General features: G+C 45.5%; 1 protein-coding gene, 1 pseudogene and 1 gene segment (V, D, J or C); all 3 read right to left on the bottom strand.

Annotated features, from left to right (window-relative positions):
• Positions 1 to 1,292: 1,292 nt before the first annotated feature.
• LOC101423290 (C-terminal-binding protein 2-like) lies at positions 1,293 to 25,936 on the bottom strand (annotated as a pseudogene).
• Positions 25,937 to 36,185: 10,249 nt separating this feature from the next.
• Positions 36,186 to 36,828, bottom strand: LOC101432997 (immunoglobulin lambda variable 3-9-like). The segment is given in 2 exon segments: positions 36,186 to 36,505; positions 36,783 to 36,828. Coding segments are annotated over 2 exon segments (366 nt in total).
• Positions 36,829 to 59,584: 22,756 nt separating this feature from the next.
• LOC101432559 (immunoglobulin lambda-1 light chain-like) lies at positions 59,585 to 65,044 on the bottom strand. Its single transcript, XM_071209670.1, has 4 exons — positions 64,942 to 65,044; positions 63,574 to 63,848; positions 60,508 to 60,619; positions 59,585 to 59,871 (listed from the first exon to the last, which is right to left on the bottom strand). Exons 1-4 carry the CDS (start codon positions 65,042 to 65,044, stop codon positions 59,585 to 59,587), a joined length of 777 nt encoding a protein of 258 aa, XP_071065771.1.
• Between the last annotated feature and the right edge of the window lie 7,045 nt (positions 65,045 to 72,089).

Below are 72,089 nucleotides of genomic sequence, written 5' to 3'. Positions count from 1 at the left end.
ATAAAATAGCTGAGGACTTGAAACTGAGAAAATATATTGGAGTACAAACAGCTTGTGAAATGTAATACTTTTTCTTTTTCATCATCAGAAGGTTCTACTGCACTTCAGTCATTGTGCCCACTCAGTATACAGTTCAGATGTGAGAAAAACACTTTTCTGTACGGGAGCTGTGCTGTCTTCCATCCACTGCTTGCAGTGTTCTAACACATGCAAACAGTTTTCTCCCCCATTTTGTAGTATTTTTTAAAATTTTATTATCTTTTTAAAAAACATACATAGATCACACAAAATGTTACATTAAAAAATATAGGGAAAGCGGACTTGGCCCAGTGGATAGGGTGTCCATCTACCACATGGGAGGGCTGTGGTTCAAATCCCAGGCCTCCTTGACCCGTGTGGAGCTGACCCATGTGTAGTGCTGATGCGCACTAGGAGTGCCCTGACACGCAGGGCTGTCCCTGCGTAGGGGAGCCCCCCAGACAAGGAGTGCACCCTGTAAGGAGAGTTGCCCAGTGTGAAAGAAAGTGCAGCCTGCTCAGGAATGGCACCGCACACATGGAGAGCTGACATACAAGATGACGCAACAAAAAGAAACAGATTCCTGTGCTGCTGACAACAGAAGCGGACAAAGAACGCAAATGGACACAAGAGCAGACAACAGGGGGGTTGGGAGAAAAGAGGAGGGAAATTAAAAAATATATATATAGGAGGTTCCCATTTGCCCCACCCCCCACTCTCCCCACTTTTCCCACATCAACTTTTTTCATTAGTGTGGTACATTCAGTACAATTGATGAGTACATTTTGGAGCACTGCTACACAGCATGGATAGTTTACATTGTAGTTTACACTCTCCCAGTCCATTCAGTGGGTTATGGCAGGATATATATAATATCCTGCATTTATTATCATCCTTATTTCGATGTTTGGAAATCCTGATGCAACATTTTAGAGCAAGGTGCTCAGGACCTGCTGGGTCTAAGGGAATGATAAAGGAAAAAGATCTATTTATTCATTGTGATTTGATGCATAGATGAAAAACTTAACACACAGTAACAGAAGTCAGTCAGTAATAAATACTTCCTAGTCTTTCTGCACTTTGGAAACAAATGACATCAGTTTTCCCATGCCTCGACTTCTGGCTCTTTTGTAATTTTAATACGGCAAAATCAGTGAAGCATTATGTCCAGAATCAGTTTAAAAGTCCTTGTCAAAATCTTTTTCTCTTAGTTCATCAACTTTTCACTGTCTCTTGTTCCCAGGTATCTCATTGATAACCTTTTGGTTTCTCTACTATTGCTCATTGGGGTGCTCTCGATTGACCCGTGTTTTGTGGGCTGGTTGGGAGAAGGAGCTTGGGAAGGTTGTGCCACTGTGGGGAGATCATGGGTCACAAGGATGCCTCTGGGGATAACCCCTTCCATGGCCACAGGATGGCCTCCCAGAGCCACACCCTTGGTGGCTGTATGTGGCACCATTGAACTCTGGATGAATTGCTTGTTGATCTGTTTCTGACAAAGGAACTGTTGTAACAAAAAATTCCTTGTTCACACAGTGTCTTAAGCTTTCTGGGATGTGACCTGTGATTGTTCAGATGTCAGTAGCAGCTGGCTCCCTCATCTCTGGTGATGTTCACTCATTATACCACGCTGTGTGTAGAATGCAGATTAGATTCAGTGCATCTTCAATGGGGGCCCTGAGCAAAGCTAATGTCTCCAATTTGTGCTTCAAGGGCTGCCCTTGGATCCCTCCTTTCTTGAGGGCTTGGACTAAGGCTTTCTCATCCACCAGTCCACTACAGGCCATATTCACCAGGAATGCCCCAGCCTCTTCTTCTTGATAGTCAAGTTGTTGATGAGGTAGTGGTTATGTTCATTGAGATTACACTGCAAGGAAATGAAGTCACTCTGGTTCAGCAATTCCTGCAGTGTGTAGATCCTCTGCACACCCAGGGACCACTCTGTACCATCCTTCAAGTAGCGGTCATAAAATATGACATGGAATTGAAAGGCCATGGCTCAAAACACAACCTCCTGTCCTGTGTGACCAAAGCAGATGTGGCCCACAGATGTGGGTTGCACCCGTGGCCAGCTCGTGATTCTGCTTGACACTCTGGACATGCGTGCCTTCCCTCAGCACCTGGTGCAGACGCATGTTTCACTGGTATAGGTTGAGGATGTGGCAGATGATGGGATCTACAGTCTTTTCCACATGGCTGGTGGGACATTGCACACAGTGATGCCTTGATGTCTGACTAAACCATTAGAATCTTTTTTTATTTATTAGACTAGACATCATAGAAGATTTATTTCTACATCAGTAATCAGCTAGATATTAATTTTTAAGTCAATAACTTTTTAAATTAGAAATTAATTATGTGACAATAAACATAGTAAGACTTTCAATTGAATTACCAATTACAATTTACATTGGTATCCCTCTAAATCATGCTGCACTCATAAAACAATGAAATAAACTCTTTGCCATATTAAAAATCAGACCTTAGAAAAGTATTTCAAAATGCTTTAATCCATTGACCCCTAGTGGATCAGTGGGATTGGATTGTGAAATCTTGGAAACTGCACATACTCAACACTCCCTACAAAACACAACAGTGTATCAAATAGGAAGTAATGGTTGAGTGAATTGTGGTCCTATAAAAACGATAAAAAGTGTTTATCAGAATCATATTTTAAACTGCTTCATTTATGGAATGTAACCTAAATATAGTTCAATTAAAAATGAGTTATTCAGTTGTAATACCCACATTTCCAGTACATCCTAGCAATAAGTGGTTTTGGGCTGCCATATTGTTGAGCCCAGTTTTAGACCTCAGGATGGGCAGCCCTCACTCTCCCTTGGGGTATGGTTTAACCTGCAGAGAACAGCCCTGCCCTGAGAGGCTAGGCAACCATGAGGGCCAGCTACTGTCTTGACAGGTGTCCAGCCCAGGGCCCGAACTGCTTTCTGCATGTGCCAGTGCACACTAGATCTTCTATGTTGGCTCCTCGCTATTCAGAGCAGTTGTCTGTCCTCAGGCTGCAGAGAAATAGGGCAGCTCTGTCACCTCACTGGAGCCTTCAAAGGAGGGTGCAGTGGTCTGAAGTGAGGGTCCCACTCCCAGGGATCCCACCCTGAGGCAGGGTCAGTGGAGGCTAAACCTGCTCTCAGGACCTGGATAGTAGGACCTGTAATCAAATGCAATTTGGAGCATGGAATTGAAGCCATGCCCATTTTGTAGTTCACATTCCCGATGGCTGAACTGCTGGCTCACTTCTTAGGCCTGTGGCACCTGCTGCCCTTTTCCCTAGAATCATCTTCATGACTGATCTCATTCTCTGACTGTTTCATTGCCTCAAGCAGCTCCCCTGCCAGCCTCTGTCTTCACTCTGTGAAAATGGAAGGAATGATCAGGCCTAGCAGGAGTGGGTGGTGTTCTCTCTGGAGTCCAGGGAGAACCAGGGTTGCTGGGTGGCAGAGTGGAGCCCTTGGGTTCTTGGTGACACACGGAGGGGGGGAGGGTGGGTAAGCTGGTCAGCTAAGGCTGGATGCCTGAAGCAGAATCTGCAATGGGGCTTTGTATGTGGAAAGATTTTGAGACAATCTCCATGGACAGTGGGATAGAAGTAAGATGGGGCAGAAAGAGATCACCCTACAACATGAATGTAATTGAGGGGTCAGACCTTTCAAATGGGAACTCTGTGCTGGGAGACCTTCAAGCTATTCCCAGTTGAGGCATTGCCTTAGGGCCTCAACATCTGCTGCTACTAGACCACATCAGCCGTCTTAGCTGTGGTATAAACTTACAGGGGTCAGTTTCCTTAAGATGACAACAATCCCTGTGAGAAAGTGCTGGGTTCTACCAGGGGATCCATAGGCTGAAGTGGGTGTGTTACCCTGAAGAGGGATGTGGTCACCACAGGGTCCATGACACTGGTTTGTTGTCAGAATCTCAGCCTGCCCTTAAGTGGGGGACTCAGGGTATCACCTGCACCTGAGCAGCTCTTATGATTAAACTAGTTGGTTGAAGCGGTGGCCTAGGAATTGTGACTATGGATGGATGGATGTCTCCCCCTGTCTGTCCTTCCATGCAGGACATCATTCCTCAATGCACAGCCAAGAAGAAACACACTAAAGCTGCATGGTCCTGTTAAGCTACCTGGAGCACTGGGAGGAAAGGGCAGCCTGGGGGTCTCAGACCTGTGCAGACCAGGCCAGTCCTGCCCACTGTGTGTCCTCAGTCCCGCTGGGCTTGGAGGGAGAGTGAGACCCAGACAGGGAGCAGGATTTCTGTCTCACTTCCCATCTGCCTGTGTCACTGTGAGCGTCTTTTTTTTTTTGTCTTTATTCATTTTTTAAATATTGCATTCAAAAAATATGAGGTCCCCATATACTCCCCAACCCCCTCACCCCACTACTCCCCCCATAGCAACATTCTCCTCCATCACCATGAGACATTCATTGCATTTGGTGAATACATCTCTGAGCATTGATGCACCTCATGGTCAATGGTCCACATCATAGCCCACACTCTCCCATGTTGCAACTGTGAGCTCCTTGACTGCTGGGAAACCACCTGACAATCATAGGCAGCCTTGTCCTCAGTCTGGGCCTTGCCAATGGTCAGGATGGCTGTGTACTGTGATTGGGAGCAGACAGCTGGTCAGGGATCCCTGAGTCCATTCACTGTCATTGTAGATGAGCAGCATAGGGGCCCAGCCTGGCATCTGCTAGTACCAGTGAATGTCATTGACCTCCAGGCCATCTCCACACAGGTGAGCCTGGCCATCTCTCCCAGAGTCACTTGCACAAAGAGTGGCTGTGTGGGCTCAGAAGAGGTCATGGGCCCTACAATGAGAAAAGGTGAAATGTGAGCTTGAGGTTGAGGCACTCATTCCTGGGGTGCCCACCTCTGACTCTGGTCAAGGCTTAGCACTGTGTTGTTTGGGGAGGCCAAGGGAGTCCCCTGTAGGGGCTGAGACTGTGGGCAGGGCCTGGGTGAGGAGGGTGAGCTGGAGGGGGCTGCAGACCATGGGGGAGACTTTCCAGAGCTCTACTCCTGAGGTCCCAGCTAGGCAGGCTCCTGCAGCCCCTGCTATGTTGTGTAAAACAGACCAGCCCTCATTGGCCACCTGAGGAGGCAGTTTGAGTTTAGAGAAGTGAGCCTCCACTAGGTCCACTCCACACTATCTCCTCCCTGTCACAACCTCAGAGCCTTCCTCAAAGTCCTGTCCTGATTATGACTATGTCATAGCTATGTCAACCCTCCTTCAGCTTTCTTTCAGTCCTTTGTTCCCTCCCTGATTCCCCAGGGGTTACCTGAAAATAGCTGTCCTTACAACTGGCACTTCGATCTCTTGTGGAATGCATTTCCTAGATTGTCACCATTTTTTCAGCACATACACATGCTGTGAATGAGGTTACTGGTGAATATTTTCTTTCTCTCTCTGGATAGAGAAACTGTTAATATTCAGCAGGTGAGCAGGAGAAGAGCCCAGGACCTGGTGGAGATGCCTCCTGAGCTCAGCTTCCAGAAACCCCAAGGCTGGGACCTGATTCTCTGACATTCTTTGCCCAGGTGGTCACTCACTGCAGCTGCTGAGAGTTTGGTCTGCCAGAGTCTGTCCCTCAGGACATGACAGCTACAGCTTGAGTGGTTGGCTGCAGGCCTTGACCTGCCCATCTGAGAACTCATTCTTGACACCTGAGCCCCCCACCTAGGCTCTTTTGCAAGTAGGTTCCCCTTGGAAAGCCTCAGCTTCTCCTGGAAGTTCCCACGTGCAGCATTGCTGCCCCCTGCTGGTGGAAAAGAACCCAGACAGGGCTCCCTTCCTCTGGGTTATGCCAAGACACCTCTCACCTGAGGGACTCCGCACCCCCAAATGCTCGATAGCAATAGAGGGTGAGCATCATCTGAACTTCAAATAACTATTTATGTGAGAAAAAGACAAAGAAAGAGGGAAATTAATTTTAATGACTTATTTTATTTAATTCAATATATCAAATATAATATTATTTCCCTGTAATCAATATAAAATTATTTATGATTTCAAATTATTTTTTCACATTAAGTCTTTCAAATTAGGTGTGCATTTTTTATTTGTAACACCTATCAATTTGGACAGAAAATTTTAATGTAAAGTACTTGATTCAAATTAAGGTTTCATGAAATTTTCTGTTGTTAAAGTAGATTCACATACCCATGTTGGATAAATATATTTAACATTTTTCTAATAACTGAATAGGGAAACAAAGTCTCATTTCCTTTAATATATGGATCTACATTGCCAAAACTTGTTCACTTTCCTAGAGGAATAGATTTGATTTCAAAGCAAAAGCTTATCACTTTCAGAACTATTTTGATGGCCCAAATGAAGTAAATCCATTAACTCTATATTGTATTATTATTTTGGAACACTGGCCTCAAAAGTTACTGCAGAGTGACACAAACAGGCATCTGCACACTGATGTTCATAGGAGCATTATTCACAACTGTCAAAAGCTGGAAACAAACCCAGGTGCCTATCAACAGATGAATGAATAAACAAAGTGTGGTGCATTCACATGATGGACTATTATGCAGCTGTAAGAAGAAATGAAGTTGTAAAGCATATGACAACATGGATGAACCTGGAAGACACTATGTTGAGTGAAGCAAACCAGACAGAAAAGGACAAACACTGTTCTGATTGCATTATTATGAACCAAATATGTAGTGTAACATATTGTATGATTGAATATATATATATCAGTACATTTAATTGAGAAAAGTATGTTTTTATTCAACTGCGTTCTCTTTTTAGTTTTTTTCCTGTTATCTCTTTTTTTAAAAATGATACATTCAAAAAATATAAGAGGTTCCCATATACCCTCCACCTCCCCTCACCCCACTCCTCCCACATCAACAACCTCTTTCATCATTGTGGCACATTCATTGCATTTTGTGAATATATTTTGAAGCACTGCTGCATCACATGGATAATGGTTTACATTGTAGTTTACACTCTCCCCCAGTCCACTCAGTGGGTTATGGCAGGATATATAATGTCCAGCATTTGCCCTTGCAATATAATTTAGGACAACTTCAAGTCCCAAAAATGCCCCCACATCACATTTCTTCTCCCCTCTCCCTGCTCTCAGCAACTACTGTAGCCACTTTCTCCACATCAATGCTACAATTTCTTCTATTACTAGTCACAGTAGTTTTATAGTAAACTATCAGTAAGTCCACATTAATCCAAATTTTATTCCTCCATCCTGTGGACCCTGGGATGGTGATGTCCACTCCACCTCTATATTAACAGGGGTCTTAGATTCCACATGGATGATGGATGCGATTCTCCTGCTTGCAGTTGTAGGCACTCTTGGTTCCCTGGTGTGGTGGTTGACCATCTTCACCTCCCTGTTAGCTGACCTGGGTAAGTCCAATGAACCAGATGGTACTAGTTGCAAGGCTACTGAAGTTCAGGGATTACTGTGATCTAAAACTTTTGTGAAGACAAAATTAAAAATTGGAGGGAAAAGAGAAAGAATGTAGACCCTGAGGAAGAAAGGAAAGAAATTGCCTTGCCACTGTATTTATAAGACAACACCACTGCAGTGATGAAAGGTAAAAAACAAAGCTTTATATTATTTTTCATATTTTAATGCCCCTATTAATTTTTACTTTTAGCTTTTCTAAATTAGTATGTATTCTATTTCTAATCTTTAAACCCATCACTATATTTCATTTTTCTATTAACTGAATTTAGCAATGTATTAGCCTCCATTTTTGAAGAAGTTTTGGACCACAGAGAGGTTCAACTATGGCAGGGGAGGAACACTTGTGTGGGGTGTTATTGATTGGGCACACATGATTGGGAGGGAGCTCTCCAGGGCATGTATATATGTTTGGGTATATGTTGGGTATTTTCATAGTCGTTACAGTTACAACTGACAACTGAGGGGGTGCTGAGTTCCCAGCCAGGGGAGATCTATCACATTCCCCAATGGAATAGCAACAATTCCTCAAGTGCAAGGGCAAAAACCAACAAAGAAGGATGGTTCAGCAATGAGCCCTTGATACTGATGACTATGTTTATGAGCCTGTATGCCTGAAATTTGAACTAGTCCTAGAGCTGCAGGATGTCTTTTTAGTTTTTAATTATTTACATTTTTAAATACTAAATGTATAAAATAAAGTTTGAAAAAATATCTTTACTGGAGAGTGGAAGGGCAACTTGCAATTTATCCACAATTTTTTTTTTCAGTTTTTAAACTGAATTTACAAAATCCTGCCTCCCTGTCCCCAATATTTGGATTTGTAGAGGATGTTCATTCATATGCAGTGAGGTATCGATGAGAAAGTATCCATCATAATGATATTATTTTCTTATTCGTTATGGACTATTTTTATTGATATAGTCAAAGACCCAGCTTCTGGGTTTTTTTATTCTCCCTCTTGGTTTGTTATTGTCTCTTTCATTTATCTCCTTCTAACCTTTAATATTTTCTTCCTTCTCCTGTTTTAGGGATTGATTGCTCTCCTTTTCTAGATCCTCAAGATGAACTTTTAGGTTACTGAACTGATTTCTTACTGTAAATCTATAATATAGGCAACTATACAGGTAAATTTCCCTATGTGCACTGCCTTCGATTCATCCCATTCATATTATGTTCTCATTTCCTTTCATTTGCACACCTCTCATGTAGTTTCTAATTTCCCATGTGATTTTTTTGACCCCTTACAGTTTAAGAATATGTTGCTTACTTTCTACAAACATGGGCATTTTCTGGTTTTCCTTTTCTAATTGATTCTAGCTCAATGTTATTGTATTTTGAGGAAATGTTCTATATTTAATTTTCCATCTTAAGAATGACAGGATCCCTGAACTTCCCTTCCCAGGAGACACTGACCATGCCTGTCGGTCAGTGGTCAGGGCTGTCATTAACCACTGTCCTCCCCTCAGTCCAATTCAGAACCAAAAATTATGAATGAGCCTCTCTTTGCATGTTCACATCTTAAATACACTCTACTGTCCCCAGGTCCAGCTGTGCTGAATGAATGGTCCTGTGGTGTGCACTGACCACAGTCCCACCCTGCAATCACTGGGTCTTATTGTGAAGCCTGCATGCAGCCCTTTCTTTGGGATAGTTTTGCAGTGTTTTGCAGCAGACAAAGCTTCCAAGGAATCTAGTTTGAGAAATACTGGGCAGGACAGAATCACTTTGAAATGTGATGGTGGGATTTTTATGTCCTGATTGATGACACAATTACACAGCTGGAGTAGAAATTCCTGTGCAGGGCAGGAAATGTGACTAAGAAATGGGAGAGGATCATTGATAGTTTTCTCCTCTGTGAGAATGATGCTGTGCTGAGTAGAACAGTATGTATATTTTTACATCTATAGAAAGAGAGAAAGAGAAGGAGAGAGAGAACTCAACATGGCCCACTGAGAGCAAGGGGAAATGCTCTGGAGAAAATGAGTGTAGAGTGTGACAGAAAATAAAAGGCAGGCTGCTGTCATCTAGGGTTGAGCAGGCCTTTCTCCAGAGTTGACCTTTGAGCAGGTATTAGGACAAGAAGCTAAAAGAGGTAATGGGGAGGGGAGAGTTACATCAGGGCCCAGTGGGGGAGGGTCTTCTGTGTTCCAGGATTGGGGAAAAAGAGCAAAATGAAGGAGGGTCTGGATACAAATGCAGATGAGGAAGGATGTGACATGACTCCAAGTGGGGAATTTGGGGGAAAGAAGGATGTGAGATCAGTGTGTTACAGGGGAATTTCCCGGTCATAAATCAGAGGACATGGGCAACTGTTTAGCAGAGACTCCTAGACTCCAGGAGGCTCCTCCAGGGGAATTTCAGGGTCATAGAGGGGGCATCAATCCAGTTCTCTGCCTCCTCCATATTTTGACTGGGAGCTGAGGAACCAGGCAGTGGGTTTGCCAAGCACCATCAATGCTGCATCAATTCCCTGCCCTCCATGTGTCCTGTGAACCCCTGAACTCTGGGTGATCCATTGACCTTTGACCACATTTATAGGGTCTCCCATGGGTGGCCCAGAATTGCTTTTTCTAACACTCCTCAAATGTGCTAAACTGGAAGGAAAAGGGAGGGTGGGGGAGCACTTGGCAGCCTGGCCTCACTTGTCTACAGTCCTCTAGGGGCTGCAGGAAGAGGGAAACACTGACAGGGGAATGGATCTTGATCTCACTTTCCCATCTGCCTATGTCACTCTGAGAGGCATCATTGTCACTATCCCACACCTGACAGTAGTACTCAGCCTTGTCCCCAGCCTCCACTCTGATGTTGGTCAGGGTGCCCATGCTCCCTGAGTTGGAGTGAGAGAATCAGTCAGGGATCCTCAATGGTTTCTGTCCTTATAGTTGACTAGTACAAGGGCTTGAACTGCCTTCTGCTGGTACCAGTGCACATGTTTGTTTGAATGTTTTACCCCATACAGGTGAGCCTGGCCATATGTCCCATGGCCTGGGATTCTGGGACTCCCAGGACACCCCCTTGCATCAGCCCCATCCCCCTTTTCCATGGGTTAGACTGGGCTTCAAGTCTTGGAAGGAACAATAATGTCCTAGACACCCTCTCTGGGCAGATGCAAGGCCATTTGGGGCTCATAGTCAATGAGTAGAGCATGGGAAGATTTCTGCCCCCCACCTTGCCCCCTGTTCAGTAGCATGTTCACTTCCTGGTAATCTCAGAGTGAGACAACAATGGACCTAGAGTGGATGGAGATATAGATGTGACTTACATGGTAATACCTATGCAGTAGCCAGGAAGGTAAGGAGGAAGAGGTCCAGGCCATGGTGGAGGCACCCAAAGATGTGCTTTCCTAGACCACAAAGTTGGGCTAGTTTCTCCTAGGCCTGCCTGTCTTACACATCCAGAAGAATCTATAAATCCATGTCAAAGACAATCCTGTAGAGAAGGAAGGTTACCTTCTCCTTCAGGTTTGAGGTCAGTGTCACTAGCCTTCCCTGCATGTTAGAATCCCCCTTCCTCCCCAAAACCAAGTGGCTTTCCCAAGTGACTCTCTGGCATTCCTGGTGGCCACTCTGCACAGGCTGCTGGAGGCAGAAGGGGCATCCATTCCAGGTAGAGATTCAAAACCTCATGCTCCAGGCTGAGCTTTCCTGGTCCCTGGACTTCTGCCCCACTGGAGGAGTGACACCTCTCTGCTTGGCCCACTTGCTTCAAGACCAGGAATCAGGGGTTCAGTTTTCATGACAATACTTCAGTCTCATTTGGAGGAGGAAGTGACAGGGCAGAATAGAGGCACCTGCATATACACCTGGGTGAGCGGTGGTCCCAGAACTTGCCTCTGGAGGAATAAGGTAAAGATATTGGCTCTCACTGGTGCTGACTGTGAAGGCAGGGCAAATGTGGGGAGCCGAAGGGCACTGAGCAAAGCTAGAGTCAAGAGAGCACCCCCCCCCCCCAACTCATCTGTGTGACCTGCATTCTAGGACATGAGAATTCAGTGAACAACCAGGACCCAACTACTGGGAATTTCTAGTCATTTGGGTGGGGCTGTGTGGTAGACACACTCAGTTTGTAGAACCAACCAGCAGGCATTCCCAAACCACCTCTACCTCTACATTGTCTTTTCTGGGTGTTTAAAATGCAGACACTGGTTTCTCTTTGGTCCCTTGCAGCCACAGTTGACCACATGACCCAATGCTGTCCAGTTGGAGACAAGGGTCAATCTGCTAGAGTGCTCAGGTAAATGTTTGTTTTTTCAAAGGAAAGAAGTGGACTGGACTTGTGTAACATAATTCCTTTTGATTATGGATTGTGATGACGGAGCTGCAGCAGCCATTGTGAGATCTGATGATACCATGAATGAATGCAATGTCAGCATGGTACACAGCAAGGATAATTAGAAATATCCTGGGTCCCTAACAGAATTTGAGAGAATGTGGAAAACAACCCCCATGTAACTGAAGACTGACTTTTGTGGAAGAAAAATAGGCTCATTCTTGTGGATGCCTTTTTGGTCATGTGGATTTTGCAAAAAAAATGAATATCCATGACTGGTTTAGGGAAATAATTAATGCAAAAAAGTAATTTCATAAAAATAATTGAGAAAACGGACTTGGCCCAGTAGTTAGGGTGTCCGTCTACCACATACCGGTTCAAATCCCGGGCCTCCTTGACCCGTGTGGAGCTGGCCCATGCGCAGTGCTGATGCACGCAAGGAGTGCCGTGCCACATAGGGGTGTCTCCCGCGTAGGGGAGCCCCACGCGCAAGGAGTGTGCCCTGTAAGGAGAGCCGCCCAGCACGAAAGAAAGTGCGGCCTGCCCAGGAATGGCACCGCCCACACTTCCCGTGCCGCTGATGACAACAGAAGCGGACAAAGAAACAAGATGCAGCAAATAGACACAGAGAACAGACAACCGGGGAAGGGGGGCGATTTAAATAAATAAATAAATCTTAAAAAAAAAAAAAGGGAACAGAGAGCTTGAATAATATGAAAAATTAACTAGACCTAACAGATATTTATAGAGCATTATACACACACAAAAAAAAATTTATTATATTGAAAGAGCCATAGCACAGTAGATACTCTACAGATAGTTCAAAAGTTTAAGAAATAAGAGGCAGGCAGTTCCCTAATGTGGGGTTGTGGGATGCGCCCTATAAGAGGTCACTGGAGCTGCTAATGGGACAAGAAAAGGAAGAAGGACAAAGCAGTGGGGGGTGACAGAGCTTGGCCAGTGCCTGAGGTAAGTGTCTGCTCTATTGGGGGATGTCAAATAATACTGTGAAGCCAGAAGGGGGTCAATTTTAAACCAGTTTCAAATCTGAGATGTTTTTGGCTTCTAAATAAACTTTCTGGGGCAGGAGGGATGAGTGCTCAGGTGTGGTAGGAGGAATTTCCAGATAATAATTCAGGTGATCTTAGCAGCTGCTTAGCAGCTCTTTGTGGACTCCAGGACATGGCCACTGGGCAGTGACAGGTTAGTCACAGATGAGTTCAGGCCCCCATCACCTTATTTGTTTACCTGGGGCTGAAATCTCCCAGGTAGATGGTAGGTCTGTCCTTGCCCACCATACAGCATGTGGGCCCTGGACCCTGCCTGTACCTCTGGTCCTGGCCCCCGTGTAGGGTCTCCTGGAAGTGACCCAGAATTGCTTTCCTCAATGCTACTTAGACTTGCAGATCTGGGAGAGGAAAGAGGATGGGGGAGGATTTGGAAGGCTGGGCTCATTTGACTAGTCATCCAGGGGGGCTAGAAAATGAGACACTGATAAGGGATAGGGTTTTTGTCCCACTTTCCCAATTCTCTGTGTTACTGTGAGTCTGACAGCCACACTCTCATCGGTGCTGGCATAGTAATAGTCAGCCTCATCCTTGTCCTCAGTCCTGTTGATGGTGAGGGCACCATGGAGCCAGAGTATTGGTCAGGGATCCCTGAGGACCATTTACTATCCTCACAGATGTCCAGCACAGGAACCCGGCCTGCCTTCTGCTGGTACCACTGATCACAATAATTTACAATATCGCCTCCATCACAGGTGAGCTTGGCCATCTGTCCCAGGGATGGAGACCCTGATTGTGGCTGGCTCAGCTCTTAAGAGACCATGGAGCCTGCAGGAAAAGGAGAGGTGGGCAGGCTGTGAGCAGAGCATCCCCAGGAGATTCCCCTCTTGCCTCCCTGGATTGAGCTGCAGGGACCTTGGGCGCACACAGGACCTGCCCCCATCCGCCCCCACCCCAGTGTCCCATGGGCTGGGCTGGTGGATGGAGCCTCTCAAGGATGAGAGAAAGTTGCCCCTCCCATGGCAGAAGCATTATCCTCAGGGGCTCAGAGTCCACTAAAAGCAGAGCACTGAGTAGGTGGATGCCACCCTATGGGTCAGCACCTGTGCAGTGATCAGGAGGGTGAGGAGGAGCAGGGTCCAGGCCATGGTGGAAGGGCCCTGAGATCTGTTCCCTGAGGCTCCAAGGCGGGGCTACTTTCCCCCAGGCCTCTCTTATCTCCTGGCTAAAGAGAGTTCCTAGTTATGCAAGTAAGTGTGAGCTGCTCAGGGGTAGCTGCTAAGGGATTTGGGAGCCCCCAGAGAAGGGCTCATATGCAGGGACACAGCATGTGGAGTGTCGGCCCCTGCACACACCCCCGAACCCAAGGAATTTTGCTGGTCCCATGAGTCTGGAGTTGGTCTGCACCCTCAGATCTTGTTCTAGGTGGCCTGGGAGGGAATTGAGGAACCGGACTTGTGGTCAGAGAAAGTGGAACCATCTCCATGAGTCAGATATGAGGCTTATGAAGTCAAAATTTGCACATCAATGCATGATTACCTAAGCATTCCCTAGTTAGATTGTCTTCTGTAATAGTGTTAGCCTTGTCATAATCATCCCACACTTTTATCATTACATTCCCTGGAGTTTGAGCACCAGCCCTCTCGGTAAGGAAAAGCATGTCCTGAGTCAGCATCAAAATATTCTCTATTGGATTGACTAACACTGTAAACTTAGAGGTGCATGAGAATTGTAGTTGATGGTACAGATAAAAGAGTGTCCTTTGTGAGCTAGAGCATATATACATCACCATTGCAAGGTAGTGGGAATGTGAAGAAGCATGGGAAAAATACAAGCAGAGTGACCAGTACTGTAATATTCTTTCATCTATGACAAAGATGTACTGTGTTGATAATGGTAGAGTATGGACATAGTGTGCCAGTGCATGCTATGGACCATGGTTAGTGGTAACAGACTGATGATATTATCTCATAATCTTAACAAATATTCCACCATGGTGTGGTGTATTATAGAGGGGCTTTGTATGGGAATGCTGTACATGCGTATGATTGTTTTGTAAGTTCACAATTTCTGTAATAAAATATATTTAAAAAACAGTAATAGCATGAGTTGGAGAAAAATACAGCAAATGTAAGATATTCACTATAGTTAGTAGTAAGACTTGGATGATATTCTTTCATAATTTGTAACAAATGTCTCATGACAATGCCAATTGTTAGTGGTGGGTTGATAAAGGGGACCTCTGTATGATGTTACGCATGTTTGCATTGTAAGTTCACAACTTTTTCTATTCATTTAATGTTCATGTATGTTCTTGAATGAATGATATAATAATAATAATAGGACAGTTTGGGAGAAAATACACCAAATGAAGATACCTTGGTTAGGAGTGATATTTTGAGGATACTCTTCGATCATTAGTTAAAAAGCTTTCACAACCATTCAAGGTGTTGTTTGTGGGGTGAGGTATGGAAGTCCTGTGTGATGTTTTATGTTTGTTTTGTAAGTTTGCAACTACAACAATGTATTTATTGTTTAGGTATGAGTGGTATACCTCAATAAATTCTTTTAAAAATGAAAAAAAAATATTTGTAGGAAGAGAAAATGTCTCCTGGAAGCAGAATTCATGGTGCCAATAGACTTTTTTTTTTTCTTTTTTACCAGGCCTAAGGATGAAACATTCACTACACCTGGGATTTCCATGCTGTTGAAAGGGTAGTTCTTTAAAGCAGAACATATTTTCAGGGTTACCTCCATCATTTGCAACATGTACAAATGCTAAATATGATGGTGTTGCTCATTTCTTGACTAGTCGACTGGATAGAGATGTCATTTACAGGGGTATGACAGAGACCTCTCTCCACAAATGACACACCTTCCACACATCAGCACATCATATGCTGGTGCATGGGGTCCTTTCATTTTCTCATCCTGCACCCTGTCAAGGTTTTGTCCTCACTGCACAGAGCAAATACTAGATGCTCACTCACTGGGTGACTTCCTGTCCTATGTAAAACCATTGACTATTGAATGAACTTCCTTCTTGAGGCTCATCCCCCAAGGCAATTTGTAATCATAAGCATTTCTCAGTTCATTGGAGGCTCCTAACACTTTTCAGTACCAATCAGCTGCTGTGCTTATTCAATGGCTGCAGTTCACAGCTAATTGTCTTCAGTTTTACTGGAGCCATAGCTGCATTTGCAATATGTTTCCCACCACTGGCACCCAATGCAATATAGTACCTCCAACCCCCAGCCTGGGTAAAACATGTGATTAGTAGCTTTCATTATAGAATGGTCTTTTTGTGTCCCTCCTGCCACTAGTACAGAGAAATAGGGAGGGTGTTGTATTTCCTCATTGTTAACCAATCAGAATTGTCCATAGACCCAGACCATGAGTACCTCTCCTGCCTCCAAACTCATCTTCAAACCTCACTAAGGTGGACAATACACATGCTTGGTGAACATGGATATTTGTAAATTTAAAATAGAGTGAATAAGCTGTGGAAATGGAGATCAGAGAAAATGTGAAAACTTCACCATCCCAATGCTTCTCCCCATGGTTATCCACATTTTCAATGACCACAGCAATCCTCCTTCTCCTTCTAGAGGACCTTGTCCTTGTCTTCTAGGCAGTTGGTAGGACTGGTGTCAGCTCTGTTTTCCCCTTGAAGCCCTTTGGGTACAATGGTTATGACTAGACCCCTCGCTCATGTCAATTTCTGAAATTCTCTCACAAATAAATATGGTCCCACCATGCAGGAAAAATGACTGGACTGTGCGAAATGAATTCAGACTTAGCAAATGACCCTAGTCCTGCAGGGCAACCAGTAAGTTTTACTGTGCAGACTGAACACAGACCTTTCTAGTTGGACTATTGCAAAAGTCTCCAGAAGGCTAGGAATCCCCAAATCCTGGTTGAGAAATGCTGAACTGGGGCAACTTATGACATCATGTGGTGGTGGCAATCTTTTTATTCTGATTGGTAACAAAATTAAACACTTCTAATATACATTCTTGTGCAACTTGCAGCATATGACTAGGGACTGGAGAGAAAGTGATTTTTAATTGTCTCCTGTGTGATGATGATGTTGGGCTAAGTGGAACAAGGGCATATTATATGTCTATAGTGAGAGAGGGGAGAAAGGAGAGAAAGAGAGAGAGAGGGAGATTTTGAGAGATTGTGTCAGAATGGCACAATGTTAGCCAATATTAGCAGATTTTATGTTCAGGTAGAGGATATATGTGTGCTATTTATGCTATTCTTTCAACTTTTCTTTATGTAAGAAACTTTCAGAATTATAAGGTTCAAGAAAATATAATATGGTTTTACTTCTAAAGAAAGCAATAGATTGTGCAAATGAAAAGAAATCCAGTGAACTTGATGTTTGAAGCTTCCATTCAGACACATCTTCAGCAGAATGATGCAGATATAAGGATCCTTCACAAATATTTCCTTAACAACCCTGCCCATATTCCTGGATTCTGCTGAGATGGCTGATTGGACCCATGGGTCACCACCTAATCTTTTAGGAAATGATGGTCCAGCCATATACCTTTGGCCTTGTCTACAGAACAAGAATGAGGGGCTGAGATCACCTATGAAAATATGCCCAGTCCCATTCAGAGGGGAGGTGGTAGGGCTGACTGGAGGCCATTGCACAGATCTGTAGGCAGAGGTTGTCAAGGTGCTGGGGGTTGGGGGAATTCAGTCCCGGGAATTGGCTCTTCCTTGTGCCCACTGATGGTTCAGGGCAAATATGAGATGTTGGCAAATCTGCACCTCTGGTACCAGTGCACACTTTTTCTTTGAATGTTTTCTCCCCCACAGGTGAGCCTGTCATCTGTTCTAGTAGTCCTGAGGGAGTTTTGTGGTTTCTATGAAGTTCTCAGCCTGCAGAACACAGACTGGAGGGGAAGACTATGCAGACCCCACTTTCACCCCACAGGATTCTCTTTCCCCTGCTGGTACCAAGAGCCTGGGCCCCATCTTCCTCCCCAGATGTTGTCTGGGCTTTTTACTGCCCAGATTGCCCATTTTGGCCTCAGCATTGCTCAGTGGACACGTCTTTCTGTGTTTTCCATGGAGCCCAAAGTCCCTGCTCATGGGGTGAACCTGGGCCCTGTGTGAAACTGGTCAGAATCATGGGCTGATGCTGGGTGATCCTGGGACGCCAGACCTTTGCTCTGCCTCATCTGGTCTCAGTTGAGAGGCCATTAATTATGACATAAGACCCAGAGGTTTCTGGTCCATTTATTTTATGGCTGAGTCAGAGATGGAGTGGGCCAGATTAAAATTCACTAGTGAATTCATATGAAGGTCTGCAAAGTTCCACGTAGCTGCTATATATTTCTGCCCTTGGGTGTGAGCTCCTGGGACATGTTATAGGTGCTTTGCCTCAGTATTCCCATCATGATTTCAGAGGCTTCTCTGTAGGAAATACTTGCTCATTTAGAGGAGGAAAGGAAAGCAGGATGAGAGTAATAGGAACACAATGATTATAATTTTACTGTAATGAAATTGCCTTTACTTCATGGGGAAAAGTATTAAACAAAAACACACTAACAAATAAACACTTTTAAGCCTACAAATGGTATAGTGTAACTCTAGTGATCCAGGCACTGGAAAACAGGAAATGAAATTGATACCTGCTTCCAGGAGAAAAACAGAAAAAATAAGTTCCAGTGCCCCTGTGGGAGGCACTTTCAGGAAAAGTGAGATGCACAGCTGAGGAAGGGTTGGAGGAAACCTGGTACCTGGACTTATATCCAGAGAGAGAGGCATCATCTTCAAGAATTTGAGAGGAGACACACAAAGCAGATGAATTTCTACATGAGTGTCAAAAATGAACCTGTACAGAAAGGACATTTTCTTCTTCAAGGAAGAGATCAGTGTCATTAACTTCATTGTACATTTGATTCCTACCTGACCACCCAGTTGCATCACTACCTCCAGTGGCAATCTAGGACTGCTTCCACCTGGTGGCCACTCTCCATTGGCTACTGCAGGCTTACGGGTGTCCTTGTCCAGGGGGAGATTCAGAAACTCCTGCTCAGGCCTGAGATTCTCTGTTTCATGGATGGCTGGCCCAAGGGAGGAATTGCTCTGCTCTGAGTGTCCCCACCTGCCTAAAGACTTGGAACTAGAGACTTGATTAACCATGCACATATGCACAGTCCCATTTGGAAGAGAAGGAATCAGTGCTGACCTGAGCATCTGCACAAGTCTCAGGGTTCTGGGTGGCCTTGCGGGTATCCTCTGGGTATCACAGTAGAGAAAAAAGGCGGATGCCTTGCTCCTACTGCTTGTGGCTGAGTGTCCAGGAACAATGTGGGGTGGTGTTTACTACTGTGAAAATCATTGACAGCTGAACATCCCCATTGTAACATTTATTCAGAGTCATCCAGCTTGATCTCCAAATCCCAGGGCGTGGGAACTCTACAGTGAAGAAGAACAGGTCGAGGCTCCCAAGGAGTTTCCAGTCTTGTAGTGGGGGAAGAGCAGTTTTGCAGTTTGACTGTTAGACCCAAAATCTGATCTTCTAACTTTATATCATTGACTATAGTCATTTAATAGACAAACACTGGCTTACCCAGGGTGCTGGACAGACATGATTGACCATGTGACCCGGTGCTGGGCAATGGATATAAACATGAGTTGTCTGGAATACCTTATAGGGATGCTTTGGGCTTGTTTTGAAAGGATCAGGTTGTATCAGTGCATCACCTATATTCTTGATTAATGTTGTGATATTTGGAGGTTAAGCAGGCACCCAGCGATCTTATTTCAAAAGAATAGACTTCCAGCTATCATAATCGATAGAACAGATATTTAGCAAGATACTGGGTGTCTTATGGAATTGGTACAAGTCTGGCATATATAGAGAGAATCAGAAATTAAGATGGATGAAGCTTTACACCATAAATTAAATATCTTTATTTCTATTTATCTATCTCAATAGCCATCAATCTGACTAACTAATCCAAGTATTTTCAGAAAGAGCTGGAGCCTCTGCCCTTCAAAATGCTTCTGACTTTGTCAAAAAAGAGACCCATTTCCTGCCATGTGCTGACTTTTGGTAATTACATTTTTGAAAACACTGCCCCCTGGAGACAGACTTGGATAGATGGGAGCATCATCTGCAGTGCGCTACAAATTTCTGAATTTTCTATTTAAATACTCCATGTATTATAAATTAGTGAGCCAGATTTTTTCAAAGTTAAATACAGTATAAGCTTTGAAAAGGTAATGAATGAATGAAATGCTTTCTACAAGATTCAAATTTGTCCCTGAGAGTTTCTTAGGAATAAGCACTAACTAAATTCAAGTGGAAAATAGTACAGAGCATCAAGGTTCAAAATCACTTAGTTCAGAAAGTACTTGATCATTTTAAGGGGATTTGAGGGGTTGAAGTAAGGTGTGGCCAGGAGGAAACACTGTGTAATGACAGGAGAGGTTCTCATCGGATGTTCCCAGGAGGTCTTGCTGATACATGCCAAGTTGTATCCATGAGGGCTCCAGGAACTCAGGCCAGTCCCCTGGTACCTATAAATCTACCCTGGGGACTAAAGATCAGAGCAAGTGTTTATTATGATGCCCTCATGTTTGCTTGTATCTGGCTGGGGACCTCACCTTCCCATAGTATTTTTGGCCATGGCAGCTGGCAGCAAGTAGCGCCTGGGTGCAGGCTGGAGACAAGTGGAAGTGGAGACTATGGAGATTAGGGAGGCCATAAGGGATCATGGGAAGCTCAGGTCAATGCCTGAGGTGGGAGGGAGGAGCTTGGAAGGAGAAGATGGAACATCATGGGCCAGGCTTCACCCATCACAGGCAGTCAAGGGACCCTGAGACATATGTTCTCTCCACCTGCAACCTCCCCCAAACAGCGTCTACGGGGTCCCTCAGGCCATTGTATTGATCAAAGCTTCAAATGAGCTCACAGGAGACTGCATCAAATGTCTCAATAACTCCCATCCTGTGCAAGGAGTTGTTTACATCTGTAACCCTCTACAAATTTACTAAACTCCTTAATTATCACTTTTAATCCTGCATCAAATGTTTTGGTGGTTCTGAAAATTGAGAGTGCCTATGCCAACATGACCACACTGATAGATTCAGGAAATTCTTTCCCAGGGGTATAGGATATAAATGCATGGCTAAGGTCAAGCTTTGGTTTAGGAAATTACTGGAACCCAGTTACCAGATAAACCACTTGCTCATCAGAGTGAAGGTATTTAAGCTTGGAAAACAGTTCACTTATCATGTAAACATTTACTTATCAACACTTCTTTAAAACAATCCCTTCACCTGCACATCAAACTTGTTTATCCCACAAACCGTACACAATTCTATTTAGTTCCCTGAATAAAAAAACCTGTGTTAAATGCGCAATACAGAATCCTGAAAATTATGCAGCCCTGCCCTTCCCTTCTGAGGACCCTGTCAGAGTGGAGTTCTCTCTGAAACTAGGACATTGTGTTGCTGTTGAATTGATTTTCTGATGGTGTTTGAGAGGTTCCATGTTAATAAATCCACGTGACTGGATCAGTTTATAATGACACAAACTGACACCTGACCATGGACAGGAAGTTGCTGCATGTCTTAGAGAAGTGAGGGCAGAGGCAGGACTAGAAGTCTCCATCCTGCATAGCATGTCTGGGCATGCAGGTTCTTGTCCCACTTCCCCATCTGTCTGTGTCACCATGACTCACTGCAAGCTGCTCCCACTGCCATGGCCTGTGACACAACAATAATAATCAGCCTCATTCATGGCCTGGGTCCCACTGATGGTCAAGGTGGCCATGGTCCCCGAGTTGGTGCCAGAGAATCAGTCAGGGATTCCTGCGTGTCATTCACTATCCTCATAGATGACCAGCAGAGGGGCCTGGCCTGCCTTCTGCTGGCACCAGTGCACATAATTATCTCCAATATTGTCTCCACCACAGCTGAGCTTGGCTGTCTGTCCCAGGGCCACAGACACTGAGCATGGCTGGGTCAGCATGTAGGAGGCCATTGCACCTGCAGGAGAGAAATGAGATTTGGGCATGAGACACAGGAGCCCCCCAGCCTGCCTCCAATTGAGTTTGAAGGATCCCGTGGTCCCATGAATCAGCCCTCTCCATCAGCTCTTCCAAAGAACAGCCACCCAACCCCAGAACCTGCTGAACTCAGAGGCAGGGCCAGGCTTGGCCCAGAGCCTGGGGGGCTGAGCAGTGGCTGTGACCTGGGCAGGAGCACCCTGTGCAGTGAGCCAGGAGGGCGAGGAGCAGAGGGGCCCAGGCCATGGTGTAGGTACTCCAAGATCTGCTCCCAGAGTCCCTGAAGTAGGGCTGGATTCCCCAAATCCCTTCTTATCCCCTGGCTATAGAGAGCTTCCAGTTATGCAAATCAGCACCAGCTCAGGTGTAGCTGAAGAGGGGGCTTTCCAGAGCAGGGCTCAGCCCCCGTACACACAGAGGGGGGGTGGCCCCTGCAGACCCACCCACAGCCCAGGAGAAACTCCTTCCCCTGCTGGCCCCAGGATTCTGGGGTTTCTTTTTTCTCAGACTTCATTCTGGTTTCTTTCTGTGTTGATCTGTTCAAGAAGAGCTCAGAGGGGGCATCTGTTTGCTTTATCCAAGAAACCTGAAGTTCTTGCTCAAGAGTGACCTTATCCTTAACCTAGGGTTAGCTGGAGAGTCACACAGTAATGCCTGATTTTTAACTCAGGTGTGGGGGCGAAATTTTGTCTTTTTCTCTTTGTTTTAGGATATACTGGGGAATGGTCCCGGTCCTCCTACCTAGGTAGCAGGAATTCAACCTCTAAGCTACAGCAGCTCCCCAGGCAGTTACTTTTGTTCTCGGATCCAGAGCTGTGCTGTTCATGCATTTTGTGGAGTGTTCTGGTGTCGGGTCTAGTCCCAGCTCCACCTTGGAGAACTCCACCTCTGAGCATCCAAGAACCCGAGGCAGTGATCTCTTCACCTCCATCCTACAGGTGACAATACGAGGCTTAAAGGGGCACAATCCTCTACCCAGGATCCCAGCTGACTTGCAGAGGCTGAATAAAATACCTCCCTTGCCAAGTGCACATGGAGTTTTTAAAGGCACATTGAGGAGTGATTAGTGCTTGCTCTTGGCTGTGAACTCCTGGGGCAGGTCCTAGGGCATATGGCTCAGAATCCCCTGTGTGTATCCATGTGGAATCTAAGCCCCCACTTGACATAGATATGCAATGGACACAACCAATCCAATGTCCACAGAGAAAATGTGGAATGGGTGTGGGAAGGGTAGCCATGGTGGCTGCTGGGTTTGGGGAATAGGAGGAAGAGATGAGATGTGGAGGCATTTTCGGGATGTGGAGTTGTCCTGGGTGGTGCTTCACGGACAATTACAGGACATTGTAGATCCCCCCAGGGCCCACTGGATGGAACGTGGGAGAGTGTGGGCTATGATGTGGACCATCGACTATGGGGTGCAGTGATGCTCAGAGATGTACTTACCAGGTGCAATGGATGTGTCACGATGATGGGAGAGAGTGTTGCTGTGGGGGGAGTGGGGGGTGGGGACAGGGGGGTTGAATGGGACCTCATATTTTTTGAATGTACTTTTTAAAAATAAGTAAACAATTAAAAAATAATAATAACTGGAGTAAAAAAAAAAAGAGTCCCCTGTGTGGGGTCGGGGCCAGGTACAGGTCAAGTTCTGTCTACTCTACCAGGGCATGTAAATGGGCTGCACACCTGTGACCACCTCAGGGAATTTTTATTATCCTTTAACTGTCCTCGCTTGTGGGATAAAATTTGAGCGGTATTACTTGATTTCAATTAATTAACCAGTCAATGAAATTTCATGAGAAAATGATGTGTGTCAGGTACTGGAAAATCATGAAGAATAAATGTAATACTTGCTACTGGATAGATACAAATGGAGTTCTAGTCCGATGGATAGTGCCAGATGTTTTCAGAGCTAGTGAAGGGAAGCTGTGTCTACAGGGTAGGTGGGATCTCAGCTCCACAGGGGTGGGAGGGCCAATTGTGTGAACCTAGAGAAGACAGCATGTGTGGGAACCTTTGCAATGTTTTAGCAAAACTTGAGTGTGCTGAGAAGGAATATGAAAACCTGGATTTGTGGACAGAAAAAGAGGCACCATCTCCATTAGCCAGGTGAGAGGCATATGAAGTTAGAATTTGCACATCATTGTCAAGGACAATCTTGCAGAAGAACCCTGTGGAAATGGTCCTATGAAAGACATTCCAAGGCCAGTGATCAAATCCCAACACCAAGGGAGCTGGGAACAAATCTAATCAGTGAGCACGATGGGATGTGGTGACATGGGAGAATTTTGCAGACAGGAGAAACTTTCCAGATTGCACCCAAAATGGACTCTGCACTTGCTCTTTAGATTTGGGGAAAAGTCAAGGTAGGAAGGGCCTGGAGCAGGGAGCACATGTGGGCAACATGAAGTTCAGTTTCCAGCCACAGTGTCCTGTAGCTGGGGTGCACCTTTCAGGATCTTAAATTAATGAGATTGAACCACTCTTCCATGAAGCATAATGAAAACTAGAGCACACATTTCTAGTGTTTTCTTTAAATACTGCCTATATTTTCAATGAGTGATTCAGTTCTTATGAATGTGGGGCCCCACTAAGCATTGTAAATCAAATGAGTAAATGAATGCATCAATCAAGAAATAAAATTATTTTCTCAATGTCCTAATTTCAGCACTTAATATATGTCATCCCACTGCCTACTACCTTCTATACTTACCGAAGAGAAATTGTTATTGATCTTCAGCAGTCCCTTGGCCAATCTAAAATCAAGCCCAGGACATTTTCCTGTGGGAACTGAGCCTGTGAGCAGAAGTTGGGGTCAGGGTCTGTGCAGGGAAAGGAAACCCCTGCCATGGTGGACTCCTGAGAACTCACACTGGTCAGGGGTCCCCAGGCCCCTCCCCTTCTTCCAAGAAGGAAGAGTTTTGGGTAGGTTGGCTGCAGTGAAGTAGGTGCGATTCTAAAGCTGAGATCTGTCCTGGGAGAAAGGAAATGGTGAGAGAAGGGACAGCAGCCTTAAACCTTTTTTACAGCCCCACAGTATCTTTCAGAAAGAGGTGGAGGCCTCTGTCTCTCAAGCTGAAGCTTCTGAATTTGCCATGAAGGAGTTGATGTCTCTGCCCCATTTCCAGCCAGATGCTGATTTCTGGTCATGAACTTAAAGGCAATACTGACTCCTGCAGGGGATTGTGACCACGGTGGATCTGATAATTAACCAGAAGGAAGGACATTTTTTTCTATGAAGATTAATGAACAACCTGTTCATAAACTTCTGACTTTTCCCTTTAAATAATTCTTGTATTATAAATTTTAAAAAAGATTATTTTTGAAAGTTTGACATGTTGAAAGCATTGCAAATAAAATGAATGAATGGCAGAGCATGTACTGCTCAGTGGTTGAGCACCTGCATTGCCTGTACAAGGCCCTGGGTTCAGTCTGTGATACCTTTGCCACACACAGAAAAACTGAATGAATGAATTCAACTCTTTCTTCAAATGTCTAATTGATCTCTGATTTTTTAACCATCCACTTAAATTCAAGTGATAAATGAAAAGGGGCACCAGGGTTTATTACCAATAGGATCATTAAGGACTTGATATACGAAGGGGATGTGGGCAGGTGGTGTGAGGTTGGCCAAGAAGAAACAGGGAAGAATGACATGAGAGGGTCTCATCAGGTGCTCCCAGGAGGTCTTGCAGAGACTTCTCAGGTTATATCTGAGAGGGCTCCAGGGGGCTCAGGCCAGGCCCCAGGCACCTATAAATCTATCCTGGGGGTGAAAGGTATGAGCTGGTGTTTGCTATGACAACCCCACATCTGCTATGTGTCTGGGTGGGGACCACATCTTCCACGTGTCACTGGGCTGGTCTCCTCTGAAGGACCTGGGCAGACAGAGGGAGCAGCCTGGGAGAGCAGGGGCAGGACTAGAAGATTCTTGTCTATATGAAGTTTCCATCCTGTGCAGTGTGAGCAGCACAGGGAGGAGGGAGGCCATGTGATGCAGCCTGAGCAAGTAGATTTTATCCCACTTTCCATCTGTCTGTGTCACTGTGACTCACTGCTGGATGACTTCACTGCCATGGGCTGTGGCACAGTAATACTCAGCCTCATCCCCGGCCTTCATGACACTGCTGGGCAGGGTGGCCATGTTCCCAGTTTTGGAGCCAGAAAATCAATTAGAGATCTCTGAGGCCTGCTTGCTATCTGCGTAGATGAGCAGCACAGGGGCCTGGCTTGGCTTCTGCTGGAACCAATTAATGTATTCATCCCAGAGGTTTTCTCCTGAGTGAGAAATTCCTGCCACCTGTCCCAAGGCCACCAACACAGAGGATGAATGTGTCAGCACATAGGAGGCCACAGAGCCTTCAGGGATGAGAGAAGATGTGAAATGAGGCCTCTGAGCTCACAACCTGCAGATGCAACCCCTAGGATGGACTGATATGATCCTAGAGCTTGGGACAGGCCCAGCGCAGGGACCTGGGGGAGTTGAATCTGTGGGTGGGGTCTGGGGGGCAGCACCTGTGTGGACAGTGAGGAGAGTGAGTAGGGGAGCCATCCAGGACATGGTCCACACACACCAAAGCTCTTGTCTTGGGTTTCCAGCTGGGCAGGACTCCTGCAACCTCTGTTATTCCTCAAGAGAAGGGCAGGCCCAGGGATGTAAATCAGACCAGCCCTCATAGCTATAAGGTGTGAGCCTCCTCATGATGTCATTGCATTCTTATTATTTTTATTGCTCTATTCAAAGATCCAGCTTTGGTTTTCGTGATTCTCCCTATTGTTTTGCTTGTCTCTCTTTCACTTTTCTCCTCTCTAATCTTCAGTATTACCTTTCCTTCTCTTATCTTTGGGCCTGATTGCTCTTTTCTAGATCCTCAAGGTGACCTCTTAGGTTATTAAATTGATTTCTTTCTCCATATCTATAATACAGACATTTACTCATGTAAAGTTCTGCTTTCTTTTATGTAACTATCTAGGTTTTTCCTAATATCCCTTGTGATTCTTTGACCCATTACTGTTTAAGAATGCTTTGCTTACTCTCCACATATAGGTGAATGTTCTGATTTTCTTTCTGTTATTCACACCAGCTTAATTTTATTGTTTTGAGAAAATATTTTATATTTAAAGTTTCATAAAACTGAACAAATGTATGTTAATGTTACAAGATGTTAAAATCAGGTGAAGAAAAAACTTTATGCTAAGTGAAAGAAACCAGACACAAAGTTGTGTATTTTATGATTCCATTTATATAAAATATAACTATAAATCCATTTATCAAATAGAGAAATGGATTATTCAGGGCTGGGGAAGGATAGAGGGATTGAGAGGTGAGTGCTCAGGGGTGTGTAGTATTGTTTTTTTTAAATAATGAAATTGTTCTAAATTTTTTTGTAGTGATAAATGCATAACACTGTGCTTTGACTAAGAGCCACTGACTGTGGACAGATTTAATAGTATGTGACTATATCTCTGCTTTACATAATAAAACTGCTTTTAAAAATTCCGTCTTCAGAATAACAGCATCCTTGAACTTCTGGTTTTGCCAGGGGCCTTCAACCATGCCTGTCAGTCAGTGGTCAGGGCCTTCAGGAACCACTGTCCTCCCCTCAGTGCCATGCAGGGCCCAGAGCCATGCAGGAGGCCCTTGCTGCATGTCCACATCTTAAATAGTTTCAAATGTCACCACAGTCCTGCTGAATGAATGGTCCTAATGTGTGCACTGAGCACAGTCCTGCCCTGCAATCACTGGGTCTTGCTGTGAAGATTGCTCACAGTCCTTTCTTGGGGATCTCTTGCAAAGTTTTGTAGCAGACAAAGCTTCCAAGGAATCCTGGTTGAGAAATGCTGGGCAAGAGAGAATCACTATGAAGTTGTGTCCTAATTAGTAACACAATTACACAACTACAGTAGAAATTCCTGTGCAGGTCTAGAAATGTGACTATGAAATGAGAGAGAATCGGTGATAGTGTATCTTTTGTGAGAATGATGCTGAGCTTAGTAGAATACTGTGTGTGATTGTACATCTGTAGATAGAGAGAAAGAGTGGGAGTGAGAGAATTCAACATGACCCAGTGTGAGCAAGGTTAGGAATTCTGCAGAAGATGAGTGGAGAGCTTGACAGAAAAGGATAGTCACGCTGCTCTCATCTGGGGTTGTGTGCCCATCCTCCAGGCTTGACCTTGGAGCTGCTATTAGGATGAGATAAGGAAGAGGTCCTGTCCCAGGTGCCCAGGGAGCACCACCAGCTTGTACAGTCAAGGGGAGCAGGGGGAGGTGAGAGCGGCCCCCTGGCTACTGGCGATTGCTGGCGCCACCAGACAGCCCCCCGGGCCCCCGACCGCCTGCGCTAGGCCCAGGGGAGCCTGAGGCGCTGGCTGGAGTACCGCACAGGAATCCCAGGCTCCATAAAACACGATGCCTGTGGTCCCCAGTGCCCTGGAGCTGCCGCATGTGAGGGGCGCTCCTCTGAGCCAAGCCCTGGCTGCAAAGAGGATTCCCGGCCACCCTCCGGCCCAGGCCTGCACCATGAGTGAGGCATAGCTGCTGGCCCGCAGCGCCCTGGGCTGGCTAGCGTGCGGGGCCTGTCCCTGCTCGCCAACACCTGGAATGTCCTCAGGGTTGGTGCCAAGCAGAAGTGGAAGCCCCTGGAGTTCCTACTGTTCATGCTGGCAGCCACCCACATGCTCCAGGTGGAAGTGCCTATCACCACCTACGCCACGGTGCAGCTGCACTGGCAGCACCCAGACTACTAGGAGAAAGAGGGCCTCTGCCCATGCGCAGTGCTGATGCCACAAGGAGTGCCGAGCCACGCAGGGGTGTCCCTCGAGTAGGGGAGCCCACCCGCAAGGAGTGCAACCCATAAGGAAAGCCACCCAGCGCAAAAGAGAAGTGCAGCCTGCCTAAGAATGGCGCCGCCCACACAGAGAGATGATACAACAAGATGACACAACAAAAAGAAACACAGATTCCCGAGCCGCTAACAACAGAAGCGGACAAAGAAGATGCAGCAAATAGACACAGAGAACAGACAACGGGGGGGGGGGGGGGGGGGGAGGGAAGGGGAGAGAAAGAAAGAAATAAAATAAATCTTAAAAAAAAAAGAAAGACGGCCTCTGCAAGGTCCTTGTCTCCACCTTCTCCACCCTCACCCTGGCCACCTGCTTCTCCATCACCTCCCTCTCCTACCACCGCATGTGGGTGGTCCTCTGGCCCCTCAACTACTGAGACCAGCCTGGAAGGCAGCGTTCCCTCCGGACCTGGTGGTGTTGGAGTGGTGCCTTGACTACAGCCGTCTGGGCAACTTTGTGGCACTGAACAGGACGAGCAAATGTGAGCTCTCCGCCCTGGAAGGGGGCCTACCACAGCTCTACCTTTTGCGGCTCCTGTAGGAGGACAAAATGTAGTACCTGCAGGTCCTGCCCATGAACCTCTTCTCCCCACACGACCCGTTTGTGTGGGCCGCCATCCCGCTGCCCGCCTTCCTGCCCTCTGGGGCTCGGGAGAGGACCAGACCATCCTGGCACAGCTCACCGTCCTGGCACAGCTCACCGTCCTGGCACAGCTCACCCGTCCACACGGGAGCCTGCTGGCCTTCGCGGAGGACGCGTCCCCTTTCCTTCTCGGCCCCACTGCTGCCCTACACCTTGGCCCTGATCGCCTTCTCACGCGAAGCGCACACCCTGCGCCGCCTGCCTGCCACGCCTGGACCCTTCCCACCCTGCCTGTGCCCTTCCTGCACAACTTCCTCCAGACAGCCGGTGGCGTTGCAGAGCCCTGCGCTGTGGCCCGTTTTCCTCCTTGGGGCAGCCCGGGGAGCTCGCGCGTTGCGGGCAGTGGGGGCAACACCAGCAGCTTCCTGGGGTCGTTGTTGAAGTCCTCGGGGTACTTCACTCTGTACTCCGGCTCCCTGGGCATGGCAGCACGTCGCTCTCTTGCCAGCCCTGCATGGCAGCCCCAGTGGCCAAAGAACAAAGAATTCAACCTTGCTGGGCCTGCCTGCCCTATCTCAGGAACAAGGGCGTGGGGGCCTCCCTGCCTGCGGGGAAGAGGGATGATCTGACTGACCTGGAGGATGGGGCTGGGCGAGGACCAGTTACAGGTCTCACCTGCAGGATAGAGTCTGGGGCCCAGCTTGGGGAATGGCGGGCCCTGGGAGCCCCCGTGGACCCTATCAGTCCTGGAGCTGGAGCTGGGAGCCCTGAGGTGAGGCAGTCATCAGTGGAAGAAAGCCTGGCCTTGGAGAAGCCAGAGGTAGTGGCTGCTGGACAACAGCTGGCTTTCCACTCTGCATGGTAACTGTCACACCCCACAGTGGGGTGGTTTGTACATAGAGGGTCTCTAAGCACAGAGGTCTTCAAAGGCCAAAACGCTCTCTGCTCAGGACTCCCTGCTTCCTCACTATTCTGCCTCAGTTTCCCCATCTACTATGAACAGGTGACCCTTGTCAGTTCTCAGAACTTTTGGGAGAAGTCTCCTGGGAAGTCTACTGGCCCACACATCCTCTCCATTGAGGGAATTGGGTGTGAAGCCTCCACTTGGGGTGCCCCTGGCCTCTGGGGGCTCCCACCCAACCCCAGCTGAGCACAACACTGGTGCACCCCACCACAGGCACCATGGCCATTTTGGCCACCATCAGCATCACCGTCCTCATCACTACCATCATTTCCTGTCCCTAGACATGGTGGCCACTTCTCTAACTGCACCATGAAGGTGATAGGCATGTGGGTTGGAAGGACTAAAGTTGGGGGAGAGGAGGGCGGCTACCTTACCTGGCACCCATCCCAGCTTCCTATCAGGAAGGGGCCTGGCCAGGAAGGGGGCCTGACTTTGAGGCTTCTGAACTCTGGGTTCATGGCCTGGACCCTGGCTAGAGCCACCCCCCACCCTCGGGCAGAGCTTCTTTTGCTCCCTTTCCTGGGCAGCCCCTGAACCCTTGCAGCCTGGGCTGGGCCTTGGCTCTGGGCAGGGGCCCGCTGAATCTTTGTGGGACAAGATGATAGGCTAAGTGGGGACCCAGGAACAGCTGTGACCTGGAGGTGGAGGGACAGGGGCATCTGCAGGGGCTGTCCCCTCCCCGCCCCTGTCTCATTACAAGACTTGGAGCCAGTGCAAAGGACAGCACAAAGCCAGCCTGCACCCTGCTCCTCCACACTTGGAATTATGGTGCCACTTCCATCCCCTCAAATGGCTGAGCCTGACTCCTCATCCTACAGACAGGGTCCCAGCCCAGTAGGGCCCACTGGGGATGGGAGGGTGGGACTGAGCAGCTCTATCTGGGCTTTAGAGGCTCCTCAGGTCCCTGGCTAGGGGTAACTGGGGACCTACCTGGCTAAAGGTGAGCAAGACACCACAGTCCAGATCCAGCCAGAGGAAGGGCTACCTTGGGCCAGTGCTGATGTGCCTTCAAGGAATGACATGTGCTGTGGGGGCAAAGATGACTGACCACATTCTGCCCCCCACCCCCCATTTAGACTGACCCATTTGTCACCTTGGGTTTTAATTCTGCCTGTATCATATCCAATGGCAGTACTTGCAGGAGGATGACTCCCCCAAAATCTCTCCAATTCGCGTATTCACAACAACAACAAAAAGAAGAAACCAAAAGGAATCCCCTGGCACCTGGGCTGCCATCCACATCCCGCCCAGCCTCCAGGCCTGTTTGCTGCATTTATCAAGAACTTGAACCTGGACCCCCCAGGGAGGGGGCTCTGTCCTGCTACCACCACCCAGCCTAAGTCAGGATCCCTTTTCCACAAATGAGCATTTCTCTTCTGTACAAATCCCAATAAAAACTTCCTTATAATTTGCAAAAAAAAAAAAAAGAGTAAAGAGGCAACGTAGAAATGTGGGATAGGAGGGCTACATCAGGGCTCTATTGGGGAGGGTCTGGTGTGTTACAGAATATGGGAAAAAGGGGGGCAAATTTCTGAGTGTTGGGGTTCAAAATCATATCAGGTAGGACCTAACATGGCTCCCAAGTGGGAAATTTGAGGATGGAGAAATGTGAGGTCAGGTGTGGTAAAGGGGAAATTTCCAGGTAACAAATTTTCAGGTGTCCTGGGCAGCTGCCTACCAGGAGCTCATGAACCCCAGGAGGAACTCCCTGGGCAGTGACAGGGTCACAAGGGGGCACTGTCCAGCTCCTTTGTATTTTATGGCTGTTGAGGACACTCAGCTATGGGGTTGTCAAGTCTCCTGGATGCTGACTCAGTACCATGCCATCAATGTGGACAGTGACCCCTGAGCCCCATATGAACCTCTGGTATTGGAACTGTCTGGGTTGTCATAAGGATGACCCAGAATTACTTTCCCCAAGGCTCCTCAGATTTGCTGAATGGAAAGGAAAAGAGCATGGGAACACACATGGTAGCCTGGGCTCACTTGTCTGAAAGATGTTCTGGGGCTGGAGGGAGAGGGAGAGGGAGACACTGACAGGAGAATGTTTTTTTCCTGACTTGCCATCTGGCTGTGTCACTGTGAGCAGCTCTGCTGTCCCACTATCCCACATATGACAGTAATTGTCAGCTTTGACCATAGTCTGGATCCCACTGAGGATCAAGGTGGCTGTGTAACCTGAGTCGGATCCAGAGAACTGTTCAGGGATCTCTGAGGCCTGGTAGATGCCCTTACAGATGACCAGTAGGGGGCCTGGCCTGCCTTCTGCTGGCACCAATGCACATATTCACCACCAATGTTGTCTCCCCCACAGGTGAGCCTGGCCTTCTGTCCTAGGGCTATCGACAGTGAGCGTGGCTGGGTCAGCTCATAGGAGGCCACGGAGCCAGTGGGAGAGAAAAGGAGAGGTGAACTGGCTGTGAGGGACTCATCCCCAGGAGATCCCACTCCTGCCTGACCTGGATTGAGCTGCAGGGAGTTTTGGCACTCATAGAAGTGGCTCTCTTCAGTCCCCACCCCAGTGGCCAATGGCCTGGGCTGGTCTCATCACGAATGATGAGAGAAATCTGCCCTCTCCCTTGGCTAGTGCAGCATCCTCAGGGACACAGCATCCACTGAGAGCAGAGCACTGAGTAGGTGGGTGCCACCATATGTGCCAGCACCTGTGCAGTGAACCCGGAGGGTAAGGAGGAGAGGGTTCTAGTGGATGGCCTAGGCTCCAAGGTTTCTCCTCCCCAAGCCTCTGAGGATGGCTGGAATCCCCCAGACCTCTCTGATCTCCTGGCTGAAGAGCGCTCCTGGTTATGCAAATCAGTCTGGGCTTAGGGATTGGTTGGGGGGTCTGTGTCCTCCAGAGGAAACCTCAGCCCCCAGGGACACAGAGGGGAGGGACTGCCTCTGCAGCCCACACTCCCAGCCCAGAGGATTCTCCTTTCCCTGCTAGTCCCTCTCCCTGGAGGGTCTGCTCCCTCAGACCTTGTCCTGGCTTCACTCCTGGGGCCTGGTGCTGGCAGAGCTCAGCGGGATGTCTGTCTGTGTTTTCAGATAACCAGGAACCTCTGCTGTGGAGTGGTCCTGTGGCCTGTCCTGCAGGTGACCAGAGAGTCTCAGTGATGATGCTGAAATTATACTGCCATCATGAAATTTCCTCTGCCTGATCCTGGCTCTGAATAGAAGCAGGTGGTTTCATTCCAGGGCTCCATAGGTGTCCTGTCTAGAAGCATTTGTGGAGGGTTCAAATGCAGATCTAATCCCAGTTCCAGCTTTGGAAGTTTTAAATACTTCTACTCTGATCATCTAGAAACTGATATACTGACCTTCTCATCCTCATTGTACAGGTGACAATACTGGGGCTTAGAGAGGACAAATCTCCACCAATGAGAACAGGGCTTCCTAGTGGAGAGCCAGAATAAAATTCCTCTTTGGTTGGTGCATGTGGACTTTTCAAGAATCACTGAGGGACTGCTTTTTTTTTTTTTTTTTGTCTTGGCTGTGATCTCCTGGGTCAGGTCATAGGTGTTTTGCAGCAGGATTTCTGATGAGGGATCAGGGCAAAGTAAAGTAGTGTTCAGATGATTTCTAGTGTAATAGTAAATGAAATTAGAATGCAAACCCCAAGGACACCTCCAGGAATTTTTATTTTAATTAAGTTGCCTTTAGTTGATGGAGAAATGTAAATAACTTAATTGAATTAATGAAGTCAACAAAGCTTACCAAACAACTGCTATGGTTCATGGACTTGACAAACAAGAAGAGGATAATTTGACACTCGATCCTGCATAGAAAAAGGGCAGATCCAGGGGGCTGTGGTTGGTGCTTCCAGGGAAGTGAGGAAAAGCTATGTCTGTAGAACAGGCCAGTTCTCAGCAGCAAAAGGGAATCCAGTGAAAAATGTGGACAAGTGGGTGACAGGGTGTTTATGGGCAGTTTCAGGGATTTAGCATGATTGGGGAAGGCAGGGAGGGAAAGCCAGCCTATCTTGGAGAAAGAGGTATGCACCATCTCCAAGAACTAAATGTGAGATACAGGAAGCCAGAAGAACTCAAACATCCATGTTGAGGACACAATGAGAAGGTCATCTTCTCGTTCAAGTCTGAGGTCAGTGTCACTAATGTTTGTTGCCTTTTAGAACCCCCCTCCCCCCATGCAAGTTGTCCACCCAGCCTCCAGGTGGCTTTACCAGGTGACACTTGCCACCCTCTTGTGGGTGCAGTGCCATGGGTGCTGGAGGCACAGCAGGTGTCCTTTTCCAGGTGGAGATTCATAACCTCCTGCCAAGGGCTGAGATTCCCTGGTCCATGGACTTCAGTCCCCAAGGGAAGAATGACTCCTCTCTACTTGGCCCACCTGACTCAAGACCAGGAATGAGGGCTCAGTTGCCATGACAATAGGCACAATCCCATTTGGAGGAAGAGGTGGCAGGCCAAACTGAGGCTCCAGCACATATATCTGGGTGGTGACTGGTCATGCGAGTGGTCCCAGGGATTGTACCTGGAGGAATCAGGGTAAGGCATTGGCTCTCGTGGACCATCCCCCTAAATTATTGCTGTGGCTCCAGTTCCACGCCATGAGAATTGAGCAGTGAAAAGACCAGGCCCCTGCTCCCTGGGAGTTTCCAAACTTCTGCGGGGGGGCGGGGGGGGGCGCCTGTGTGGTGGAAATACTTGGTTTGCAGAACCATCTTGTAGGCATATCCCAAATCACTTATACGTGTACATCATCTCCTCTTGGTGTTTAAAATCAGACATTGCTTTCCTCAGGTCCTTTGAAGTTACAATTAACCATGTGACAAAATGCTGTGCAGTGGGTTAAAAGGCCCAGTCTGCTAGAGTTCTCAGTTAACTTTTGTTCTTTTGAAGGAAAAAGCAGACTAGATTTTTGCAACAAATATCCTTTTGAATTTGACATATAATGGTGGAAATGCAGCAGCTATTGTGAGATCAGAAGTCAACATGAATGAATTCAATGTCAGCGTGGTACATAGCAGATAGAATTAGAAAGATCCTGGGTCCCAAATAATTTGGTGAGGATCTGGAATACAACCCCCATCTATCAGGAAACTTATTTTGTGAAGAAAAAAAAAATAGGCTTATTCTTGTGGATGCCATTTTGGTCATGTGGTCTTTGCTAAAGGTGAATATTCACAATTGGTTTACAGAAACAATGCAAAAAATCATTTAATAAAAATAATCATACTGAAAGAACTAAAGCATGGTAGATACTCTCCATATAGTTCACAACTGAGTCAAACAATGACAGTCAGGCAGCTCCCTAATCTGGGGTTGAGAGAGTCACAGAAGAGGTGACTGGAGATGCTAAAGGGAAAGAAGATGAAAGAACTCTACAGCAGTGTATATGGGGTGGGAGACAGAGCTGGGCCAGTGCCCTCGGAAAGGGTCTGCTCTGATGGAGGATGTTAAAGGGTAGTGACAAACTGCAAGCCGGCCAGGATTCAAGCCAATTTCAGACCAGAAATGCCCTTGCTTCTAAGTGAACTTTCTGGGGCAGGAGGGTTGAGGGCTCAGGGGTGGTGAGGAGGAATTTCCAGGTAATTTTTGCATGATCTCAGCAGCTGCTTAGCAGCTCTTTGTGGCCTCCAGGACAATGCCACTTGGCAGTGATGGGTTAGCCACATGTGAGTTCACCCCCATCACCTTTCTTGTTGACCTGGGGCTGGAGATGCTCAGATGGAAGTAATCCCCCATCACCTCCACCTCCTTCTCCTTTCCCACAATGTGGTGTGTGGTCCCTGAGCCCTGCATGGGCCTCTGGTCCTGGCCCCCATCTATGATCTATGAACCAGCCCTGCTTTCCCCAACACTCCTCAGACTCACTGACCTGTCCTGAACTCAAAGGATAGGGGGAGCCTGGGCAACCTGGGTGGCCTGGGCATCTCAGACTTGTGTGCACAGGGCAGACATGCCGAGTATTTGTGCTCAGAACTCCTGGAGTTTAAGGAGAGTGAGACACAGAAAGGGGAAGCAGGTTTTTGTCTCACTTCCCTATTTGCCTGTATCAGTGTGAGCACTACTGTCACTATCCCACACCTGACAGTAATAGTCAGCCTCATCCCCGGCCTCAGCACTGCTGATGGTCAGGGTGGCCGTGTTCCCCGAGTTGGTACCAGAGAATCGGTCAGGGATCCCCGAAGGCCGGTTGCTATCAACATAGATGAGTAGCACAGGGGCCTGGCTTTCTTTCTGCTGGTACCACTGCACATTTTTATCTTCAATGCTGTCTCCCCCACAGTTAAGCCTGGCTGTCTGTCCCAGGGCCACTGACACTGAGCGTGGCTGGGCCAGCTCATAGGAGGCCACAAAACCTGCAAAAGAGAAAAGGAGAGGTTTGCTGGCTGTGAGGGTCACATCCCCAGGAGATTCCCCTCCTGTCTGACCTGGTTGAGTACAAGAACGCTGTGACCTGACTCTGCCCCCTCACATCAGCCCCTGTTGCAGTTGCCCAGGGGCTGCACTGGTGGATGGAGCCTTTGCTTGAAATAGAGTAACCAGCTCCCTCCCTTGGCAGAAGCAGCATCCTCTGGGGCTCAGAGCTCCATTAGCAATACATTGAGTGGTAGGTGACACCCTGGGTAGCAGCACCTGTGCAGTGAGCGAGGAGGGTGAGGAAGAGAGTGGTCCTGGCCATGATGGAGGAGTCCCCAGATCCTCTCCCTGTGTCCCAGCAGACTAGCTGATTTTCCCAGGCCTCTCTTATACCTTGGCTGAGGGAACTTCTGGTTATGCAAATCAGCCCTAGCTCAGGGGGTGCTGACGAGGGAACCTTGTGTCTTTCATGGAAGGGCTTAGTCCCCAGGGACACAGAGAAGGGAGGGGTAGCCCCTGCAGATCCCCTGTGGCCATCCCCTCAGATCCTTTTTCACCTGCTTGTCTCATTCATCTGATTCCATTTGTACCCTCAGACCTTGTCCTGGCCTTGTCTTCAGCAGGCCAGTCCAGGGCAGCACGCACAGGAGATGTCTGTCTGCATTTCCCAAGGGAAATGAAATGCCTGCTTATGGGACAAAATCAGGTTCTTTCCTGGATGTGCCCAGAGGATGCCAGTGATGATGCTGGAATTATCCTGTATCCTGGTCCTTCCTCTGCTCACTTAGTTGAGGACAGAGATCAGACATTTTGTTCCAAGACTCAGATGTGTCCTGCCCATAATTCCATAAACATTTTGTGGAGGGTTCAGATTCTGGTCTTTTCCTCACTCCACCTGTGGAAACTGCTTTATGATGTGTCACTCCATGCAGTGGCCCTCCTCATCTCCATCCCACACATTACAATATGAGAACAATATGTGAGGGGAAGTATCCTCCTTTGCTCTATCTTTCTGAGTGACAGAGCCAGAATAAAATTCCTCCCTTGTAAGTGCTACTGGAGATCCTGACTCACCCAACAGGATTCCACAAAACCTCCAAACTCAGTGATTTTACTGCCAGTGTGGCCAACCATGGCACCAGCATCCACATTCCCCAGACAGTTGGCCAAGACAAGAAAGGTTACTTTGAAGAGTGCTGCCCATCTGCCAACTGTGACCTATTTGCAGTGACAGAAACCGTAATGCACACATGTATTTTTTTCAATGAGCCCTATCAATATAAAAAAAAAGTGGACTAGACCTCCAGCCATCAAACTCCTCCCCGTTCTTCATCCCTTGCCCATTTTTCCTTTTCTCTCAATTGTCCTACTAGCTATAAATTAAGGGGCACAATATTATTATTCATGCCCAGTTAATAATTTGCTTTTTGTGAGCCAGGGCAAAGGGGTCAAATCCTTAATCTCTGCACACCCATCTCACCCCACCTCTTTTCTCTGTCATTGAAACTTTTGAAGACTGAGGCAGTATTGCATTATTTTGGAGGGCTGGGGAGACCTAACCACTGCTTCCATTTAATCAGAGTGTTTGTCCAGTGGGCATAGCTGTCTGGGCAGAGAGCATCTGTGTTTGTGAAGGGAGAGCAGGCCCTTTCCCATGAGGTAGATGAAGGTGAGGGGGCTCTGACTACTCTGTAGTTAGAATACCTTCTCCCTTTTGGTGGGAAGTTCCAGTTTTTATAAAGATTATAACCAAATTAGAAGTGGGAATCAGTAGAGAAAGAAGGTGGGGGAGCTGAGGAGGAAAATGCCCTTGGTCTCCTGGCTCTTATTGCTTCCCTGGCTTGGGGCTAAATGCCCTAGCCTGAAGACAAATCTCAGAGGATAAACTGATAGATATCCCTACATCAAGAAGAAGAAAAGTTCCTACATTTGGGCATCCATTTATAACACATAATAGTATTTTATATTTAAATATAAAAACAAAATAATATATAAATGGCTGTGTGGGTATGTGTGTTTTTCTAAAGAAAAGAAAAACTCTCTAAGCATCAGGAGGTAAATGTAATGCAAGTCTGGTTAGAAATAAGGTTTCATTTTGAGTAGGGGTGGGAGAGATATTGCTTGAAAAGTTGACTATTTAGGGCCATTATTCCTTCCCTACCATTTAAGGAGTTTGGTTGTGCCCTGCCCACCATTCTCAAGAGAGTGGAAATGGTTCCATTAACAGGTGGAAGCAGGTTATTAGCAGTGGCAGTCTCCTGAGTCCAGTAGCTCTGGTTTAAAAGATATGCATGTACTTATACCACACCAGGTTTTTGAATTTATGAATTGGCTGGACAAAAAGCATATATCCAACAAAGGAGGTATTGGGGTTATTTTCTGGTGGAAGTAACATGTCACTAAAGCAGGACTTTTGATATATTAAAATCAATGTTTTAAAGCAAAACAAGTCTTATTTTAATCATATTTGTAGTTTCTAAGTCTTTCCATTTGACAGGATTACATATTGGTTTCAACAGTCTTCCCATCTGCCTTTTAAAGAGAAGGAAAAGGCCTGGAGTCCCACAATTGTAATTTTGTATTCTGGTGTGTTTTTCCTTGAGTGCAAGGCATTCCTTTCCTTCAAGATTACTGAAAAGTTATTTTTTATAATAATAAAAATCCTACCCTAATCCCTACAATTTTCCCTACTGTGCTCTGTTTTTTTTTTGTGTTGGCTGCAGCAAGTAGGCTATGATTTTCTCTGGCCATGATGACTTCTAATTCCGATGTACTGTATGTTCACAGTTAGACAACTCCTCATTGTAAACAAATGGTAATTGCCCAGAGCAGCTCTTATAAATCCACCAAATATTTATATGAGAAAAAAAAACTCTATTAGAAGCAAGGCTCTGAGTGATAGTGTATTTGATAAAAGGGTTTTGTGAAGTAAAAAAAGGTTAATGATGGTTGGTTGTTCCTAAATTGCCTGGATACTGTGGTGATTAAAAAAAAAAAGGTAAGAGCTCAAGGCTCCCAATTCCCAGCTCTAGCTCCATGTGAAGGATGTGCATGTTACTAAGCATGCCCTAGAAGAAATTCTTCATTCTTTTAACGGCAGATCTGAAGTTTCTGAAAAAGAGACTCCAAATCTCATTGTACAAGTGGGTGAGTTCCTATGTCATTAAATACTCAACCTTTCAGACTGTCTCCTGTGAAAGTAAGGGAATTGATTAGATGGTGAGAACCAGAAAATAGGAATCTCATTTACTGATAATGATGATAGTGAAGACCTTAAATCTATAAATTCTTCTGAGTCTTCTTTTTCTGTTAATCATGTAATGGGCCACATGAAGAATCAGCCACCCCACCTCAGGTCTGACCTGAGAAATCAGTCATCCCACCTTCATTTGCTGTGCCTAACAGACCTGTAACTGCCTCTCCTGAAGAAATAGCCCTCATACCTCCTTCCAAAAAGAATAGTCCTGTTTCATAAGATAAAACTAAAATGTAATTCCCTGAGTACTTGGCTTGAAGACACTGCTCATTCCTCTTATGACACACCTCCACTAGCCATATTTAATTCAAGATTTATAAAGAGACTGAAGCCTTTAAATGTGAGGTACAAAGGGTGACCCATGAGGAGGTGTGCTACATTCTAAAAGAACTTTGTGACTTTGCCAATTCATATAGGCAGAAATCAGGAAAATATGGGCAAAAAAAGAATATTATGTGTGTGGGATACAGGTGAAAGGGACATAAAGATGATCAGGCCGTATTAATTGATATGGTCCCACTAAGCAGAGATTCTGGATTCAGTGATGTGGCTTAAAGCATTAGAAAGGGCTGTGAAGCAGGATTCTTAACCAGGGGCCCATGGAGTCCAAAAGGGTAGAGGAAAGTTTTTATGAGGTCCATCATGTTGAATTAAGTTTGAATAATTCTAAAATTTAATTTAAATACATGCCTATATTGAGTGCTATAAAACTATGTGTCTCTACATTCTAAGAATGTGGTTTTCATTAGATTGGGAAAGGGGTCCATGGGACAAAAAAATTTAAGAACCCCTGCTCTAAAGGTTTGGATAGTTGGTGAAGCATTGACCAAAAGGTGGAAAACATTGTCTGAAGTTGAAATGCCAGAAATGCCGTGATATAATGTAGATGAAGGGATCTGTATTATTCAGCCAAAGGGGTGCTGATGCAAAATACCAGAATTGGTTGGTCTTTATAAAGGGTATTTACTTGGGGTAGGAGCCTACAGATACTAGGTCAAAAAGCATAAGTTAGTTCCCTCACCAAAGTCTCTTTCCACATGTTGGACCAAGATGGCTGCTAACATATGTGAGGGTTCAGGCTTTCTGGGTTCCTCTGGGCTCAGCTCTTCTGTTTCCTCCACAAGGTCAGCTGTAGACTGTGAGGCTCTCTAGGCTTTGCTTCTCTCCACAAGGTCAGCTTAGACTATCAGGTGAATGACTCTGTCTCTTTCCCGGGGCTCCAGCTTAAGACTTCAGCATCAAACTCCAACATCAAACCTCCAACATCAGAAACCCTCAACTCTGTTCTTCACCATGCCCTAATCATAACTCAGTCATGCCCAGGTACAGATCAGATTACCAACATAATCCACTATTTCTCTTTGGCATTCATTAATAATATCAAACTGCTACAGGATCTAAAGGCTGAGAGAAACTGGATTGCTAGAGTGCATTTACTGTGGGAAACCTGCTGATTCCCCTTACTGGCCCCCAATATGTCCAAAGAAAACATCCTTAACCAGGACTATAAGGAATTAATTTGAGAACAGTTCTATCATCCCTGAAGAGCTCTGTGATTACTTTTCTATGTATGTCAAATATTACTGTTTGCGAACTGCTGTCACTGATCTTGGATCCTTGAACACAGTAGGAATGATTGGATCCAGGGGTGAAAGGGAACAAGTGGCAGCACTTATTAGACAAAGACAAAGTCAGAGTGGCCACTGCAATGCTGATACACTCAAAGCAGGAATCAGAATAGTCTGATGTGCAGAAACTTATGATATTGACTAGGTGATTGTGGAATATCTATAAGTGAAATAGGAAGTCCACTATATCCTCTCTTGATTTGTATAGGCACAGGTGCAGAAAACAAAGAGTTGTGTCCCCTCAGTCAATTCCCAGAATCAAGAAAGTTTACAAAACCCTTGCATTAAAAGATGCCTGGGTCTCCTTTGGGAAGGTCCCTGCTACACTCCCCAAATTTTATACTGTTAATCTTCCTCCAAGATCTACCCATGAGAAAAGGAAATGATCAGACACTCATGGATTATTGAACACTAAGAACTAACATTGGTTTAGAGTCTCAAAATGGCACTGTGGCCCCAATCTTAACATGCAGTATTTTGCAACCACAGAGCACACTGAGGGTGAATGCTTAGACTGGTCTGGGATCCCACAGCTTCAGGGAGGAGGGTATCAGCTCTGAGGAGGGGTGCTATATGGATGCCACAGAGTTCACGACACTGGTTTGCCCATGAACCTTGGGGCTTAGGGTCCTACCTGAAACAGCACATTTCTGTGGATTAATCCAGCCCAGAAAACACCAGGGCTGCCAGGAGTTGCCAGGCAAAGGCCCTCCTTTGAAGAACAAGCTTGGAGGACTGGGAGGAAAGGACAGGCTAGAGGTCTTGCTTCTAGGCAAACTGGACCACATCTGCCCAATGTTTTTCATCAGTCCTACTGGGACTGGGAGGGAGTTTGAGACACAGTCAGGGGATCAGCTTTTGTGTTTCACTTCCCCGTGAGCTTCTGTCAACATGAGCTTCATCACTGCTACCACCCCCAGCTTGACACTAACAACCTCCTCTGGGACTGGGCCCTTCAAACTGTAGTTTCATAGCCTGTCCAAAATTAATGGATGCCTCTATCACATTATAGGTGCTGACATCTCAACCTCAATTTCATGACAACACTGCCATCTACAGGCAGTTGGTGATATTATAATGAGAGAGAATCACTTTTTTTCTAAATTAACAGAAATTTCTGACTTTCCTCTTAAGATACTGCATGTTTTGTGTTTCTTTTTTCAATAGTGAACTAGTTCCTTTAGAAGTTTGCCTTCAGGGTTTGCTTCAGCCTGATCTTGTACATACCACTTCCACTTCATAAGGGATAGTACTGTGCACACCTACTTTTATGGCTTTATGGGTCAGACAATACCAAGTTCATGCTGGTAACTCAGGTCTCATGATAACTTTTGTCCCAGGACTAAGCATTTGATTTCTATTAAGGCCCAGTAGGAGAACAAAAACTATTTTTCAAAAGGAGAATACTTCATCTGTGGAGGATGGCAGAGTTTTGCTCCAAAATCATAAGTGTCTGCTGTGAGTCCCCCAAAGAGGGCTACTGGGATGTCAGTCTATGTTATAGATCCAGAGAAAATGAGTGGTATTAAGGGGCTGGGAAATGACAGAAAATAGGGATGTGCCACAAGCCAACACCCTCAGGGCAATGCATTAATGTTTCACCTGGTAAAACACAGTCTCTTCAAAGGGTGGTGTATATGATAGTTCCAGAGGAGGCAGTTATAGGATATATTTCCTGTGTGTGCCTGACACAGATTCTTAACAGAACTTTTCCATCTTTCCTGGGCTTGTGTTGATGGTGACTTGAAGAATTTCCATTTTCTCCTTCATGCCCTAATACACCCCTCAGCCATGAATAACCATCTTTTCCCCTTCCGCAGGGTTTTTTTTTAGATTTCTCCTGGGGACCGTGTTGAACTAAGCAGCATAAAACAATGGACAAGTGATATACTGACAAGGTTCCTGGCAGGAGCTGGTCGGAGGCCCCCACTCCAAGCATGAGGATCAGCTATGGGGTACCCTGACTCTACCCCAGTTTTGGAATCTGGGATCCTAAAGGAAGCTCAGCCAGCCACTGACCCCACATCATTGCACTGACTCAAAACTGACCCTAATTACAGGAGACCCAAAATATCACTGTGACCACAGTCTCAGTTAAGGTTCATATCTCTGGGGACCTGGCCTAAAAGTTACAATGCCTTTGGTTACTTGGCTAGTGTATTGGTTCATATGCAATATTCAAAAGTATAAATAATTTGTTTAGGTGAGTATCCCTAGGTGGAAAGAATGTAAATAAAAGACATGGAATATCCAATGCCAAATTCAGGAAACAGTTTTCTTGGGAAGAGAATGTATATGTTTGGGAAGGGGCTCTGGGATATAGATCTAGGAATGGGGGGATGTTTCCATTTATGATAATTGTGTGAATTGTAAAGATCCATTTCATTCATTTCTTTTATAGGATACATTTCATAATAATAGAAAATGATTTAAAAAGTGAGGTGTACTTGAAATTCCACCTTTATCTACATAGAACACTTGCCACAAAACACATGCACAATTGGAGAAAGTTTCCATGAGAAGTGATCAGAAGAAGGTGAAAGAACAGCCTCTGTGGTCTTGGAGGTGATGGGAACAAAGTCACCAGAATTATTAACAAAGAAACTAGAAAAGAAAAAGACAAAGGCAAGGGCAAGGCAAAACCATCCTCTGCTGACCCAATGATGCTGAGAACAAGGCTCAGGACCTCCCTGCCTCCCCCCTTCCACCCATCCAGGGCATGTCCAGGCAGTAGGTAGAAAGGAAGGAGATGACCTCAACATGGGGCTCCTCAGGAGGCTCAAAGAGTGTCACAGGAGAGCAGCCTTGGCCTCTCCTAGAGAAAGCCCCAGAGTGAAGTATTGGTTGTGATTCCTACTTTTTCATGTGAAGTCATGGTGGTGATAGGATTTCCAAGATCCTCACTCAGAAAGGATTCCATAATCCTATGGAATCATAGGTCAAAATAATCATAATAGAGTTCATCAATTGATGAATGGATAAACAAATGTGGTACAACCATAAAATGAAATATTGGGCCATAAAATAGATGATGAACTCATACATTCCATGACGTGGATAAGCCTTGAAAAACTATCTTAAGAAAAGGAGTCTTTAGGGAAGCATACTGTATTATAACCTTTGTAAGAAATGTTCAGGGAAAGCATATTCAAAGAGAAAATGGATTATTAAAATCCCCAAGTGCTGGTGATGGGGGATGAGGAATGACCACTAAATGGGACAGAGTCTTTTTTGGTGCTGAAAATGTTCTGAAATTACATAGTGGTAATGTCTGAAGTACTTTGGATAGAATAAACCATTCAGTCATACACTTTAAAAGGTGTGTGTGTGTGTGTTTTTTTTAATGGAACTTTATAGAGAGAATGAGATACATGAAGTGTAAAAGAGAGAGACAGTGATAGTCAGGTGACAAAATGTTAAAAATGTATAAACTGTGTGAAGGATATACAGGAGTTATTTATATTATTTTTGTAGTTTTCTATAAGTTTGCAATTTTTTCAAAATAAAAAATGGTAGCAAAAGAAAACAAATGAATAAGAGACTGAAGTAGCAGGGAGGGGCTGTGTGAGCTCAGGACAGGTTTAGGTCTCACTTCTCTATGAACTTGGGCCACTGTGGAAAGTGCTGCTGCTCCCATAGGACATAACAGGGACAACCTGCCTTGTCCTCCGACAGGAGCAGGGTGATGCTTCGGGAGGCTGTGCTGCCAGACCTGGAGTTGGAGAAGCTATCAGGGATCCCTGAGGTCATTTATGTAACAAATGAGGGGTTGGGGATCATGCCCAGGTGCTGTTAGTAACAGAAGACCTCATCATAACCCCTATGTCCTTGGTTTTCCTAGCACAGGAGAGGGTGCCTGTCTGTCCCACAGCCTAAGACACTGAGGGAGGCTGAGTCAGGGCAGACTGAGTCCATGACCCTGAAAAGGAAAAGAAATTTGGTGTGTTCATGACCAGGCACCAGGTGAGTCAGGAGAGGCATAAAGAAAGGGTCACCCGTTATCCAGTAGTGGGGGACTCCCCTGTGTACTGCACAAGGAACATGAGAGGGGTGCCATATTGGGGTGTCCAGGGCTCTGCCACTGACCCACAGATAGGCAGACCTGCCTCAGGGACTTTATTCCACCAGGCTGCCTGGGTTGTAGGGGAGTGGAGACTTTATGCAAACCTGCTCAAGGAGACTTGCCTTTCTTCACTTCACCCTCTGGCTACTGAGCCTTCAAGATGGGACCTTCTGGGAGCCCTGGTCTCCCTCTGGCAACAACAACAAGGGTGTGGCTGAGAGATGAGTTCCCCACTGAGAGAGCTCTCAGGCTATATCCCTGGGGCACACAGTCTTGCTGACCAGGCCTGACCTAAGTCCCTCAACCTCAGCCCCTCACAGACCTGGCAGAGCCACAGGCATCTGTGTTAAGCAATCCTGGGTGAGCCTTGGGACTATGGGAATGACCCCTGGGCCCAAAAGAAGCCTCCCCGCTCTGTCACTGATCCATAGCTCCCTTCCAGGACCTGAGAGTATTTTCCACCAGGGGAACTCCAACCAACACCAGCCCCTGAAGGTTCCTTATAGCCCAGCTCATTTTGCAATCAAACTTCCAGATACATCTTTCTGCAATCAAAGGGTGTTTATGGATATAAATGAGAAAGTAATCAACAGGGAGCAGATTCCACCAAAGTGGTCATGATTCTATCCTCTGTATCCCAGAGAATCCATTGGAGGTGTTTGCAAAGTGGTAGTCAATGAATATAAGACACAGATATTGTACATATTTATAATTTCATGTGTACAGGGTTTTTTGTATTATTCTGTATTTGATTTTTAAAATCAAAACTATACTATTAAATCTACTATAGCCCTATAAGACTTCTTAAAATTCTTTTCTTGATACATACTCGTCTCTCATTTTTCCCAAACTGAGAGGACAAGACCAAGCTCTAGAAGTGATCCTTGACCCCTCCCTTTCTTCAATCCCACATCCATTTCAAAAAGCAAGTCCTGAGTTTGTCCTCTGCACTGCTTATCTGTGAATATCCTGAGAACATGGGCTCTGAGACCTGGAATGAGTGGAGACAGATAACAGTGTGATGGGGTGCTAACCATTCTAGGGAGAAGAGTCATTACCAAACTTGTCACCACTTGGGAGAAAAACAGTTTTTATTTTGTTAGATTCCTTTCAAGGTCAGAGTTATCAAGCTCTTTTGGTGGCAGAATAATTTATCTTCTTAACAATTATTGAGTATAACCTAAATATTTTATTTATGTAGGTAATATCAAATAATGATTACCATATTAGTTAAAAGTATAAAAACTAAAATATTTAATTTATAAATTACAGGACAATATTAAACCCATCACACCTAAATAAAAAGAACATCAATTCTTAAGGACAACCAGGGGGGTATGAGAGGGTACAGGAGTTTTCCTTTTGGAGTAATGAAACCATTTTAGAATTGACTGTGGTAATGACAGCAAAACTCTGTGATGAAATGAGAGCCAATAAATCTACACTTTGAATGGACTGTATTTTAACAGGGAATCAAGTGGTGGAACATGGTCTGTGGTTAACAGAACAAATATAGGAACATTTTCTCCTGAATGATAAATAAATAATGCTAATATACCATGTTAATAATAAGTTGTTTTGGGGAAAAATAGACCAAATATTTTGATGATATTCTTTCATAGGTTCTAACAAATATTTAACAACAAGACAAGATGTTGGTGATGGTGAGATGTATTGGAGCCTTGTATGATGATATGCATGTTTGTTTTATGAATTCACAAATTTTACCATATTGTTATTGTTAATGTATGCTCATGTATGAATGAAATACTTCAATAAAACTATACTTTAAAAATGAACGTATTATTCTATAAACTGGATTTGATTTCCATAATGTTAAATAGTTTACAATGAACTGAGACACTGTTATAAATTTCAGCTTACATTTTCTGGAATAATAAGGAAAGTTGGATTCTCAGGGCTGCTTCTGCTTTCAATCTGTAGCCATATATCATTTTGGATGGTGCTTATGAAGAAAACACTCTCTGTATTTGTCAGCCAAAGGGGTGCTGGAACTCTGTTAGCTTTCATAAAGGGTATTTATTTGGGGTAGAAGATTACAATTACAAGCCACTAAAGAGTCCACCTCAAGGTACCATAAGAGGTACTTTCTCACCCAAAAGTCACTGCCATGTGTTGAAGCAAGGTGTCAGGTAATGTCTGCAAGGGTTCAACCTTCCTTCTTTCCTTGAAAGGCTCTATGATCCCAGCTTCTTCTGATCTCAGCTGAAGTCTGGCACAAGACTCATTTCTCTCCCCAGGGCTTGATTTGTTCTGGCCTCAGCTGCTCTGATCTCTTCAAAAGGTCATCAGTAGACAATCAGACTATTCTTTTCTCCAGTTCTCTACTGTGCCTAATGCGCTATCTCTATTTCTCTGGGTTCTTCTTCTCTGTGTGTCTACTTCCCTGTGAGAGTCTGTTTTTTTAGTCCATTGAGGGGTGGGAACTCAGTGATGAGTTACACTCTAATGATGCAGTTGAATCAAAGGCCTGATAGTAACATAATTTAATCAGACATCTCAGCTGAATCTAATACAAGCAAAGGATTATCATGCCCAAAGGAACGGACCAGTTTACAAATATAGTCTCTCTTGGAATTCATAAATAATCTGAAACTTCCACACTCCCACCAGAAGAACCATCGCTGAAGCCTTGTTCATGAAGAGTCAGGGACCACTGCTGTCCAAGCCACCCTAAAGAAGAAGTGAACAGAGGTTTGAAATTTAGCTGAGAACAGCTGACAGAGATCTGAGGGGAGGTGGAGGGTTTATGGTGGTTAGTCCAGGATTAGGTCATGTAAGAGGTCCCTTGGATCACATCATAAAATAATGATAGTTTGAGGGAAGAGATCTTGGAAGACAAGACCAAACCTATAATTTAAGATTCCCTTAACAAAATTTGCAGAATTTTTCCACAAAAAGCTAAGATATGGATTTGTTCTTGACACTCAAGAGCAAGGAAGATCTACAACCTCACATCACTTGAGTGGAAAGATTGAAGTTTATTTTAATTTCTTGTAAGACAAGTAAACCTGGGACCACTTGTGTTTTCCACTTTATTATAAGGAACAACAATGGCTTGGAAGGCTCACCCCTGCTGCAGCCCCCGCAGCTCTGGGAAATGAACACAGGAGACAGGAGATAGCCGAGTGAGAGGTTTTTTATAAAATATACTTTACAATTTTCTTTTTAAAAGATACTAGCATTATATAAATGACACATAAAAATTATAGGGGATCCCCATATGGCCCACTCCCTATCTCTCCCATATTTTTCCACATTAACAATATCCCTCATTAGTATGGTACATTTGTTACAATTGATGAACATATTTTGGAGCATTGTCACTGAGCATGGATTATAGTTTACATTGTAGTTTACACTTTCTCCCACCGAATTTTCTAAGTTATGACAACATACATAATGGCCTGTATCTGTCACTGAAATGTCACTTATGACAATTCCCAAATCCCAAAAATGCCCCTATATTACACTTGTATTTCCCCCTCCCTTCCCTCAGAACCTCCAGTGGCTATGACCTCCATATCAATGATAAAAGTTCTTCCTTTGCCAAAATCACAATAAGTCTATAGTAGAATACCAGTAATTCTACTCTAGTCCATTCTTCATTCCCTAATCCTGAGGATTCTGTGATGATGATGCCCATTTCACCTCTAATTGAGAAGGGGTTTTAGATCTTGCTTGCAGTTGCAGAATCTTTCTATTTCTTAGGATGGTCATTGTCCATTATCATCTTGTTATTATTTGTTATGCCTGAGTCCAATGAACTAGAGAGTAGGTGTAGCAATTCTGTTGAGATTCAGGGACCACCTGGTATATGGACAGCTTGAAGATTTAAGTCTCTTGGACATACACTTTTCACCTCTAGGACTAACTATAGGTTCAAATAGAAGGGGCAGAGGAGCCATATGTAGGGAAATCAAAACTGAGTCCAACTCTATCATAAGGGAAATAATAAATTAAAAAGTAGGGACCCCTGGCAGGGCAACAAACTCCTGGGCTGTCATCCCTGCCAATAGTGTCTGGATAAAGCAAGAGGTTTTGGATCTCACATCGCCATGAACTTGGACTCTGTGGTAAATGCTGGTGCTTGAAACTGATGCAGTGATAATTGGCCTTATCCTCAGGGTGGAGCCTGGAGATGCTCAGGGAGGCTGTACTGCGAGCCAGAGAAGTGACCAGGGATCTCTGAAGGCATTTACTGACATTATAAATGAGGAGTTTGAGAGTCATGCCTAGGTGTTATTGGGACCAAGAGGCATAAGTATAACTCCAGATGTTGTTTCTGCTTCCGGCACAGGAGAGCGTTGACCATCTATCCTGGAACCACAGGCCTTAGAGAAGGGTTCATATTGGACATCAGTGTTGTAGATGCCTAAAGATTCCCCTGGGTCAGGCAGTGTTCTGGTCTGCTAGGCTGCCAGATGCAGAAACCATGAAATGGGTTGCCTTTTACAATGGGGATTGATTAGCTTGCAAGCTCACAATTCTGAGACCATTGAAATATCCAAACTGAGCCATTATCAATATGATGCCTCCTTGCTGAGGACCAGCTGCTGGCAATCCTGGACTCCTCAACAATTTGACAAGGCACATGGCAGTGTCTGCAGATCTCTCCTTCTTCCAGGTGTCATTGCTTCCAGCTTCCTTGGCTTTCTCTCTTTCTCTCTCTGTATTCACCCCATTTATAAATGAGTCCAGAAAGAGGATTAAGACCCACCATGGACCATGCTTAACTGAAGTAACCTCATCAAAGGGTCCTACTCACAAAAGAGTTAAACACAAAAGACAGGATTATTTCTAAGAACATACTTTCCTGGGGTCCATACACTTCAAACCACCACAGAGGGTGAACTAGGATTGGGGTGAGGAGAGGGATGCTCAAAGACTTGGACTAAGTCTCCCATGTTTGCTCTTCCAGGCACTACTTCCAGAGTTTTCTAAAAAGATGCTGAAAAATGCACCTGAGTAGACATGATATGTTCCATGTTTAAGGCCCAGTGAGGACACAAACTCAGTTAACCCTAGCGTTCCACCTTTGCTAATCTCTTCCCATGAAATACGGGAGCAAACTTTGGCTTTTAAACATGAAAACAGGGTAAAGATAATAGGATGTCACCTAAATGTTTACATTGCATTATTTAAGATCCCATCTTAGCAACTGGAGAGGCAGTTTCCATGCTGAGCCTAGAGATGCAAACATTCATTTTCTGACCACCCCATCAGAGGTTACACCCAGCAGGGGCTTTGGTCAATCTCTAGGCCATGACATTGGCTGGCAGTCCATAGTCCTCAAAAACCAGCTAGGAAATGACATCCACCGGGGAGGTGGAAGCAGAGTCTCCACCAGTTGGGCCTCCAGATGAGAACACAAAGTCTAATTCTTTGAGTTCAGCCTGTAAAGACCCACAGCAGAAGACACCTAAAAGGATGGCATAGACTTCTGACCACAGGCAACCATAGTACATGGGTGTCATCTGAAGGCACCAGATTCATGGTAACTTCTTATGCATCATGAGAAAATGAATACATGGGTGTTCTGGGTTGCTTTGTTCAGACGAATCAAGATAAGGACTAGAGGATGATGGGTAATGGTGACACTGGGTCCACGAGAACCTGAGCCCATGTGCAGTTGAACAGAAGATGTTTTCACATGAGGTGATCCTGAACTGTCTCAGGAGCTAGGAGAAGTCACTGTCTCTTCCCTATTTTGACCATTGTGGGGTTTGATGGCATTAGCAGCCTCAGGCCACATCACAGAACAGAGGGAGATTTACTTTTCATTTTGGTGAGCCAGACTCCCTGGGAGATAGATTCACTTCTGTGCTTGACCATGAGGAAGCCTGTTGGTGTAGTGGTGGCTGATTCATGAATCATGTGACCCAAGAGAGAGTGAAACTTACACTCAGACCCCACACACTATGTGAGGATGGCAGATGCTGAGGGATTGAAGCAGTTTTTGTCTCACTTCACCATGAACTTGAACCCCTGGGGCTAGTGATACTGGTTGTATATAAGCAGCAGTAATAATCTGTCTCATCCTCTGTCTGGAGCCAGGAGATGTACAAGGAAGCTGTGCTGCCAGACTTGGAGCCAGAAAACTGAACAGGGATCCCTGAGGGTCATTTTCTGATATCATAAGTGAGTTTTGGGGCTGTGCCTGGGTAATTGGAAACAGGAGACATAACCCCCAATATCGCTGCTGCTTCCAGCACAGGAGTGGGTGACTGCCCCAGATCCATAGATACCGAGGGAGGCTGAGTCAAGGTACACTGAGCCCAGGACCCTGAAAAGGAAAAAAAGACAGTGAGGTCAGGACCAGGCTCCATGTGCATCAGCAGTGGTGTAAATAAAGGGGTTACCCCTTCTCAGATAAACGGGTATCTCACCTAGGCATTGAGTGAGGAGCATGAGGAAGAAGGGAGCCTAGACCACGGTGGAGGCACCCACATCTCTGTACCTGAGACACACAGCTGGGCAGGGTAGCATCAGGGACTTTATACCACAGACTGCCTGTTGATAGAAGGGGATGGGCACTTCATGCAAATCTGCTCAATGAGCCTAGACAGTCTTCATTACACACTACATTGCCAGAAACACTGAGGTTGGGTCCCTTCATTGAGTCCTCCACCTGAAACCCCCATGAGGCAGGTGAGGCAGAGAGACATGTGCTTCCCTGAAATAGCTCTTGTTCCCTGGGGACACAGTGCAACTGAATGGGGGTAAATCATTCATTAAGCCCTGCCCTTACCCCAGCCCCTCACAGAAGTCACAGAGCTCCCTGACCTCTGCTCATGCCATCCAGTTTGAGTCCCTGGACTGGGATAAGTGACCCCAGTGCCAAAATGCAGACACCTCAACATGTCTTAGAGAGAGCTACAGGTGCCTTCCAGTAGATAAAAGAGTTTCCCCAGGAACAGTCCTGCCAATACCAGAACTGCTGTTTGGCAGGATCCTGCTTTTTTTTTTTTTTTTTAATTTCTCTCCCCTTCCCTGCCCCTTGCCCCCCAGTTCTCTGCTCTCTGTGTCCATTCACTGTGTGTTCTTCTGTGTCTGCTTGTATTGTCAGTGGTACCAAGAATCTATGTCTCATTTTATTGCATCATCTTGCTGCATCATCTTGCTCTCCATGTGTGCGGCACCATTCCTGGGCCATCTGCACTTTTTTCATGCTGGGTGTCTCTCCTTATGGGGCACACTCCTTGTGTGTGGGGCTTGCCTATGAGGGGGACACCCCTGCCTGGCAGCATACTCTTTGCACACATCAGCACTGAGCATGGTCCAGTTCATCACACAGGTCAGGAGGCCCAGGGTTTGAACCTTGGGCCTCCCGTGTAGTCGGCAGATGCCCGATCCATTGGGCCAAATCTGATTCCTGAGTCCTGCTCTTTTAGTTGCCAAATTCTCAAACACATCTGTATGCATCTACAAGGGTGTTTAATGAATACAATTTAGGAATAAACCAAGACAGTGCAGATATAGGTGTGGTGTTCCTGAGCTTGTGCCAAGGGTCACCAGTGCCTTGGAAAGTATTTGCATACTTAATGAAGAAGTCTAAAAAATGCACATTTTATGTATTTATACTCTTATATGATAGGATTTTGGTCTATGTATTATTCTACACTTGCTTCTTTCCCTCAACAATTTTGACCTCACAAATCTAACAAGGCCCATTGAGATTTCTTAAAATTTCCCTGAAATCAGCTCCTCTCTGATTAATCTCAAACTAAGGAGTCAAGAATGGTCCTTGAGGGCTTCTACACATCTCTTCCTCTCATCCCTATATTCTATCCAAAGTCAAGTTCTGCTGATACCCATCCTAGATGTCCCCAGAACTGTCCTCTGGGCTCATGGTACATCCGGGACCTGTTCCAGTTTGCAGCACAAGGTCACTCACCTGGTCTTGAGCTTCCTCCTCCTCTCTGTCACACACTGTGTACCCAGCAACCACACTGAGCTTGGAAACCTGCCTCAGTTCATGTCACAGACTGATGTCCACAGTTTCATCTCTCCCTAGTAAACCACTATCCCTGCCCCCCACATCCCTCCTCTTCATCACCCTCCTTGTCTCCCCCTGGTTGGCCATGATCTATCCCCCAGAGCACCTTTCTGTAGGACCCACCCAGCAACAAATTCTGATCCCACAGTGCCCTTGGTGTACAACTTCCTCTTGGGGAAATCAGACAGAGGATGAACTCTGGAATAAGGAGGGAGAGCAAGGACAGGGTATAGGGTTTTGGAAAATTCCTTCAAGGAACAAAATTTGCAGAGAAGTCCAAGAAGTGTTCACTGTGGAGAGAGAGAAATGTCAGTGAATGCTGCAGGGGTCACATCTGCTCTATATGCTAATGAGGGTGAGAACTAAGAACAGCTGGCATCCTACCCCCTGAGTCTCTCATCCTGGTGCTCTCTTCAGACAGGCCTCCTTCTCTGTACAGAGGAGGACGCTGGTTCTGTCCGATGCACAGTGATCCCTCCAATCCTTTTAACTTGTGCTCTGAGCTCACCTCATTCCTGAGTAAATTTCTCTTAACTCCTAGCAAAGATTGGTTTTCAGGTAGTTCCTAGAGAAAGAAGCATCATCAAAATATTGACTAGGGATGTGAGTGCTTACAGGAATGGGAAAAGTGCTCATCAACCAGGTTTTAATAAGAATAAGGGGATGGATATAGAAATAGGGGGATGAATACTCCCTGAGGATGATCTTTGAAAATCACAGTCCAGCACACATGTCCATGTATCTATGTTCTTAAGACATGTGGGGTGAAAACCAGGGTTAGAAGAGTTCTGAGGTCACCTCAGCAAATGTTCACAGTGAGGACTAGGATTGATGAGGAGGAAATGTTTGTTACACAGATGCTGTGCTTGTGTACTTTCTCTATAGAAGGTAAGAGGACATCCTTTACTTCTCCAGATCTCCATGACTTTTTCTCATTAGCTTTTTTTTTAAAGATTTATTTACTTCTCTCCCTTCCCCACCCCACCCCGGTTGTCTGTTTTTTGTGTCTATTTGCTGTATCTTGTTTCTTTGTCCGCTTCTGTTGTCAGTGGCATGGGAATCTGTGTGTCTTCTTGTTGTGTCATCTTGTTGTGTCAGCTCTCCATGTGGGTGGCGCCATTCTTAGGCAGCTGCACTTTCTTTCGTGCTGGGCGGCTCCCCTTAAGGGGCTCATTCCTTGTGTGTGGGGCTCCCCTACAAAGGGGACACCCCTGCGTGGCATGGCACTCCTTGCACACATCAGCACTGCACATGGGCCAGCTCCACATGGGTCAAGGAGGCCCGGGGTTTGAACCGCAGACCTCCCATGTGGTAGATGGACGCCCTACCCACTGGGCCAAGTCCATTTCCCTCATTAGCTTTTTACAGGTGTCCTTCCAAGCTGCATATCATTTAAGTGTAAACTCAGTTATGAAGTGGCAGAGTACGTCAACTCTTCAGTTGCCAGCAATTTGGGTAGTTGGCCTAGTTGTGGAGAAGACAAGGGCTGGAACTGTGTCTCCTGGTACCTCCATGGAGTGTTTCCCAGAAAAAGCCCTACCTCCAAACTCTAAAATCCCTTCCTCTTCAGGATGCCCTTTTTAAAAAATGATTTATAACCTTTCCCCATCATTCTTTGTGCTTGGTGTTTTCTCTCTCTTTGTCTTCTTTCTAAGAGGCACTGAAAACAAAACCTGGGACCTGCCATGTGGGAGGGAGTCACACAATCTACTTCCTGCTTGTTGAGTGCATGATAGTGTTTTCTCACTGTGTCTCTTCCTTGCATCATTTCTCTGTGTCATGTTGTTGCATCAACTTGTGTCAGCTTGATACACAAGCCTTTCAAGTCAGTTCACTGTCCGGAGAGTCTTCTTTAGGAGGCACTGGGAACTAACCCCAGGACCTCCTATGTTGTAGGCAGGTGCCCAACTACTTGAAGCATATTTGCTTCCCTAGGATGTCCTCTAGAGACAGTCTTCAGATTTACTTCCATCCTATGAAATTCACACTAAAAATTAAAAAGGTAAAGAATTAAAGGAAACTAATTTTACAACAAAACCATAAAAAAATATGTATTTGTATTCATGATTGATTTAGTTGTACAACTTCATTGAAAGCACTGGGAAAGAGGATAGAGAATCATATGCTGGGTGCTAACCATACCCAGGAACTTGGGAAAGAACCTCAGTGTCCTTGGCTGGGCACTGACACTACCAGGGATCTTGACTCTAAGGAAATGAGGATTCCACCCACATGGAAGGTAATGGAATTTTCTATGCCATTGTCAGATGCTGTTTACATGAGGAGGGGGACGGATTGATATGCTTGGAGCAGGAGTTAGATGTAAGGATGTCTTTCCATTTTTAACAATTGTTTAAAATATAAATATTCATTAATGGAGCTCTTCTTTAGGTATGATTCATTTCAAAATAGCAGAAAAAAATGATTAATAGTGTTACCTATAATAACAGGAGTTAAAAATGCTGTTTGACCTAAAGTAAGGGGGAAATGGAAAAGACAAATGAGTTCATATGGCTATGAGTCTCTAAAAAGGAGTCTGGAGGTTGTCAGAAGGATTGCCCTTATGTACACCTGAGCAGAGTCTCAGAGACAGATAAAGTAGATACAACCCCAGATATTGGTCCTTTTGAGGGCTAAAGAGACCCACAGGTTCTATGGTCATAGCAGATGGGGTTCATTGCCATGCCAGTTGGCCCTTCTTTGGAGCTGGTATTTCTGCATGATGGAGCTGGACTCAGATGGGATCTCTTTTCACAAGACTTTCATGCTACTTTACTGGAATTGTAGTTGGTGCTGGGGCTTAAGATATATCTAGGGGATGTGAATCTCTGGACTGACAATATGATAGCCAGGCCCTGAGCCTCAACAGACTTCAGCTCCTATACTCTGATTTATTGGACTTACCCTACTCAGCTAACATGGAGTTGAAGAATGTCAACCACCACACCATGGAGCCTAGAGTGCTTACAACTGAAAGCAGGAGGATTGCATCCAGTACCCATATGGAATCTAAGCCCTCTCTTGACATAGATGTGGAATGGACTCAACCAAGCCAAGGTCCACAGGAAGGAGGAATACAGTAAGGATCAGAGTGGACTTAATGATATCCTATTCATGAACTATTGTGGTTAATAATCGAGAAAATGTGGCATTGGTGTGGAGAAAGTGGCCATGGTGGCTGCTGGGAGCGGGGAATGGGAAGAAGAGATGAGATGTGGAGGCATTCTTGGGACTTGAAGTTTGTCCTGGGTGGTGCTCCAGAGACAATTGCCGGATATTGTATGTCCTCCCATGGCCCACTGGATGGAACGTGGGAGAGTGTGGGCTATGGTGTGGAACACGGGACATGGGGTGCAGCGATGCCCGGAGATGTACTCACCAGATGCAATGGATGTGACATGATGATGGGGGAGAGTGTTACTGTGGGGGGAGTGGTGAGGTGGGAGCGGTGGGGGTGAATGGGGACCTCAAATTTTTTAATGTAATATCTTTTTAAAAATAAATAAATTGAGTAGAATTTGGAAAAAAATATATAGGGGATTCCCATAAGTCCCCACCTCCTTCCCCTCCACACTTACATTTACTTTTAAAAATATTGCATTAAAATGTTATTTATCTTGGAAAAAAAAATAGTGTTACCCTAAGCATGGCTATTTCCAATAGAAAGGTGAGCCCTATCTGGGACCACTAAGGAGAAACAAGTTCCTCATTCAGAAGGTGAGTTACTGTGAGTACCCAAGGAAGGAATTGGGAGAAACTTCCCAAAACCAGTTCAAAGTGAGAATAGCAATCAGGGATTTTACAGGCAAAGGGATCCTAGTTGTATTAGTCAGCCAAAGGGGTGCTGATGCAAAAGTACCAGAAATCTGGTGGCTTTTATAAAGCGTATTTATTTGGGATAAATCTTCATAGTTAAAAGGCTCTAAGAAGTCAAACTCAAGTTTGCTTGCCCACCAAAGTCAGTTGCCTCATGTAAAAGCATGATGACAGGCCATCTATGTGACGGTTCAGGTTTCTTCTCTTTCAGCTACAGGCTGGCATGGGGCTTGTTTCTTTCCAGGCTTCCTGGGGATGTGGGATCAAAGTTCTCTCCTGCACTGTGTAAGGAGTTCTCTCTCTTCCTGTGTCTTCTTCTGTGTGCCTTCCTAAGTGTCCATTTATACCAGCCCATCAAAGTGTTGGTGACTCAGCCCTGTGTCTGCCTTACTGAATGGTCAAATTAAAGCACCAATACTACCAGGTAATTTAATCAAGACAAATCAGCTGAATCTAATGTCATCAAAGTGTATCACACTGAGAGGAATGGATTAATTTATAAACATAATCTCTCTTTATGAGGTTAATAAAGAAACTCACACTGCCACACTCAACCCTCTGAATGCCAAAAGACATTACAATTTTAAAAAACCTTAAATCCTTTCAGTTAGCAATGCAAAGTACAAAATCACATCACAATCAGTTTATAGAAATAGAGTTTGCCTTGGGGCAAATTCCTCTTTGGATGTACACCTGTGAAGCTTACAAATGAAGTTATCTTCTTCCAATATACAAAGGAAAAGACATAGGATAAACATTTGTTTGCCATAAAGAGAATCTTTGAGGGAAACCAGACTCACTGGTAATCAACAGTTATGAAAACCTGCAGGGCATAATCCATGCTTTATTGAGGCCTAATGGAACCTCACCCCTTTCATAGGCTGGCCCAATTGCCATTTTTGTTGTTCAACTCTCATCAAGCATCTGGGTGGCAATCAAGTGCCAGACCTGACCATCCAAGAACTTTGGGGTGTTGGTCACACTTCACCCAATCTCTGGTGTAGAGTCACAACCCCTTAGTACAGTGAGGAGGTGGTAACATTCTCCCTCATCTCTGGTGTATGGGCCCAACCCACTCAGTACGGTGAATTGGCAAACTGGACTTCACTAATCTATGGGAAGCAGGCCCACCCCTCTAAGAGCACTGAGGTGTCAACTTCACTCTCCCCAACCAATGGGAAACAGGCCCACCCTTCTTCAGCACATTGGGGTAATAATGTCACTTTTAGAAAAAATGTGGGCATGTGCTCCACATTGTTTATAGCCTGGGGTGGAAAAATTCACTTTAATAGCTGACTTAAACATCCACCGTCTTCAAGTGTTGGGGCAAACCCACTCTGTGCACATGGGTGGGGTTCCTCTCTTGACCCAAGGAAATGTTTTAATTCCAGACCTCAGCCTCCATGGTTTTCCTCTTAAAGCCATTTTCACTTCCATCTTTCCCTTCCAGTCCCTTTTAGTTCAGGCTGAAAGTGGTATTGTTCATACAGATCTTGCAAAATGCATGTGATTTTAGCATGCAGGAAGCAGACGTCCAAGCCATAAGACAGTAACATTTTCCACAAGTCTTTCCTCAGTAAAAGCATTTTCAATCCTGGCTTACAAGTTCTGAGGTTAGATAATTCCTCAAATGAGGTATTATAATTTGGGGTCTTGATTGCCATGGGATTAGAATGTCTGGAATCAGTTTCTGGTTTCTTTGTGCCCAACAATTCAGTTCTCAGTTTATCCCGGTTGTCTAGCATTTTCCTATAAGCTGCAGGGAAAATCCAAACTGCATTCTCTGAGTTTACTTTGGAAAGCTCTTCAGCAAACTGTCCAGGCTCACCATTTTCAAATTCTGACTTCCATATAACATCAGGAGTCAATCTTGCTAGGGTTTCTGCAATTTTAAAACACAGATTGCCTTGCCTCCAGGTTCAGTAATAGTTTTATTATTCCCTTCTAAAGCCTTCTCAGAAATAACTTTAGGACCCATATTCCTACCAAGAGTCTATTCAGAGCAACCTAGGCATTTTTCATGAAGCATTCCACAATTTCTCAAAAACAGAAACAAAAACAAACAACAGAAAAGAAACCCTTTCCCTTTTATAAAATATATTCCAGATCTGCAGGTACTTTTCAACTACTTAGGGAAAAAAAAAGCAACTTTCCAGCACTTTTGTTAATTGCAACAAAATGTTCTTCACTCTTCTGGAAGGGAAAACAGCATGGGGGCACACATGACAGCCTGGGCTCACTTGTCAGAAAGATGTCCTGGGGCTGGAGGGAGAGGAACACACTGACAGGAGAATGTTATTTTCCTGACTTGTCATCTGCCTGTGTCACTGTGAGCAGCACTGCTGTCCCACTATCCCACATCTGACAGTAATTATCAGCCGTGACCATGGTCCAGATCCCACTGAGGATCAGGGTGGCCGCGTAACTTGAGTTGGATCCAGAGAACTGTTCAGGGATCCCTGAGGGCTGGTAGCTGCCTTTACAAATGACCAGGACAGGGCCCTGGCCTGCCTTCTGTTGGCACCAGTGCACATATTCACCACCAATGTTGTCTCCCCCACAGGTGAGCCTGGCCGTCTGTCCTAGGGTGATCGACAGTGATTGTGGCTGGGTCAGCTCTTAGGAGCCATGGAACCAGCAAGAGAGAAAAGGAGAGGTGAGCTGGCTGTGAGGGACTCATCCCCAGGAGATTCTGCTCCTGCCTGGCCTGGTTTGAGCTGCAGGGATTTTTGGTACTCACAGAACTGGCTCTCTTCAGCCAATGGAATGGGCTAGTGGGTGGAGCCATGAATGATGAGGGAAATCTGCCCTCACACTTGGCTAGTGCAGCATCCTCAGGGACACAGCATCCACTGAGAGCAGAGCACTGAGTTGGTGGGTGTCACCATATGTGCCAGCACCTGTGCAGTGAACCAGGAGGGTAAGGAGGAGAGGGTTCTAGGGGATGGTGTAGGCACCCAGATTTCTCCTCCCCAAGCCTCTGAGGATGGCTGTCATCCCCCAGGCCTCTCTTATCTCCTGGCTGAAGAGTGCTCCTGGTTATGCAAATCAGTCTGAGTTTAAGGATTGGGTGAGGGAGCTTTGTGTCCTCCAAAGGAAACCTCAGCCCCCAGGGACACAGAGGGGAGGGACCGCCTCTGCAGCCCACACTCCCAGGCCAGAGGAGTCTCCTCTCCCTGCTAGTCCCACTCCCTGGGGGTACCTCTGCACCCTCAGACCTTGTCCTGGCTCCACTCCTGGGGTCTGGTGCTGGCAGAGCTCAGCGGGGATGTCTATCTGTGTTTTCAGATAACCAGGAACCTCTGCTGTGGAGTGGTCCTGTGACCTGACCTACAGGTGAACAGAGAGTCTTAGTGGTGATAATGAGATTATACTGGCACCATGAAATTTCCTTTACCTGATCCTGGCCTGAATGGAAGCAGGTGGTTTCAGTCCAGGGCTCCATAGGTGTCCTGTCTAGAAGCATTTGTGGAGGGTTCAAATGCAGATCTAATCCCAGTTCCAGCTTTGGAAGTTTTACAGACATCTACTCTGATCACCTAGAACCTGATGCAGTTACCGTCTCATCCTCATTGTACAGGTGAAAATACTGAGGTTTAGAGAGGACAAATCTCCACCAATGAGAACAGGGCTTCTGAGCAGAGAGCCAGAATAAAATTTCTCTTTCCTTGGTGTACATGGACTTTTCAAGAATCACTGAGGCACTGATATTTTTTTTTTTTTTGTCTTGGCTGTGATCTCCTCTGTCAGGTCATAGGTGTTTTGCCTCAGGATTACTAATGAGGGATCAGGGCAAAGCAAAGTAGAGTTCAGGTGATTTCTAGTGTAATAGTGAATGAAATTAGAATGCAAACCCCAAGGGCACCTCCAGGAATTTTTATTTTAATTAAGCTGCCTTTAGTTGATGGAGAAATGCAAATAATTGAATTAATGAAGTCAACAAAGCTTATCAAACAACTGCTATGGTCCATGGGCTTGACAAACAAGAAGAATATAATTTGACACTTGATCCTGCATAGAAAAAGGGCAGGTCCAGGGGGCTGTGGTTGGTGCTTCCAGGGAAGTGAGGAACAGCTGTGTCTTTAGGACAGGCCAATTCTCAGCATCAAAGGGGAATCCGGTGATAAAGGTGGACAAGAGGGTCACAGGGTGTTTCTGGACAGTTATAGGGATTTAGCATGATTGGAGGGCAGGGGGGGAAAGCCAGCCTGTCTTGGAGAAAATGGTATTCACCATCTCCAGGAACTAAATGTGAGATACGGGAAGTCAGAAGAACTCACAACTGCAGAGAAAGAAGGACACCTTCTCTTTCAAGTCTGAGGTCAGTGTCACTAACGTTTGTTGCATGTTATAACCCCCTCCCCCCATGCACCTGGCCTACCAAGTCTCCAGGTGGCTTTACCAGGTGACTCTTGCCACCCCCTGGTGGGCACAGTGCACTGACTGTTGAAGGCACAGGAGGTGTCCTTTTCCTGGAGATTCATAACCTCCTGCCAAGGCTGAGATTCCCTGGTCCATGGACTTCAGTCCCCAAGGGAAGAATGACTCCTCTCTACTTGGCCCACCTGACTCAAGACCAGAAAGGAGGGGCTCAGTTGCCATGACAATAAGCACAATCCCATTTGGAGGAAGAGGTGGCAGGCCAAACTGAGGCTCCGGCACATATATCTGCGTGGGGACTGGTCATGCGGGTGGTCCCAGGGATTGCACCTGGAGGAATCAGGGTAAGGCATTGTCTCTCGTGGAGTATCCCCCTAAATTATTGCTGTGGCTCCAGTTCCAGGTCTTAAGAATTGAGCAGTGAAAAGACCAGGCCCCTGCTCCCTGGGAGTTTCCAATCTTCCGGGGGGGGGGGGGGGGGGGGGGGCGGGGGGAGCGGGGAACTGTGTGGTGGAAACACTTGGTTTGCAGAACCACCTGGTAGGCCTATCCCAAACCACTTCTACCTGTACATCATCTCCTCTTGATGTTTAATATCAGACATTGCTTCTCCCAGGTCCTTTGAAGTCACAATCAACCATGTGACAAAATGCTGTCCAGTGGATTAAAAGACCCAATATGCTAGAGTTCTCAGTTTTAACTTTTGTTCTTTTGGAGGAAAAAACAGACTAGATTTTTGCAACAAATGTCCTTTTTGAATATGGTGTGTGATAGGGGAGTTGCAGCAGCTATTGTGAGATCAGAAGTCAACATGAATGAATTCAATGTCTGCATGGTACATAGCAGATAGAATTAGAAAGATCCTGGGTCCCAAATAATTTGGTGAGGATCTGGAATACAACCCCTATCTATCTGGAAACTTATTTTGTGGAAGAAAAATAGGCTTATTCCTCGGATCCCATTTGATCATGTGGTCTTTGCTAAAGATGATATTTACAATTGGTTTACAGAAACAATGTGAAAAATCATTTAATAAAAATAATTATACTGAAAGAACTACAGCACAATAGATACTCTCCATATAGTTCACAACTGAGTCAAACAATAACAGGCAGGCAGTTCCCTAATCTGGGGTTGGGAGAGTCACAGAAGAGGTGACTGGAGCTGTAAAATGGAAAGAAAATGAAAGAACTCTATAGCAGTGAATATGGGGTGAGGGACAGAGCTGGGCCTGTGCCCTCAGAAAGGGTCTTCTCTGATGGATGATGTTAAAGGGTAGTGACAAATTGCGAGCTGGTCAGGATTCAAGCCAATTTCAGACCAGAAGTGTCCTTGCTTCTAAGTGAACTTTCTGGGGCAGGAGGGCTGAGCGCTCAGGTGTGGTGAGGAAGAGTTTCCAGTTAATGTTTGCATCCTCTCAGCAGCTGCTTAGCAGCTCTTTGTGGCCTCCAGGACAGTGCCCCTGGGAAGTGAAGGGTTAGCTACAGGTGAGTTCAGGCTCCTGTCACCTTTCTTGTTGACCTGGAGCTGGAGACAATCAGGAAGGTGTAAATAAGCTCCCATCACCTCCACCTCCTTCCTCTTTCCCACAATATGGTATATGGTCCCTGAGCCCTGCCTGGGCCTCTGGTCCTGGCCCTGTCTAGGGTCTCCCAGGGTGAAGCAACCCTGCTTTCCCCAGCGCTCCTCAGATTCACTGACCTGTCCTGAACTCAAAGGATAGGGGCAGCCTGGGCAGCCTGGGCACCTCAGAATTGTATGCACAGGGCAGACCTGCCCAGTATTTGTGCTCAGAACTCCTGGAGTTTAAGGAGAGTGAGACACAGAAAGGGGAAGCAGGTTTTTGTCTCATTTCCTCATCTGCCTGTGTCACTGTGAGCAGCACTGCTGCTACCATCCCACACCTGACAGTAATAGTCAGCCTCATCCCCAGCCTCAGCCCCGGCGATGGTCAGGGTGGCCGTGTTCCCCGAGTTGGCTCCAGAGAATCGGTCAGGGATCCCCGAGGGCCGGCTATCATCACTATAGATGAGCAGCACAGGGACCTGGCTTTCTTTCTGCTGGTACCACTGCACACTTTTACCTCCAATGTTGTCTCCCCCACAGTCAAGCCTGGCTGTCTGTCCCAGGGCCACTGACACCGAGCGTGGCTGGGTCAGCTCATAGGACGCCACAGAACCTGCAAGAGAGAAAAGGAGAGGTTTGCTGGCTATGAGGGTCACATCCCCAGGAGACTCCCCTCCTGTCTCGCCTGTTTGAGCACGAGAATCCTGTGACCCGACTCTGCCCCCTCACATCAGCCCCTGTTGCAGTTGTCCAGGGGCTGCACTGGTAGATGGAGTCTTTGCTGGAAATACAGTAACCAGCCCCCTCCCTTGGCAGAAGTAGCATCCTCTGGGGCTCAGAGCTCCATGAGCAATCCACTGAGTGGTGGGTGACACCCTGTGTGGCAGCACCTGTGCAGTGAGCGAGGAAGGTGAGGAGGAGAGCGGTTCTGGCCATGTTGAGGTGCCCTCAGATCCTCTCCCTGCATCCCAGCAGACCAGCTCATTTCCCCAGGCCTCTCTTATACTTTGGCTGAGGGAACTTCTGGTTATGCAAATCAGCCCTAGCTCAGGGGGTGCTGATAAGGGAGACTTGTGTCTTTCAGGGAAGGGCTCAGTCCCCAGGGACACAGAGAAGGGAGAGGAAGCCCCTGCAGATCCCCTGTGGCCATCCCCTCAGATCATTTTCCACCTGCTTGTCTCTTTCATCTGGTTCCATTTGTACCCCCAGACCTTGTCCTGGCCTTGTCCTCAGCAGGCCAGTCTAGGGCATAACTCACAGGAGATGTCTGTCTGCATTTCCCAAGGAAAATGACATGCCTGCTTGTGGGATGAAATTAAGTTCTTTCCTGGAGGTGCCCAGAGGAAGCCAGGTATGATGCTGGAATTATCCTGTATTCTGGCCCTTCCTCTGCTCACTTAGTTGATGACAGAGATTATATGTTTTGTTCCAAGTCTCAGATGTGTCCTGCCCATAATTCCATAAATATTTTCTGGAAGGTTCAGATTCTGGTCTTTTCCTCATTCTCCTTTGGAAACGTCCTTATGACGTGTCACTCCATGCAGTGGCCCTCCTCATCTCCATTCCACACATTACAATATGAGAACAATATGGGAGGGGAAGTATCCTCCTTTGCTCTCTCTTCCTGAGTGACAGAGCCAGAATAAAATTCTTCCCTTGTAAGTGCTCCTGGAGATCCTGAGTCACCTAAAAAGATTCCACAAAACCTCCAAAATCAGTGATTTTTCTGCCACTGTGGCCAACCATGGCACCAGCATCCACATTCCCCAGACTGTTAGCCAAGACAAGAAGGGTTACTTTGAAGACCATTGCCCATCTGCCAACTGGGACCCCATTGCAGTGACAGAAGCCCTAATACGCACATTTTTTTCCAATGAGCCCTACCAATATAAAAACAAAATGGACTAGACCTCCAGCCATCAAACTCCTCCCAGTTCTTCATCCCTCACCCATTTTTCCTTCTTTCAATTGCCCTACTAGCTGTAAACCAAGGGGCACAATATTATTCTTCATGCCCAGTTAATAATTTGCTTTTTTTGGACCAGGGTAAAGGGGTCAAATCCTTAATCTCTGCACACCCATCCCACCCCACCTCTTTTTCCTATCATTGAAACTTTTGAAAACTGAGGCAGTAGTGCATTATTTTGGAGGGGTGGGGAGACCTAAGCACTGCTTCCATTTAATCAGGAGTGTTTGTCCAGTGGGCATAGCTGTCTGGGCAGAGAGCATCTGTGTTTGTGAAGGGAGAGCAGGAACTTTCCCATGAGGCAGCTGAAGGTAAGGGGGGTCTGACTACTCTGTAGTTAGAATACCTTCTCCCTTTTGGTGGGCAGTTCCAGTTTTTGTAAAGATTATAACCAACTTAGAAGTGGGAATCAGTAGAGAAAGAAGGTGAAGGAGCTCGGGAGGAAAATGCCCTTGGTCTCCTGGCTCTTATTGCTTTCCTGGCTTGGGGCTAAATGCCCTAGCCTGAAGACAAAGCTCAGAGGATAAAGTGATAGTTATTGCTACATCAAGAAGAAGAAAAAGTTCCTACATTTGGGCCTCCATTTATAACACAGAGTAGTATTTTATACTTAAATATAAAAACAAAAAATATATATATAAATGGCTGTGTGGATATGTGTGTTTTTCTAAAGGAAAGAAAAACATTCTAAGCATCAGGAGATAAATTTAATGCAAGTCTGGCTAGAAATAAGATTTCATTTTGAGTAGGGGTGGGAGAGATATTGCTTGAAAAGTTGACTATTTAGGGCCATTATTCCTTCCCTACCATTTAAGGAGTTTGGTTGTGCCCTGCCCACCATTCTCAAGAGAGTGGAAATGGTTCCATTAACAGGTGGAAGCAGGTTATTAGCAGTGGCAGTCACCTGAGTCTAGTGGCTGTGGTTTAAAACATATGCATGTGCTTGTACACATACCAGGTGTTTGCACTTATGAATTGGCTGGTCAAAAAGCATATTCCCAACAAAAGGGGTATTGGGATTATTTTCTAAAGGAAGGAACATGTCACTAAAGCAAGCCTTTTGATATATTAAGATCAATGTATTAAAGCAAAACAAATTTTATTTTAATCATATTTGTAGTTTCTAAGTCTTTCCATTTGACAGAATTATTTGTTGGTTTCAACAGTTTTGCCATCTGCCCTTTAAAGAGAAGGAAAAGGCCTGGAGCCCCACAATTGTAATTTTGTGTTCTGGTGTGTTTTTCCTTGAGTGCAAGGTATTCCTTTCCTTCAAGATTACTGAAGAGTTATTTTTGATGATAATAAAAATCCTACCCTAATCCCTACAATTATCCCTACTATGATCTGGTTATTTTTGTGTTGGCTGCAGCAGTAGGCTATGATTTTCTCTTGCCATGGTGACTTCTAATTCCCATGTACAGTATGTTCACAGTTAGATAACTCCTCATTGTAAACAAATGGTAACTGCCCAGAGCAGCTCTTATAAATCAACCCAATATTTATAAGAATAAAAAACAAACTTTATTAGAAGCAAGGCTCTGGGTGATAGTGTATTTGATAACAGGGTTTTGTGAAGTTAAAAACAGGTTAATGATGGTTGGTTGTTCCTAAATTGCCTGGATACAGAGGTTATAAAAAAAAAAGGTAAGCGCTCAAGGCTCCCAATTCCCAGGTCTAGCTCCACGTGAAGGATGTGAATGTTTCTAAGCATGCCCTAGAAAAAACTCTTAATTCTTTTAACTGCAGATCTGAAATTTCTGAAAAAGAGACTCCAAGTCTCATTGTATGAATGGGTGAATTCCTATGTCAATTAAATTATCAACCCTTCACACTGTCTCCTGTGAAAGTAAGGGAATTGATTAGATGGTGAGATCCAGAAAATAGGAATCTCATGGGCTGATAATGATGATGGTGAAGACCTTGAATCTATAGATTCTTCTGAGTCTTCTTTTTCTGTTGATCCTGTAATGGTCCACATGAAGAATCAGCCACCCCATCTCAGGTCTGACCTGAGAAATCAGTCATCCCACCTTCATTTGCTGTGCCTGACAGACCTGTAACTGCCTCTCCTGAAGAAATAGCCCCATACCCCCTTCCAAAAAGAATAGTCCTATTTCATAAGATAAAACTAAAATGTAATTCCCTGAGTACTTGGCTTGAAGACACTGCTCATTCCTCTCATGACACACCTCCACTAGCCATATTTAATTCAAGATTTATAAAGAGACTGAAGCCTTTAAATGTGAGGTACAAAGGGTGACCCATGAGGAGGTGTGCTACATTCTAAAAGAACTTTGTGACTTTGCCAATTCATGTAGGCAGAAATCAGGATAATATGGGCAAAAAAAAGAGTATTATGTGTGTGTGATACAGGTGAAAGGGACATAAAAAAATCAGGCTGTATTTATTGATATGGTCCCACTGAGCATAGATTCTGGATTCAGTGATGTGCTTAAAGCATTAGAAAGGGCTGTGAAGCAGGATTCTTAACCGGGGGTCCATGGAGTCCAAAAGGGTAGAGGAAAGTTTTTATGAGGTCCATCATCTTGAATTAAGTTTGAATAATTCTAAAATTTAATTTAAATACATGCCTATATTGAGTGTTATAAAATACTGTCCCTACATTAGATTGGGAAAGGGGTCCGTGGGACAAAAAAATTTAAGAACCCCTGCTCTAAAGGTTTGGATAGTTGGTGAAGCGTGAACCAAAATGTGGCAAACATTGTCTGAAGTTGAAATGCCAGAAATGCCCTGGTATAAGGTAGATGAAGAGATCTGTATTAGTCAGCCAAAGGGGTGCTGATGCAAAATACTAGAACTGGTTGGTCTTTATAAAGGGTATTTATTTGGGGTAGGAGCCTACAGATACCAGGCCAGAAAGCATAAGTTAGTTCCCTCACCAAAGTTTATTTCCACATGTTGGAACAAGATGGCTGCTGACGTCTGTGAGGATTCAGGCTTTCTGAGTTCCTCTGGGCTCAGCTCCTCTGTTTCCTCCACAAGGTCAGCTGTAGACTATGAGGCTCTCTAGGCTTTGCCTCCCTCTACAAGGTCAGCTGTAGAATATCAGGTGAATGACTCTCTCTTTCCCGGGTTCCATCTTAAGACTTCAGCATCAAACTCCAACATCAAACCTCCAACATCAGAAACCCTCAACTCTGTTCTTCACCATGCCCTAATCATAACTCAGTCATGCCCAGGTACAGATCAGATTACCAATATATTCCAATAGTTCTCTTTAGCATTCATTAATAATATCAAACTGCTACAGGATCTAAAGGCTGAGAGAAACTGGATTGCTAGAGTGGATTTACCATGGAAAACCTGCTGATTCCCCTTACTGGCCCACAATATGTCCAAAGAAAACATTCTTAACCAGGACTATAAGGAATTAATTTGAGAACAATTCTATCATCCCTGAAGAGCTCTGTGGTTACTTTTCTCTGTATGTCAAATATTACTGTTTGCAAACTGCTGCCACTGATCTTGGATCCTTGAACACAATAGGAATGATTGGATCCAGGGGTGAAAGGAAACAAGTGGCAGCACTTATTAGACAAAGACAAAGTCAGAGTGTCCACTGTAATGCTGGTAGACTCAAAGCAGGAATCAGAATAGTCTGATGTACAGAAACTTATGATATTGACTAGGTGATTGTGGGATATCTATAAGTGAAATAGGAAGCCCACTAAATCCTTTCTTAATTTGTATAAGCAGAAGTGTGGAAAACAAAGTCATGTCCCCTCAGTCAATTCCCAGAATCAAGAGAGTTTACAAACCCTTGCATTAAGGGATTCTTGGGTCTCCTTTGGGAAGGTCCCTGCTACACTCCCCAAATTTCATACTGTTAATCTTCCTCCTAGCTCTCCCCATGAGAAAAGGAAATGATCAGACACTCATGGATTATTGAACACTAAGAACTAACATTAATTTAGAGACTCAAAATGTCACTGTGGCCCCAATCTTAACATGCAGTTTTCTGCAACCACAGGGCACCCTGAGGGTGAATGCTTAGACTGGTCTGGGATCCCACAGCTTCAGGGAGGAGGGTATCAGCTCTGAAGAGGGGTGCCATATGGATGCCACAGAGCTTACGACACTGGTTTGCCCATGAACCTTACAGCTTTGGGCCCTACCTGAAACAGCACAGTTCTGTGGATTAATCCAGCCCAGAAAACACCAGGGCTGCCAGGTGTTGCCAGTCAAAAGCACACCTTTGAAGAATAAGCTTGGAGGACTGGGAGGAAAGGACAGCCTAGAGGTCTTGCTTCTAGGCAAACTGGGCCACATCTACCCAATGTTTATCATCAGTTCTCCTGGGGCTTGGAGGGAGTTTGAGACACAGTCAGGGGATCAGCTTTTGTGTTTCACTTCCTCATGAGCTTCTGTCAACATGAGCTTCATGACTGCTACCACCCCCCGCTTGACACTAACAGCCTCCCCTGGGACTGGGCTCTTCAAACTGTAGTTTCATAGCCTGTCCAAAATTAATGGATGTTTCCATCATTTATAGGTGCTGACATCTCAATCTCAATTGCATGGCAACATTGCCCTCTACAGGCAGTTTGTGATATTATAATGAGAGAGAACCACTTTTTTTCCCAAGTTAACAGAAATTTCTGACTTTCCTCTTCAGATACTGCCTGTTTTGTGTTTCTTTTTTCAACAGTGAACTAGTTCCTTTAGAAGTTTGGCTCCCTTAAAGGGATTACAAATAAAATGAATGAATGAATGAATGTAACTTGTAACTCTTTACTCAATGATCACATTGACTCTGAGTTTTGTGTGTGTGTGTGTGTGTGTGTTTTGCTTTTTGTTTTTGGCACACCTAGCTATCCAATTAAGAAGATAAGTCGAACAGGGAACAAGGATTTAATACTACTGGGTCAGAAAGGCCTTTTTCCATAAAAAGAGACTTGGGCAAGGGCAATGGGTTCCAGCCAGGAGGAAATACCTGAGAAAGGCTCCAGAGGGGGGTCTAAGCTTGTGACAGAGTCTCTGGTCCTGGCCTCCTGGCCTGGGCCTGGACATGGAGCAGAGGGAGGTACCAGGGAATGTGCAGAGGGGCTCATGTTGGGACCGGGCAATAACAGAAGAAGGGGGAAGGTGATGGAGATTAGAGTTCACAGATGGTCATGAGTTGAGGGATAAAAGGGCCTGGGAAGGTGCTCATGGGACAACTGGGGGCAGGGCCAGGAATGGAGGAGGTGGGGGTGTGTGAAATTGAGGGAGGAAGCAGAGTAATGATAATGGGACAAGAGGTGACCTCATGTAGAGGATGGCAGATCCAGGGGGGTAAAGTGGGGAGGTCCTGAACCAGGGTGAGTCCAGTCAATGAAACTTAGGGCAGTCTGTTCCCTCCATCTGGAACAGTTCCCTCAAACACCTTCTTCTGGGCCTGCCATACGGTCATTTCCGTTAAAGGGAGAAAAGTTCCAACAGGATGAGACCAACAGACACAACATCTCACATCCTTGCACATGTGTTATTTATATCTGTATGACTACATTCTCTTTCACTATCACTTTTTAAAATATATATTTTTATTATAGAAGTTGTGATACAAAACAGTCATGCACATATGTAGAAATCCCATGCAACATCCCCTCACCAATACACCATACAATTGTGGATCATTTTTTACAGATTATGAGGTAATATCATCAGATTATTATCACGAACTATGGTCCATACCATGCATTTGGCATACTTTTTCCATACTGCCCCTATTATTAGCACAGCATATCCATGGTATTGATGTAAGAATACTATAGTATTGCTGTTAACTATACTTCACAGGTTAATTAAGTGTATTCGTCCTATGCTTCTCCACATTCTCATCACCCTGCAACAGTGATGTATATCTCTTCTAGTTCACAGAAGGAATTTCTTGCCTTTGTACATTTTTAAAATCCCCCTTTGTGACTTTTTTCATGCTGTCTGCTCTCTGTGTCCATTTCACCTTATGTTATTCTGTGTCTGTATTTATTTATTTCCCCTCCCCCTTTGCAGCTTGCTGGTTGTCTGCTCTCTGTGTTTATTCACTGCCGACTCTTCTGTGTTCTTGCTTGTCTCCCTTCTTTTATTGTGTCACCTTTGCTGAGTCAGCTCTCAGAGGTGTCTGTGGGCTGGGCGGTGCTCTGCAGTGTGCAGACAAGCCTGCCTTCACAAGGAGGCCCCAGGATGTGAACCAAGGGCCTCCCATATTGTAGGTGGGAGCTCATCTGATTGAGCCACAGCCACTTCCCTTGCCTTTGTACTTTTAACCACACTTCTCATCTACCTCTGGGTTCATTGCTCTTTCACTATCACTTTTAAACCTGGAATGAATGTCCTTTCTCAACCAATTTTCCAATCATGTTCCATTCATGTCCCTGACCATCCAGCCAAACCGTTTGCCACAACTCATGAATCCATGTACAAATCAACTTGGCCATTTCTCCCTTCAAGCAAAATGAACAGCCAGATACACTATCAAACTTCTACTCACTGGATAGACTTCCCTTCAACACTGTTTTTCAGGGATGTCCCAGGAAGAGGCTGCAGTGCTGCAACTGTCCTGTTAGGTGGTATCTGGATCTTATACAGATCTGCCTGTGAACTAGACCTGAATATTCTTTTCCTTGATCACCCCATTGTAGGGAACTTTCCAAGAAGCTGTAGCTTTGGGGTGGGAAAGAGAAATTAATATGGTGGGAGTGAGGTTGGAGTATGGGCATTTGGGGCACTTCATAAAACTTACTAGTGCCTTCAGGGTTTGCTTCCACCTGATCTTGTATATACCACTTCCACTTCATAAGGGGTAGTGCTGTGCACACCTACCTTTATGGCTTTGTGGGTCAGATAATACCAAGTTCATGCTGACAACTCAGGACTCATGATAACTTT

Source organism: Dasypus novemcinctus, chromosome 19, assembly GCF_030445035.2.
Source record: "Dasypus novemcinctus isolate mDasNov1 chromosome 19, mDasNov1.1.hap2, whole genome shotgun sequence".
NCBI classification, from domain to species: Eukaryota; Metazoa; Chordata; class Mammalia; order Cingulata; family Dasypodidae; genus Dasypus; species Dasypus novemcinctus.
Note: the sequence above shows the minus strand (reverse complement) of the source record. Positions and strands in the feature narration are given on the sequence as shown.

Bases quoted from the DNA above. Each gene is read 5' to 3' on its own strand.
- LOC101432559 (XM_071209670.1), bottom strand. From the start codon at position 65,044: ATGGTCTTCAAAGTAACCCTTCTTGTCTTGGCTAACAGTCTGGGGAAT. The intron at 60,620-63,573 runs GTGTGGGATGGT...GTTCACCTGTAG, and splicing joins AGGCTGACTATTACTGTCAG to GTCAGGTCACAGGACCACTC. The intron at 59,872-60,507 runs GTCTGAGGGTGC...CGATCACCCTAG, and splicing joins AGGAGTGGAGCCAGGACAAG to GACAGACGGCCAGGCTCACC.